This window comes from Nomia melanderi, unplaced genomic scaffold (assembly GCF_051020985.1).
Source record: "Nomia melanderi isolate GNS246 unplaced genomic scaffold, iyNomMela1 scaffold0030, whole genome shotgun sequence".
Taxonomy (NCBI): Eukaryota; Metazoa; Arthropoda; class Insecta; order Hymenoptera; family Halictidae; genus Nomia; species Nomia melanderi.
The window spans coordinates 1,477,312-1,549,400 of record NW_027475145.1 but is presented as its reverse complement, the minus strand read 5'-3'; positions in this window follow the sequence as shown (position 1 = coordinate 1,549,400).

The following is a 72,089-nucleotide window of genomic DNA, read 5'->3' as shown; positions in this document are numbered from 1 at the left end:
AAATCCAATATATATCTGGTGATATCTCGGGTGCTATCAGAGATAGCGCAATAAACCAAAGTGCATTGTCTGTAGGAGGCACTGGCGAATGAATCTGTGCCGCAGGAACGACCTCGGACCACCAGTGGCCGCGAAAATTACAGATATTCGGAATCCGTCAACCAAGGTCATGTAAAAATCCAGCATATATCTGGTGATATCTCGGGTGCTATTAGAGATAGCGCAATAAACCAAAGTGAATTATCTGCAGGTGGCCCTGGCGCATGCATCTGTGCAGCGGGAACGACCTCGGACCACCAGGGGCCGAGAAAACCACCGTCTCATGGGGCCGGAAACTCAGGGTCAGGGAAAAATCAAATATATAGCTGGTGATATCTCGGGTGCTATTACAGATAGCGCAATAAATCAAAGTGCATTGTCTGTAGGAGGCCCAGGCGAATGAATCTGGGCAGCGGGAACGATCTCGGACCACCAGGGGCCGAGAAAACCACCGTCTCATGGGGCCGGACAATCAGGGTCAGGGGAAAATCCAATATATATCTGGTGATATCTCGGGTGCTATTACAGATAGCGCAATAAATCAAAGTGCATTGTCTGTAGGAGGCCCTGGCGCATGAATCTGTGCAGCGGGAACGACCTCGGACCACCAGGGGCCGAAAAAACCACAGTATCATGGGGCCGGACACTCAGGGTCAGGGTAAAATCCAATATATATCTGGTGATATCTCGGGTGCTATTACAGATAGCGCAATAAATCAAAGTGCATTGTCCGTAGGAGGCGCTGGCGCATGAATCTGTGCAGCGGGAACGACCTCGGACCACCAGGGGCCGAGAAAACCACAGTCTCATGGGGCCGGACACTCAGGGTCAGGGGAAAATCCAGTATATATCTGGTGATATCTCGGGTGCTATCAGAGATAGCGCAATAAATCAAAGTGCTTTGTCTGTAGGAGGCCCTGTCGCATGTATCTGGGCAGCGGGAACGACCTCGGACCACCAGGGGACGAGAAAGCCACCGTCTTATGGGGCCGGACACTCAGGGTCAGGGAAAATTCAAATATATATCTGGTGATATCTCGGGTGCTATTACAGATAGCGCAATAAATCAAAGGGCATTGTCTGCAGGAGGCCCTTGCGAATGAATCTGTTCAGCGGGAACGACCCCGGAACACCAGGGGCCGAGAAAACCACCGTCTCATGGGGCCGGACACTCAGGATCAGGGAAAAATCAAATATATATCTGATGATATCTCGGGTGCTACTACAGATAGCGCAATAAATCAAAGTGCTTTGTCTGCGGGAGGCCCTGGCGCATGAATCTGTGCAGCGGCAACGACCTCGGACAACCAGGGGCCGAGAAAACCACCGACACATGGGGCCGGACACTCAGGCTCAGGGAAAGATCCAATATGTATCTGGTGATATCTCGGGTGCTATTACAGATAGCGCAATAAATCAAAGTGCATTGTCCGTAGGAGGCGCTGGCGCATGAATCTGTGCAGCGGGAACGACCTCGGACAACCAGGGGCCGAGAAAACCACCGTCTCATGGGGCCGGACACTCAGGGTCAGGGAAAAATCAAATATATATCTGGTGATATCTCGGGTGCTATTACAGATAGCGCAATAAATCAAAGGGCATTGTCTGCAGGAGTCCCTTGCGAATGAATCTGTTCAGCGGGAACGACCTCGGATCACCAGGGGCCGAGAAAACCACCGTCTCATGGGGCCGGACACTCAGGGTCAGGGAAAAATCAAATATGTATCTGATGATATCTCGGGTGCTATTACAGATAGCGCGATAAATCAAAGTGCATTGTCTGTAGGAGGCCCTGGCGCATGAATCTGGTCTGCGGGAATGACCTCGGACCACCAGGGGCCGAGAAAACCACCGTCTCATGGGGCGGACTGTCAGGGTCAGGAAAAAATCCAATATATATCTGGTGATATCTCGGGTGCTATTACAGATAGCGCAATAAACCAAAGTGAATTATCTGCAGGATGCCCTGGCGCATGAATGTGTGCAGCGGGAACGTCCTCGGACCTCCAGGGGCCGAGACACCCACCGTCTCATGGGGCCGGACACTCAGGGTCAGGGTAAAATCCAATATATATCTGGTGATATCTCGGGTGCTATTACAGATAGCGCCATAAATCAAAGTGCATTGTCTGTAGGAGGGCCTGGCGCATGAATCTGTGCAGGGGGAACCACCTCGGACCACCAGGGGCCGAGAAAACGACCGTCTCATGGGGCCGGACACTCAGGGTCAGGGAAAATTCAAATATATATCTGGTGATATCTCGCGTGCTATTACAGATAGCGCAATAAATCAAAGGGCATTGTCTGCAGGAGGCCCTTGCGAATGAATCTGTTCAGCGGGAACGACCTCGGAACACCAGGGGCCGAGAAAACCACCGTCTCATGGGGCCGGACACTCAGGATCAGGGAAAAATCAAATATATATCTGATGATATCTCGGGTGCTACTACAGATAGCGCAATAAATCAAAGTGCTTTGTCTGCGGGAGGCCCTGGCGCATGAATCTGTGCAGCGGCAACGACCTCGGACAACCAGGGGCCGAGAAAACCACCGACACATGGGGCCGGACACTCAGGCTCAGGGAAAGATCCAATATGTATCTGGTGATATCTCGGGTGCTATTACAGATAGCGCAATAAATCAAAGTGCATTGTCCGTAGGAGGCGCTGGCGCATGAATCTGTGCAGCGGGAACGACCTCGGACAACCAGGGGCCGAGAAAACCACCGTCTCATGGGGCCGGACACTCAGGGTCAGGGAAAAATCAAATATATATCTGGTGATATCTCGGGTGCTATTACAGATAGCGCAATAAATCAAAGGGCATTGTCTGCAGGAGGCCCTTGCGAATGAATCTGTTCAGCGGGAACGACCTCGGATCACCAGGGGCCGAGAAAACCACCGTCTCATGGGGCCGGACACTCAGGGTCAGTGAAAAATCCAATATATATCTGGTGATATCTCGGGTGCTATTACAGATAGCGCAATAAATCAAAGTGCATTGTCTGTAGGAGGCCCTGGCGCATGAATCTGTGCAGCGGGAACGACCTCGCACCACCAGGGGCCGAGAACACGACCGTCTCATGGGGCCGGACACTCAGGGTCAGTGAAAAATCCAATATATATCTGGTGATATCTCGGGTGCTATTACAGATAGCGCAATAAATCAAAGTGCAGTGTCTGTAGGAGGCCCTGGCGCATGAATCTGTGCAGCGGGAACGACCTCGGACCACCAGGGGCCGAGAAAACCACAGTCTCATGGGGCCGGACACTCAGGGTCAGGGGAAAATCCAGTATATATCTGGTGATATCTCGGGTGCTATTAGAGATAGCGCAATAAACCAAAGTGAATTATCTGCAGGAGGCCCTGGCGCATGAATCTGTGCAGCGGGAACGACCTCGGACCACCAGGGGCCGAGAAAACCACAGTCTCATGGGGCCGGACACTCAGGGTCTGGGGAAAATGCAATATATATCTGGTGACATCTCGGGTGCTATCAGAGATAGCGCAATAAACCAAAGTGCATTGTCTGTAGGGGGCACTGTCGAATGAATCTGTGCCGCAGGAACGACCTCGGACCACCAGTGGCCGAGAAAATTACAGATATTCGGAATCCGTCAACCAAGGTCATGTAAAAATCCAGCATATATCTGGTGATATCTCGGGTGCTATTACAGATAGCGCAATAAACCAAAGTGCTTTGTCTGCGGGAGGCCCTGGCGCATGAATCTGTGCAGCGGCAACGACCTCGGAAAACCTGGGGCCGAGAAAACCACCGACACATGGGGCCGGACACTCAGGGTCAGGGAAAAATCCAATATATATCTGGTGATATCTCGGGTGCTATTACAGATAGCGCAATAAATCAAAGGGCATTGTCTGCAGGAGGCCCTGGCGCATGAATCTGTGCAGCGGGAACGACCTCGGAACACCAGGGGCCGAGAAAACCACCGTCTCATGGGGCCGGACACTCAGGATCAGGGAAAAATCAAATATATATCTGATGATATCTCGGGTGCTACTACAGATAGCGCAATAAATCAAAGTGCTTTGTCTGCGGGAGGCCCTGGCGCATGAATCTGTGCAGCGGCAACGACCTCGGACAACCAGGGGCCGAGAAAACCACCGACACATGGGGCCGGACACTCAGGCTCAGGGAAAGATCCAATATGTATCTGGTGATATCTCGGGTGCTATTACAGATAGCGCAATAAATCAAAGTGCATTGTCCGTAGGAGGCGCTGGCGCATGAATCTGTGCAGCGGGAACGACCTCGGACAACCAGGGGCCGAGAAAACCACCGTCTCATGGGGCCGGACACTCAGGGTCAGGGAAAAATCAAATATATATCTGGTGATATCTCGGGTGCTATTACAGATAGCGCAATAAATCAAAGGGCATTGTCTGCAGGAGGCCCTTGCGAATGAATCTGTTCAGCGGGAACGACCTCGGATCACCAGGGGCCGAGAAAACCACCGTCTCATGGGGCCGGACACTCAGGGTCAGTGAAAAATCCAATATATATCTGGTGATATCTCGGGTGCTATTACAGATAGCGCAATAAATCAAAGTGCATTGTCTGTAGGAGGCCCTGGCGCATGAATCTGTGCAGCGGGAACGACCTCGCACCACCAGGGGCCGAGAACACGACCGTCTCATGGGGCCGGACACTCAGGGTCAGTGAAAAATCCAATATATATCTGGTGATATCTCGGGTGCTATTACAGATAGCGCAATAAATCAAAGTGCAGTGTCTGTAGGAGGCCCTGGCGCATGAATCTGTGCAGCGGGAACGACCTCGGACCACCAGGGGCCGAGAAAACCACAGTCTCATGGGGCCGGACACTCAGGGTCAGGGGAAAATCCAGTATATATCTGGTGATATCTCGGGTGCTATTAGAGATAGCGCAATAAACCAAAGTGAATTATCTGCAGGAGGCCCTGGCGCATGAATCTGTGCAGCGGGAACGACCTCGGACCACCAGGGGCCGAGAAAACCACAGTCTCATGGGGCCGGACACTCAGGGTCTGGGGAAAATGCAATATATATCTGGTGATATCTCGGGTGCTATCAGAGATAGCGCAATAAACCAAAGTGCATTGTCTGTAGGGGGCACTGTCGAATGAATCTGTGCCGCAGGAACGACCTCGGACCACCAGTGGCCGAGAAAATTACAGATATTCGGAATCCGTCAACCAAGGTCATGTAAAAATCCAGCATATATCTGGTGATATCTCGGGTGCTATTACAGATAGCGCAATAAACCAAAGTGCTTTGTCTGCGGGAGGCCCTGGCGCATGAATCTGTGCAGCGGCAACGACCTCGGAAAACCTGGGGCCGAGAAAACCACCGACACATGGGGCCGGACACTCAGGGTCAGGGAAAAATCCAATATATATCTGGTGATATCTCGGGTGCTATTACAGATAGCGCAATAAATCAAAGGGCATTGTCTGCAGGAGGCCCTGGCGCATGAATCTGTGCAGCGGGAACGACCTCGGAACACCAGGGGCCGAGAAAACCACCGTCTCATGGGGCCGGACACTCAGGATCAGGGAAAAATCAAATATATATCTGATGATATCTCGGGTGCTACTACAGATAGCGCAATAAATCAAAGTGCTTTGTCTGCGGGAGGCCCTGGCGCATGAATCTGTGCAGCGGCAACGACCTCGGACAACCAGGGGCCGAGAAAACCACCGACACATGGGGCCGGACACTCAGGCTCAGGGAAAGATCCAATATGTATCTGGTGATATCTCGGGTGCTATTACAGATAGCGCAATAAATCAAAGTGCATTGTCCGTAGGAGGCGCTGGCGCATGAATCTGTGCAGCGGGAACGACCTCGGACAACCAGGGGCCGAGAAAACCACCGTCTCATGGGGCCGGACACTCAGGGTCAGGGAAAAATCAAATATATATCTGGTGATATCTCGGGTGCTATTACAGATAGCGCAATAAATCAAAGGGCATTGTCTGCAGGAGTCCCTTGCGAATGAATCTGTTCAGCGGGAACGACCTCGGGTCACCAGGGGCCGAGAAAACCACCGTCTCATGGGGCGGACTGTCAGGGTCAGTGTAAAATCCAATATATATCTGGTGATATCTCGGGTGCTATTACAGATAGCGCCATAAATCAAAGTGCATTGTCTGTAGGAGGCCCTGGCGCATGAATCTGTGCAGCGGGAACGACCTCGGAACACCAGGGGCCGAGAAAACCACCGTGTCATGGGGCCGGACACTCAGGGTCAGTGAAAAATCCAATATATATCTGGTGATATCTCGGGTGCTATTACAGATAGCGCAATAAATCAAAGTGCATTGTCTGTAGGAGGCCCTGGCGCATGAATCTGTGCAGCGGGATATACCTCGGACCACCAGGGGCCGAGAAAACGACCGTCTCATGGGGCCGGACGCTCAGTGTCAGTGAAAAATCCAATATATATCTGGTGATATCTCGGGTGCTATTACAGATAGCGCAATAAATCAATGTGCATTGTCTGTAGGAGGCCCTGGCGCATGAATCTGTGCAGCGGGAACGACCTCGGACCACCAGGGGCCGAAAAAACCACAGTATCATGGGGCCGGACACTCAGGGTCAGGGTAAAATCCAATATATATCTGGTGATATCTCGGGTGCTATTACAGATAGCGCAATAAATCAAAGTTCATTGTCTGTAGGAGGCCCTGGGGCATGAATCTGTGCAGCGGGAACGACCTCGGACCACCAGGGGCCGAGAAAACCACAGTCTCATGGGGCCGGACACTCAGGGTCAGGGGAAAATCCAGTATATATCTGGTGATATCTTGGGTGCTATTGCAGATAGCGCACTAAATCAAAGTGCAGTGTCTGTAGGAGGCCCTGGCGCATGAATCTGTGCAGCGGGAACGACCTCGGACCACCAGGGGCCGAGAAAACCACAGTCTCATGGGGCCGGACACTCAGGGTCAGGGGAAAATCCAATATATATCTGGTGATATCTCGGGTGCTATCAGAGATAGCGCAATAAACCAAAGTGCATTGTCTGTAGGAGGCACTGGCGAATGAATCTGTGCCGCAGGAACGACCTCGGACCACCAGTGGCCGAGAAAATTACAGATATTCGGAAACCGTCAACCAAGGTCATGTAAAAATCCAGCATATATCTGGTGATATCTCGGGTGCTATTAGAGATAGCGCAATAAACCATAGTGAATTATCTGCGGGTGGCCCTGGCGCATGCATCTGTGCAGCGGGAACGACCTCGGACCACCAGGGGCCGAGAAAACCACCGTCTCATGGGGCCGGAAACTCAGGGTCAGGGAAAAATCAAATATATAGCTGGTGATATCTCGGGTGCTATTACAGATAGCGCAATAAATCAAAGTGCATTGTCTGTAGGAGGCCCAGGCGAATGAATCTGGGCAGCGGGAACGATCTCGGTCCACCAGGGGCCGAGAAAACCACCGTCTCATGGGGCCGGACAATCAGGGTCAGGGGAAAATCCAATATATATCTGGTGATATCTCGGGTGCTATTAGAGATAGCGCAATAAACCAAAGTGAATTATCTGCAATAGGCCCTGGCGCATGAATCTGTGCAGCGGGAACGACCTCGGACCACCAGGGGACGAGAAAGCGACCGTCTTATGGGGCCGGACACTCAGGGTCAGGGAAAAATCAAATATATATCTGATGATATATCGGGTGCTATTACAGATAGCGCGATAAATCAAAGTGCATTGTCTGTAGCAGGCCCTGGCGCATGAATCTGGGCTGCGGGAATGACCTCGGACCACCAGGGGCCGAGAAAACCACAGTCTCATGGGGCCGGACACTCAGGGTCAGGGGAAAATCCAATATATATCTGGTGATATCTCGGGTGCTATTACAGATAGCGCAATAAACCAAAGTGAATTATCTGCAGGATGCCCTGGCGCATGAATGTGTGCAGCGGGAACGTCCTCGGACCTCCAGGGGCCGAGACACCCACCGTCTCATGGGGCGGGACACTCAGGGTCAGGGTAAAATCCAATATATATCTGGTGATATCTCGGGTGCTATTACAGATAGCGCAATAAATCAAAGTGCATTGTCTGTAGGAGTCCCTGGCGCATGAATCTGTGCAGCGGGAACGACCTAGGAACACCAGGGGCCGAGAAAACCACCGTGTCATGGGGCCGGACACTCAGGGTCAGTGAAAAATCCAATATATATCTGGTGATATCTCGGGTGCTATTACAGATAGCGCAATAAATCAAAGTGCATTGTCTGTAGGAGACCCTGGCGCATGAATCTGTGCAGCGGGAACGACCTCGGACCACCAGGGGCCGAGAAAACGACCGTCTCATGGGGCCGGACGCTCAGTGTCAGTGAAAAATCCAATATATATCTGGTGATATCTCGGGTGCTATTACAGATAGCGCAATAAATCAAAGTTCATTGTCTGTAGGAGGCCCTGGGGCATGAATCTGTGCAGCGGGAACGACCTCGGACCACCAGGGGCCGAGAAAACCACAGTCTCATGGGGCCGGACACTCAGGGTCAGGGGAAAATCCAGTATATATCTGGTGATATCTCGGGTGCTATCAGAGATAGCGCAATAAATCAAAGTGCTTTGTCTGTAGGAGGCCCTGTCGCATGTATCTGGGCAGCGGGAACGACCTCGGACCACCAGGGGACGAGAAAGCCACCGTCTTATGGGGCCGGACACTCAGGGTCAGGGAAAATTCAAATATATATCTGGTGATATCTCGGGTGCTATTACAGATAGCGCAATAAATCAAAGGGCATTGTCTGCAGGAGGCCCTTGCGAATGAATCTGTTCAGCGGGAACGACCCCGGAACACCAGGGGCCGAGAAAACCACCGTCTCATGGGGCCGGACACTCAGGATCAGGGAAAAATCAAATATATATCTGATGATATCTCGGGTGCTACTACAGATAGCGCAATAAATCAAAGTGCTTTGTCTGCGGGAGGCCCTGGCGCATGAATCTGTGCAGCGGCAACGACCTCGGACAACCAGGGGCTGAGAAAACCACCGACACATGGGGCCGGACACTCAGGCTCAGGGAAAGATCCAATATGTATCTGGTGATATCTCGGGTGCTATTACAGATAGCGCAATAAATCAAAGTGCATTGTCCGTAGGAGGCGCTGGCGCATGAATCTGTGCAGCGGGAACGACCTCGGACAACCAGGGGCCGAGAAAACCACCGTCTCATGGGGCCGGACACTCAGGGTCAGGGAAAAATCAAATATGTATCTGATGATATCTCGGGTGCTATTACAGATAGCGCGATAAATCAAAGTGCATTGTCTGTAGGAGGCCCTGGCGCATGAATCTGGGCTGCGGGAATGACCTCGGACCACCAGGGGCCGAGAAAACCACCGTCTCATGGGGCGGACTGTCAGGGTCAGGAAAAAATCCAATATATATCTGGTGATATCTCGGGTGCTATTACAGATAGCGCAAAAAACCAAAGTGAATTATCTGCAGGATGCCCTGGCGCATGAATGTGTGCAGCGGGAACGTCCTCGGACCTCCAGGGGCCGAGACACCCACCGTCTCATGGGGCCGGACACTCAGGGTCAGGGTAAAATCCAATATATATCTGGTGATATCTCGGGTGCTATTACAGATAGCGCCATAAATCAAAGTGCATTGTCTGTAGGAGGGCCTGGCGCATGAATCTGTGCAGGGGGAACCACCTCGGACCACCAGGGGCCGAGAAAACGACCGTCTCATGGGGCCGGACACTCAGGGTCAGTGAAAAATCCAATATATATCTGGTGATATCTCGGGTGCTATTACAGATAGCGCAATAAATCAAAGTGCATTGTCTGTAGGAGGCCCTGGCGCATGAATCTGTGCAGCGGGAACGACCTCGCACCACCAGGGGCCGAGAACACGACCGTCTCATGGGGCCGGACACTCAGGGTCAGTGAAAAATCCAATATATATCTGGTGATATCTCGGGTGCTATTACAGATAGCGCAATAAATCAAAGTGCAGTGTCTGTAGGAGGCCCTGGCGCATGAATCTGTGCAGCGGGAACGACCTCGGACCACCAGGGGCCGAGAAAACCACAGTCTCATGGGGCCGGACACTCAGGGTCTGGGGAAAATGCAATATATATCTGGTGATATCTCGGGTGCTATCAGAGATAGCGCAATAAATCAAAGTGCTTTGTCTGTAGGAGGCCCTGTCGCATGTATCTGGGCAGCGGGAACGACCTCGGACCACCAGGGGACGAGAAAGCCACCGTCTTATGGGGCCGGACACTCAGGGTCAGGGAAAATTCAAATATATATCTGGTGATATCTCGCGTGCTATTACAGATAGCGCAATAAATCAAAGGGCATTGTCTGCAGGAGGCCCTTGCGAATGAATCTGTTCAGCGGGAACGACCTCGGAACACCAGGGGCCGAGAAAACCACCGTCTCATGGGGCCGGACACTCAGGATCAGGGAAAAATCAAATATATATCTGGTGATATCTCGGGTGCTATTACAGATAGCGCCATAAATCAAAGTGCATTGTCTGTAGGAGGGCCTGGCGCATGAATCTGTGCAGGGGGAACCACCTCGGACCACCAGGGGCCGAGAAAACGACCGTCTCATGGGGCCGGACACTCAGGGTCAGGGGAAAATCCAATATATATCTGGTGATATCTCGGGTGCTATCAGAGATAGCGCAATAAACCAAAGTGCATTGTCTGTAGGAGGCACTGGCGAATGAATCTGTGCCGCAGGAACGACCTCGGACCACCAGTGGCCGAGAAAATTACAGATATTCGGAAACCGTCAACCAAGGTCATGTAAAAATCCAGCATATATCTGGTGATATCTCGGGTGCTATTAGAGATAGCGCAATAAACCATAGTGAATTATCTGCGGGTGGCCCTGGCGCATGCATCTGTGCAGCGGGAACGACCTCGGACCACCAGGGGCCGAGAAAACCACCGTCTCATGGGGCCGGAAACTCAGGGTCAGGGAAAAATCAAATATATAGCTGGTGATATCTCGGGTGCTATTACAGATAGCGCAATAAATCAAAGTGCATTGTCTGTAGGAGGCCCAGGCGAATGAATCTGGGCAGCGGGAACGATCTCGGTCCACCAGGGGCCGAGAAAACCACCGTCTCATGGGGCCGGACAATCAGGGTCAGGGGAAAATCCAATATATATCTGGTGATATCTCGGGTGCTATTAGAGATAGCGCAATAAACCAAAGTGAATTATCTGCAATAGGCCCTGGCGCATGAATCTGTGCAGCGGGAACGACCTCGGACCACCAGGGGACGAGAAAGCGACCGTCTTATGGGGCCGGACACTCAGGGTCAGGGAAAAATCAAATATATATCTGATGATATATCGGGTGCTATTACAGATAGCGCGATAAATCAAAGTGCATTGTCTGTAGCAGGCCCTGGCGCATGAATCTGGGCTGCGGGAATGACCTCGGACCACCAGGGGCCGAGAAAACCACAGTCTCATGGGGCCGGACACTCAGGGTCAGGGGAAAATCCAATATATATCTGGTGATATCTCGGGTGCTATTACAGATAGCGCAATAAACCAAAGTGAATTATCTGCAGGATGCCCTGGCGCATGAATGTGTGCAGCGGGAACGTCCTCGGACCTCCAGGGGCCGAGACACCCACCGTCTCATGGGGCCGGACACTCAGGGTCAGGGTAAAATCCAATATATATCTGGTGATATCTCGGGTGCTATTACAGATAGCGCAATAAATCAAAGTGCATTGTCTGTAGGAGTCCCTGGCGCATGAATCTGTGCAGCGGGAACGACCTAGGAACACCAGGGGCCGAGAAAACCACCGTGTCATGGGGCCGGACACTCAGGGTCAGTGAAAAATCCAATATATATCTGGTGATATCTCGGGTGCTATTACAGATAGCGCAATAAATCAAAGTGCATTGTCTGTAGGAGACCCTGGCGCATGAATCTGTGCAGCGGGAACGACCTCGGACCACCAGGGGCCGAGAAAACGACCGTCTCATGGGGCCGGACGCTCAGTGTCAGTGAAAAATCCAATATATATCTGGTGATATCTCGGGTGCTATTACAGATAGCGCAATAAATCAAAGTTCATTGTCTGTAGGAGGCCCTGGGGCATGAATCTGTGCAGCGGGAACGACCTCGGACCACCAGGGGCCGAGAAAACCACAGTCTCATGGGGCCGGACACTCAGGGTCAGGGGAAAATCCAGTATATATCTGGTGATATCTCGGGTGCTATCAGAGATAGCGCAATAAATCAAAGTGCTTTGTCTGTAGGAGGCCCTGTCGCATGTATCTGGGCAGCGGGAACGACCTCGGACCACCAGGGGACGAGAAAGCCACCGTCTTATGGGGCCGGACACTCAGGGTCAGGGAAAATTCAAATATATATCTGGTGATATCTCGGGTGCTATTACAGATAGCGCAATAAATCAAAGGGCATTGTCTGCAGGAGGCCCTTGCGAATGAATCTGTTCAGCGGGAACGACCCCGGAACACCAGGGGCCGAGAAAACCACCGTCTCATGGGGCCGGACACTCAGGATCAGGGAAAAATCAAATATATATCTGATGATATCTCGGGTGCTACTACAGATAGCGCAATAAATCAAAGTGCTTTGTCTGCGGGAGGCCCTGGCGCATGAATCTGTGCAGCGGCAACGACCTGGGACAACCAGGGGCTGAGAAAACCACCGACACATGGGGCCGGACACTCAGGCTCAGGGAAAGATCCAATATGTATCTGGTGATATCTCGGGTGCTATTACAGATAGCGCAATAAATCAAAGTGCATTGTCCGTAGGAGGCGCTGGCGCATGAATCTGTGCAGCGGGAACGACCTCGGACAACCAGGGGCCGAGAAAACCACCGTCTCATGGGGCCGGACACTCAGGGTCAGGGAAAAATCAAATATATATCTGGTGATATCTCGGGTGCTGTTACAGATAGCGCAATAAATCAAAGGGCATTGTCTGCAGGAGTCCCTTGCGAATGAATCTGTTCAGCGGGAACGACCTCGGATCACCAGGGGCCGAGAAAACCACCGTCTCATGGGGCCGGACACTCAGGGTCAGGGAAAAATCAAATATGTATCTGATGATATCTCGGGTGCTATTACAGATAGCGCGATAAATCAAAGTGCATTGTCTGTAGGAGGCCCTGGCGCATGAATCTGGGCTGCGGGAATGACCTCGGACCACCAGGGGCCGAGAAAACCAACGTCTCATGGGGCGGACTGTCAGGGTCAGGAAAAAATCCAATATATATCTGGTGATATCTCGGGTGCTATTACAGATAGCGCAAAAAACCAAAGTGAATTATCTGCAGGATGCCCTGGCGCATGAATGTGTGCAGCGGGAACGTCCTCGGACCTCCAGGGGCCGAGACACCCACCGTCTCATGGGGCCGGACACTCAGGGTCAGGGTAAAATCCAATATATATCTGGTGATATCTCGGGTGCTATTACAGATAGCGCCATAAATCAAAGTGCATTGTCTGTAGGAGGGCCTGGCGCATGAATCTGTGCAGGGGGAACCACCTCGGACCACCAGGGGCCGAGAAAACGACCGTCTCATGGGGCCGGACACTCAGGGTCAGTGAAAAATCCAATATATATCTGGTGATATCTCGGGTGCTATTACAGATAGCGCAATAAATCAAAGTGCATTGTCTGTAGGAGGCCCTGGCGCATGAATCTGTGCAGCGGGAACGACCTCGCACCACCAGGGGCCGAGAACACGACCGTCTCATGGGGCCGGACACTCAGGGTCAGTGAAAAATCCAATATATATCTGGTGATATCTCGGGTGCTATTACAGATAGCGCAATAAATCAAAGTGCAGTGTCTGTAGGAGGCCCTGGCGCATGAATCTGTGCAGCGGGAACGACCTCGGACCACCAGGGGCCGAGAAAACCACAGTCTCATGGGGCCGGACACTCAGGGTCTGGGGAAAATGCAATATATATCTGGTGATATCTCGGGTGCTATCAGAGATAGCGCAATAAATCAAAGTGCTTTGTCTGTAGGAGGCCCTGTCGCATGTATCTGGGCAGCGGGAACGACCTCGGACCACCAGGGGACGAGAAAGCCACCGTCTTATGGGGCCGGACACTCAGGGTCAGGGAAAATTCAAATATATATCTGGTGATATCTCGCGTGCTATTACAGATAGCGCAATAAATCAAAGGGCATTGTCTGCAGGAGGCCCTTGCGAATGAATCTGTTCAGCGGGAACGACCTCGGAACACCAGGGGCCGAGAAAACCACCGTCTCATGGGGCCGGACACTCAGGATCAGGGAAAAATCAAATATATATCTGGTGATATCTCGGGTGCTATTACAGATAGCGCCATAAATCAAAGTGCATTGTCTGTAGGAGGGCCTGGCGCATGAATCTGTGCAGGGGGAACCACCTCGGACCACCAGGGGCCGAGAAAACGACCGTCTCATGGGGCCGGACACTCAGGGTCAGTGAAAAATCCAATATATATCTGGTGATATCTCGGGTGCTATTACAGATAGCGCAATAAATCAAAGTGCATTGTCTGTAGGAGGCCCTGGCGCATGAATCTGTGCAGCGGGAACGACCTCGCACCACCAGGGGCCGAGAACACGACCGTCTCATGGGGCCGGACACTCAGGGTCAGTGAAAAATCCAATATATATCTGGTGATATCTCGGGTGCTATTACAGATAGCGCAATAAATCAAAGTGCAGTGTCTGTAGGAGGCCCTGGCGCATGAATCTGTGCAGCGGGAACGACCTCGGACCACCAGGGGCCGAGAAAACCACAGTCTGATGGGGCCGGACACTCAGGGTCAGGGGAAAATCCAGTATATATCTGGTGATATCTCGGGTGCTATAAGAGATAGCGCAATAAACCAAAGTGAATTATCTGCAGGAGGCCCTGGCGCATGAATCTGTGCAGCGGGAACGACCTCGGACCACCAGGGGCCGAGAAAACCACAGTCTCATGGGGCCGGACACTCAGGGTCTGGGGAAAATGCAATATATATCTGGTGATATCTCGGGTGCTATCAGAGATAGCGCAATAAATCAAAGTGCATTGTCCGTAGGAGGCGCTGGCGCATGAATCTGTGCAGCGGGAACGACCTCGGACCACCAGCGGACGAGAAAGCCACCGTCTTATGGGGCCGGACACTCAGGGTCAGGGAAAATTCAAATATATATCTGGTGATATCTCGCGTGCTATTACAGATAGCGCAATAAATCAAAGGGCATTGTCTGCAGGAGGCCCTTGCGAATGAATCTGTTCAGCGGGAACGACCTCGGAACACCAGGGGCCGAGAAAACCACCGTCTCATGGGGCCGGACACTCAGGATCAGGGAAAAATCAAATATATATCTGATGATATCTCGGGTGCTACTACAGATAGCGCAATAAATCAAAGTGCTTTGTCTGCGGGAGGCCCTGGCGCATGAATCTGTGCAGCGGGAACGACCTCGGACCACCAGGGGCCGAGAAAACCACAGTCTCATGGGGCCGGACACTCAGGGTCTGGGGAAAATGCAATATATATCTGGTGATATCTCGGGTGCTATCAGAGATAGCGCAATAAATCAAAGTGCATTGTCCGTAGGAGGCGCTGGCGCATGAATCTGTGCAGCGGGAACGACCTCGGACCACCAGCGGACGAGAAAGCCACCGTCTTATGGGGCCGGACACTCAGGGTCAGGGAAAATTCAAATATATATCTGGTGATATCTCGCGTGCTATTACAGATAGCGCAATAAATCAAAGGGCATTGTCTGCAGGAGGCCCTTGCGAATGAATCTGTTCAGCGGGAACGACCTCGGAACACCAGGGGCCGAGAAAACCACCGTCTCATGGGGCCGGACACTCAGGATCAGGGAAAAATCAAATATATATCTGATGATATCTCGGGTGCTACTACAGATAGCGCAATAAATCAAAGTGCTTTGTCTGCGGGAGGCCCTGGCGCATGAATCTGTGCAGCGGCAACGACCTCGGACAACCAGGGGCCGAGAAAACCACCGACACATGGGGCCGGACACTCAGGCTCAGGGAAAGATCCAATATGTATCTGGTGATATCTCGGGTGCTATTACAGATAGCGCAATAAATCAAAGTGCATTGTCCGTAGGAGGCGCTGGCGCATGAATCTGTGCAGCGGGAACGACCTCGGACAACCAGGGGCCGAGAAAACCACCGTCTCATGGGGCCGGACACTCAGGGTCAGGGAAAAATCAAATATATATCTGGTGATATCTCGGGTGCTATTACAGATAGCGCAATAAATCAAAGGGCATTGTCTGCAGGGGGCCCTTGCGAATGAATCTGTTCAGCGGGAACGACCTCGGATCACCAGGGGCCGAGAAAACCACCGTCTCATGGGGCCGGACACTCAGGGTCAGTGAAAAATCCAATATATATCTGGTGATATCTCGGGTGCTATTACAGATAGCGCAATAAATCAAAGTGCATTGTCTGTAGGAGGCCCTGGCGCATGAATCTGTGCAGCGGGAACGACCTCGCACCACCAGGGGCCGAGAACACGACCGTCTCATGGGGCCGGACACTCAGGGTCAGTGAAAAATCCAATATATATCTGGTGATATCTCGGGTACTATTACAGATAGCGCAATAAATCAAAGTGCAGTGTCTGTAGGAGGCCCTGGCGCATGAATCTGTGCAGCGGGAACGACCTCGGACCACCAGGGGCCGAGAAAACCACAGTCTCATGGGGCCGGACACTCAGGGTCAGGGGAAAATCCAGTATATATCTGGTGATATCTCGGGTGCTATTAGAGATAGCGCAATAAACCAAAGTGAATTATCTGCAGGAGGCCCTGGCGCATGAATCTGTGCAGCGGGAACGACCTCGGACCACCAGGGGCCGAGAAAACCACAGTCTCATGGGGCCGGACACTCAGGGTCTGGGGAAAATGCAATATATATCTGGTGATATCTCGGGTGCTATCAGAGATAGCGCAATAAATCAAAGTGCTTTGTCTGTAGGAGGCCCTGTCGCATGTATCTGGGCAGCGGGAACGACCTCGGACCACCAGGGGACGAGAAAACCACCGTCTCATGGGGCCGGACACTCAGGATCAGGGAAAAATCAAATATATATCTGATGATATCTCGGGTGCTACTACAGATAGCGCAATGAATCAAAGTGCTTTGTCTGCGGGAGGCCCTGGCGCATGAATCTGTGCAGCGGCAACGACCTCGGACAACCAGGGGCCGAGAAAACCACCGTCTCATGGGGCCGGACACTCAGGGTCAGGGAAAATTCAAATATATATCTGGTGATATCTCGGGTGCTATTACAGATAGCGCAATAAATCAAAGGGCATTGTCTGCAGGAGGCCCTTGCGAATGAATCTGTTCAGCGGGAACGACCTCGGAACACCAGGGGCCGAGAAAACCACCGTCTCATGGGGCCGGACACTCAGGGTCAGGGAAAAATCAAATATATATCTGGTGATATCTCGGGTGCTATTACAGATAGCGCAATAAATCAAAGGGCATTGTCTGCAGGAGGCCCTTGCGAATGAATCTGTTCAGCGGGAACGACCTCGGAACACCAGGGGCCGAGAAAACCACCGTCTCATGGGGCCGGACACTCAGGGTCAGGGAAAAATCAAATATGTATCTGATGATATCTCGGGTGCTATTAGAGATAGCGCAATAAACCAAAGTGAATTATCTGCAGGAGGCCCTGGCGCATGAATCTGTGCAGCGGGAACGACCTCGGACCACCAGGGGCCGAGAAAACCACAGTCTCATGGGGCCGGACACTCAGGGTCTGGGGAAAATGCAATATATATCTGGTGATATCTCGGGTGCTATCAGAGATAGCGCAATAAATCAAAGTGCTTTGTCTGTAGGAGGCCCTGGCGCATGAATCTGTGCAGCGGGAACGACCTCGGACCAGCAGGGGCCGAGAAAACCACAGTCTCATGGGGCCGGACACTCAGGGTCAGGGGAAAATCCAGTATATATCTGGTGATATCTCGGGTGCTATTAGAGATAGCGCAATAAATCAAAGTGCATTGTCCGTAGGAGGCCCTGGCACATGAATCTGTGCCGCGGGAACGACCTCGGACCACCAGGGGCCGAGACGACCACCGTCTCATGGGGCCGGACACTCAGGGTCAGGGGAAAATCCAATATATATCTGGTGATATCTCGGGTGCTATTACAGATAGCGCAATAAATCAAAGTGCGTTGTCTGTAGGAGGCCCTGGCGCATGAATCTGTGCAGGGGGAACCACCTCGGACCACCAGGGGCCGAGAAAACGACCGTCTCATAGTGCCGGACACTCAGGGTCAGTGAAAAATCCAATATATATCTGGTGATATCTCGGGTGCTATTACAGATAGCGCAATAAATCAAAGTCCATTGTCTGTAGGAGGCCCTGGCGCATGAATCTGTGCAGCGGGAACGACCTCGCACCACCAGGGGCAGAGAACACGACCGTCTCATGGGGCCGGACACTCAGGGTCAGTGAAAAATCCAATATATATCTGGTGATATCTCGGGTGCTATTACAGATAGCGCAATAAATCAAAGTGCAGTGTCTGTAGGAGGCCCTGGCGCATGAATCTGTGCAGCGGGAACGACCTCGGACCAGCAGGGGCCGAGAAAACCACAGTCTCATGGGGCCGGACACTCAGGGTCAGGGGAAAATCCAGTATATATCTGGTGATATCTCGGGTGCTATTAGAGATAGCGCAATAAATCAAAGTGCATTGTCCGTAGGAGGCCCTGGCGCATGAATCTGTGCCGCGGGAACGACCTCGGACCACCAGGGGCCGAGACGACCACCGTCTCATGGGGCCGGACACTCAGGGTCAGGGGAAAATCCAATATATATCTGGTGATATCTCGGGTGCTATTACAGATAGCGCAATAAATCAAAGTGCATTGTCTGTAGGAGGCCCTGGCGCATGAATCTGTGCAGCGGGAACGATCTCGGACCACCAGGGGCCGAGAAAACCACAGTCTCATGGGGCCGGACACTCAGGGTCAGGGGAAAATCCAATATATATCTGGTGATATCTCGGGTGCTATTACAGATAGCGCAATAAACCAAAGTGCATTGTCTGTAGGAGGCCCAGGCGAATGAATCAGGCCAGCGGAAACCACCTCGGACCACCAGGGGCCGAGAAAACCACAGTCTCATGGGGCCGGACACTCAGGGTCAGGGAAAAATCCAATATATATCTGGTGATATCTGGGGTGCTATTAGAGATAGCGCAATAAATCAAAGTGCATTGTCTGTAGGAGGCCCAGGCGAATGAATCAGGCCAGCGGGAACCACCTCGGACCACCAGGGGCCGAGAAAACCACAGTCTCATGGGGCCGGACACTCAGGGTCAGGGAAAAATCCAATATATATCTGGTGATATCTGGGGTGCTATTAGAGATAGCGCAATAAATCAAAGTGCATTGTCTGTAGGAGGCCCAGGCGAATGAATCAGGCCAGCGGGAACGACCTCCGACCACCAGGGTCCGAGTAAACCATCGTCTCATGGGGCCGGACACTCAGGGTCAGGGAAAAATCCAATATATATCTGGTGATATCTCGGGTGCTATTACAGATAGCGCAATAAATCAAAGTGCATTGTCTGTAGGAGGCCCAGGCGAATGAATCAGGCCAGCGGGAACCACCTCGGACCACCAGGGGCCGAGAAAACCACAGTCTCATGGGGCCGGACACTCAGGGTCAGGGAAAAATCCAATATATAACTGGTGATATCTCGGGTGCTATTACAGATTGCGCAATAAATCAAAGTGCATTGTCTGTAGGAGGCCCTGGCGCATGAATCTGTGCAGCTCGAACGACCTCGGACCACCAGGGGCCGAGAAAACCACCGTCTCATGGGGCCGGACACTCAGGGTCAGGGGAAAATCCAATATATATCTGGTGATATCTCGGGTGCTATTAGAGATAGCGCAATAAACCAAAGTGAATTATCTGCAGGAGGCCCTGGCGCATGCATCTGTGCAGCGGGAACGACCTCCGACCACCAGGGGCCGAGTAAACCAACGTCTCATGGGGCCGGACACTCAGGGTCAGAGAAAAATCCAATATATATCTGGTGATATCTCGGGTGCTATTACAGATAGCGCAATAAATCAAAGTGCATTGTCTGTAGGAGGCCCTGGCGCATGAATCTGGGCAGCGGGAACGACCTCGGACCACCAGGGGCCGAGAAAACCACAGTCTCATGGTGCCGGACACTCAGGGTCAGGGAAAAATCCAATATATATCTGGTGATATCTCGGGTGCTATTACAGATAGCGCAATAAATCAAAGTGCATTGTCTGTAGGAGGCCCTGGCGCATGAATCTGTGCAGCGGGAACGATCTCGGACCACCAGGGGCCGAGAAAACCACAGTCTCATGGGGCCGGACACTCAGGGTCAGGGGAAAATCCAATATATATCTGGTGATATCTCGGGTGCTATCAGAGATAGCGCAATAAACCAAAGTGCATTGTCTGTAGGAGGCACTGTCGAATGAATCTGTGCCGCAGGAACGACCTCGGACCACCAGTGGCCGAGAAAATTACAGATATTCGGAATCCGTCAACCAAGGTCATGTAAAAATCGAGCATATATCTGGTGATATCTCGGGTGCTATTACAGATAGCGCAATAAACCAAAGTGCATTGTCTGTAGGAGGCACTGTCGAATGAATCTGTGCCGCAGGAACGACCTCGGACCACCAGTGGCCGAGAAAATTACAGATATTCGGAATCCGTCAACCAAGGTCATGTAAAAATCCAGCATATATCTGGTGATATCTCGGGTGCTATTACAGATAGCGCAATAAACCAAAGTGCTTTGTCTGCGGGAGGCCCTGGCGCATGAATCTGTGCAGCGGCAACGACCTCGGACAACCTGGGGCCGAGAAAACCACCGACACATGGGGCCGGACACTCAGGGTCAGGGAAAAATCCAATATATATCTGGTGATATCTCGGGTGCTATTACAGATAGGGCAATAAATCTAAGTGCATTGTCTGTAGGAGGCCCTGGCGCATGAATCTGTGCAGCGGGAACGACCTCGGACGACCAGGGGCCGAGAAAATTACAGATATTCGGAATCCGTCACCCAAGGTCATGTAAAAATACAGCATATATCTGGTGATATCTCGGGTGCTATGACAGATAGCGCAATAAACCAAAGTGCTTTGTCTGTAGGAGGCCCTGGCGCATGAATCTGGGCAGCGGGAACTACCTCGGACCACCAGGGGCCGAGAAAACCACCGTTTCATGGGTCCGGACACTCAGGGACAGGGGAAAATCCAATATATATCTGGTGATATCTAGGGTGCTATTAGAGATAGCGCAATAAATCAAAGTGCATTGTCTGTAGGAGGCCCAGGCGAATGAATCAGGCCAGCGGGAACGACCTCCGACCACCAGGGTCCGAGTAAACCATCGTCTCATGGGGCCGGACACTCAGGGTCAGGGAAAAATCCAATATATATCTGGTGATATCTCGGGTGCTATTACAGATAGCGCAATAAATCAAAGTGCATTGTCTGTAGGAGGCCCAGGCGAATGAATCAGGCCAGCGGGAACCACCTCGGACCACCAGGGGCCGAGAAAACCACAGTCTCAAGGGGCCGGACACTCAGGGTCAGGGAAAAATCCAATATATAACTGGTGATATCTCGGGTGCTATTACAGATAGCGCAATAAATCAAAGTGCATTGTCTGTAGGAGGCCCTGGCGCATGAATCTGTGCAGCTCGAACGACCTCGGACCACCAGGGGCCGAGAAAACCACCGTCTCATGGGGCCGGACACTCAGGGTCAGGGGAAAATCCAATATATATCTGGTGATATCTCGGGTGCTATTAGAGATAGCGCAATAAACCAAAGTGCTTTGTCTGTAGGAGGCCCTGGCGCATGAATCTGGGCAGCGGGAACGACCTCCGACCACCAGGGGCCGAGTAAACCAACGTCTCATGGGGCCGGACACTCAGGGTCAGAGAAAAATCCAATATATATCTGGTGATATCTCGGGTGCTATTACAGATAGCGCAATAAATCAAAGTGCAGTGTCTGTAGGAGGCACTGGCGAATGAATCTGTGCCGCAGGAACGACCTCGGACCACCAGTGGCCGAGAAAATTACAGATATTCAGAATCCGTCACCCAAGGTCATGTAATAATACAGCATATATCTTGTGATATCTCGGGTGCTATTACAGATAGCGCAATAAATCACAGTGCATTGTCTGTAGGAGGCCCTGGCGCATGAATCTGGGCAGCGGGAACGACCTCGGACCACCAGGGGCCGAGAAAACCACAGTCTCATGGGGCCGGACACTCAGGGTCAGGGAAAAATCCAATATATATCTTGTGATATCTCGGGTGCTATTACAGATAGCGCAATAAATCAAAGTGCTTTGTCTGCAGGAGGCCCTGTCGCATGAATCTGGGCAGCGGGAACGTCCTCGGACCACCAGGGGCCGAGAAAACCACAGTCTCATTGGGCCGGACACTCAGGGTCAGGGGAAAATCCAGTATTTATCTCTTGATATCTCGGGTGCTATTAGAGATAGCCCAATAAACCAAAGTGAATTACCTGCAGGAGGCCCTGGCGCATGAATCTGTGCTGCGGGAACGTCCTCGGACCTCCAGGGGCCGAGACAACCACCGTCTCATGGGGCCGGACACTCAGGGTCAGGTTAAAATCCAATATATATCTGGTGATATCTCGGGTGCTATTACAGATAGCGCAATAAATCGAAGTGCATTGTCTGTAGGAGGCCCAGGCGCATGAATCTGTGCAGCGGGAACGACCTCGGACCACCAGGGGCCGAGAAAACCACAGTCTCATGGAGCCGGACACTCAGGGTCAGGGGAAAATCCAATATATATCTGGTGATATCTCGGGTGCTATTACAGATAGCGCAATAAACCAAAGTGCATTGTCTGTAGGAGGCCCTGGCGCATGAATCTGTGCAGCGGGAACGACCTCGGACCACCAGGGGCCGAGAAAACCACAGTCTCATGGTGCCGGACACTCAGGGTCAGGGAAAAATCCAATATATATATGGTGATAGCTCGGGTGCTATTACAGATAGCGCAATAAATCAAAGTGCATCGTCTGTAGGAGGCCCTGGCGCATGAATCTGTGCAGCGGGAACGATCTCGGACCACCAGGGGCCGAGAAAACCACAGTCTCATGGGGCCGGACACTCAGGGTCAGGGGAAAATCCAATATATATCTGGTGATATCTCGGGTGCTATTACAGATAGGGCAATAAATCTAAGTGCATTGTCTGTAGGAGGCCCTGGCGCATGAATCTGTGCAGCGGGAACGACCTCGGACGACCAGGGGCCGAGAAAATTACAGATATTCGGAATCCGTCACCCAAGGTCATGTAAAAATACAGCATATATCTGGTGATATCTCGGGTGCTATGACAGATAGCGCAATAAACCAAAGTGCTTTGTCTGTAGGAGGCCCTGGCGCATGAATCTGGGCAGCGGGAACTACCTCGGACCACCAGGGGCCGAGAAAACCACCGTCTCATGGGTCCGGACACTCAGGGTCAGGGGAAAATTCAATATATATCTGGTGATATCTCGGGTGCTATTACAGATAGCGCAATAAACCAAAGTGCATTGTCTGTAGGAGGCCCTGGCGCATGAATCTGTGCAGCGGGAACGACCTCGGACCACCAGGGGCCGAGAAAACCACAGTCTCATGGAGCCGGACACTCAGGGTCATGGGAAAATCCAATATATATCTGGTGATATCCTGGGTGCTATTACATATAGCGCAATAAATCAAAGTGCTTTGTCTGTAGGAGGCCCTGTCGCATGAATCTGTGCAGCGGGAACGACCTCGGACCACCAGGGGCCGAGAAAACCACCGTCTCATGGGGCCGGACACTCCGGGTCAGGGAAAAATCCAATATATATCTGGTGAAATCACTGGTGCTATTAGAGATAGCGCAATAAACCAAAGTGAATTATTTGCAGGAGGCCCTGGTGCATACATCTGTGCAGCGGGAACGACCTCGGACCACCAGGGGCCGAGAAAACCACCGTCTCATGGGTCCGGACACTCAGGGTCAGGGGAAAATCCAATATATATCTGGTGATATCTCGGGTGCTATTACAGATAGCGCAGTAAATCAAAGTGCATTGTCTGCTGGAGGCCCAGGCGAATGAATCTGTCCAGCGGGAACGACCTCCGACCACCAGGGTCCGAGTAAACCATCGTCTCATGGGGCCGGACACTCAGGGTCAGGGAAAAATCCAATATATATCTGGTGATATCTCGGGTGCTATTACAGATAGCGCAATAAATCAAAGTGCATTGTCTGTAGGAGGCCCAGGCGAATGAATCAGGCCAGCGGGAACCACCTCGGACCACCAGGGGCCGAGAAAACCACAGTCCCATGGGGCCGGACACTCAGGGTCAGGGAAAAATCCAATATATAACTGGTGATATCTCGGGTGCTATTACAGATAGCGCAATAAATCAAAGTGCATTGTCTGTAGGAGGCCCTGTCGCATGAATCTGGGCAGCGGGAACGGCCTCGGACCACCAGGGGCCGAGAAAACCACCGTCTCATGGGTCCGGACACTCAGGGTCAGGGGAAAATCCATTATTTATCTGGTGATATCTCGGGTGCTATTACAGATAGCGCAATAAATCAAAGTGCATTGTCTGTAGGAGGCCCAGGCGAATAAATCTGGGCAGCGGGAACGACCTCGGACCACCAGGGGCCGAGAAAACCACCGTCTCATGGGGCCGGACATTCAGGGTCAGGTGAAAATCCTATATATATCTGGTGATATCTCGGGTGCTATTACAGACAGCGCAATAAACCAAAGTGCATTGTCTGTAGGAGGCCCTGGCGCATGAATCTGGGCAGCGGGAACGACCTCGGACCACCAGGGGCCGAGAAAACCACCGTCTCATGGGTCCGGACACTCAGGGTCAGGGGAAAATCCATTATTTATCTGGTGATATCTCGGGTGCTATTACAGATAGCGCAATAAATCAAAGTGCATTGTCTGCTGGAGGCCCAGGCGCATGAATCTGGCCAGCGGGAACGACCTCGGACCACCAGTGGCCGAGAAAATTACAGATATTCGGAATCCGTCACCCAAGGTCATGTAAAAATACAGCATACATCTGGTGATGTCTCGGGTGCTATTACAGATAGCGCAATAAATCAAAGTGCATTGTGTGTAGGAGGCCCTGGCGCATGAATCTGGGCAGCGGGAACGACCTCGGACCACCAGGGGCCGAGAAAACCACAGTCTCATGGGGCCGGACACTCAGGGTCAGGGAAAAATCCAATATATATCTGGTGATATCTCGGGTGCTATTACAGATAGCGCAATAAATCAAAGTGCATTGTCTGTAGGAGGCCCTGGCGCATAAATCTGTGCAGCGGGAACGACCTCGGAACACCAGGGTCCGAGAAAACCACCGTCTCATGGGGCCGGACACTCAGGATCGGGGAAAAATCCAATATATATCTGGTGATATCTCGGGTGTTATTATAGATAGCGCAATAAATGAAAGTGCATTCTCTGTAGGAGGCACTGGCGAATGAATCTGTGCAGCGGGAACGACCTCGGACCACCAGGGGCCGAGAAAATTACAGATATTCGGAATCCGTCACCCAAGGTCATGTAAAAATCCAGCATATATCTGGTGATATCTCGGGTGCTACTACAGATAGCGCAATAAATCAAAGTGCATTGTCTGTAGGAGGCCCTGGCGCATGAATCTGTGCAGCGGGAACGACCTCGGACCACCAGGGGCCGAGAACACCACCGTCTCATGGAGCCGGACACTCAGGGTCACGGGAAAATCCAATATATATCTGGTGATATCTCGGGTGCTATTAGAGATAGCGCAATAAACCAAAGTGCATTGTCTGTAGGAGGCCCAGGCGAATGAATCTGGGCAGCGGGAACGACCTCGGACCACCAGGGGCCGAGAAAACCACCGTCTCATGGGGCCGGACATTAAGGGTCAGGGGAAAATCCAATATATATCTGGTGATATCTCGGGTGCTGTTAGAGATAGCGCAATAAACCAAAGTGAATTATCTGCAGCAGGCCCTGGCGCATGAATCTGTGCAGCGGGAACGACCTCGGATCACCAGGGTCCGAGAAAACCACCGTCTCATGGGGCCGGACACTCAGGGTCGGGGAAAAATCCAATATATATCTGGTGATATCTCGGGTGCTATTACAGATAGCGCAATAAACCAAAGTGAATTATCTGCAGGAGGTCCTGGCGCATGATTCTGTGCAGCGGGAACGACCTCGGACCACGAGGTGCCGAGAAAATCACCGTCTCATGGAGCCGGACTGTCAGGGTCAGGGATAAATCCAATATATATCTGGTGATATCTCGGGTGTTATTATAGATAGCGCAATAAATGAAAGTGCATTCTCTGTAGGAGGCACTGGCGAATGAATCTGTGCAGGAGGATCGACCTCGGACCACCAGGGGCCGAGAAAATTACAGATATTCGGAATCCGTCACCCAAGGTCATGTAAAAATCCAGCATATATCTGCTGATATCGCGGGTGCTATTACAGATAGCGCAATAAATCAAAGTGCATTGTCTGTAGGAGGCCCAGGCGAATGAATCTGGGCAGCGGGAACGACCTTGGATCACCAGGGGCCGAGAAAACCACCGTCACATGGGGCCGGACATACAGGGTCAGGGGAAAATCCAATATATATCTGGTGATATCTCGGGTGCTATTACAGATAGCGCAATAAATCAAAGTGCATTGTCTGTAGGGGGCCCTGGCGCATGAATCTGGCCAGCGGGAACGACCTCGGACCACCAGGGGCCGAGAAAACCACAGTCTCATGGGGCCGGACACTCAGGGTCAGGGGAAAATCCAATATATATCTGGTGATATCTCGGGTGCATATTACAGATAGCGCAATAAATCAAAGTGCATTGTCTGTAGGAGGCCCATGCGAATGAATCTGGCTAGCGGGAACGACCTCCGACCACCAGGGGCCGAGTAAACCACCGTCTCATGGGGCCGGACACTCAGGGTCAGGGAAAAATCCAATATATATCTGGTGATATCTCGGGTGCTATTACAGGTAGCGCAATAAATCAAAGTGCATTGTCTGTAGGAGGCCCAGGCGAATGAATCTGTGCAGCTCGAACGACCTCGGACCACCAGGGGCCGAGAAAACCACCGTCTCATGGGGCCGGGCACTCAGGGTCAGGGAATAATCCAATGTATATCTGGTGATATCTCGGGTGCTATTAGAGGTAGCGCAATAAATCAAAGTGCATTGTCTGTAGGAGGCACTGGCGAATGAATCTGTGCAACAGGAACGACCTCGGACCACCAGTGGCCGAGAAAATTACAGATATTCGGAATCCGTCACCCAAGGTCATGTAAAAACCCAGCATATATCTGGTGATATCTCGGGTGCTATTACAGATAGCGCAATAAATCAAAGTGCATAGTCTGCAGGAGGCCCTGGCGCATGAATCTGTGCAGCGGGAACGACCTCGGACCACCAGGGGCCGAGAAAACTACAGTCTCATGCGGCCGGACACTCAGGGTCTGGGGAAAATCCAATATATATCTGGTGATATCTCGGGTGCTATTACAGATAGCGCAATAAATCAAAGTGCATTGTCTGTAGGAGGCACTGGCGAATGAATCTGTGTCGCAGGAACAACCTCGGACCACCAGTGGCCGAAAAAATTACAGATATTCGGAATCCGTCACCCAAGGTCATGTAAAAATCCAGCATATATCTGGTGATATCTCGGGTGCTATTACAGATAGCGCAATAAACCAAAGTGCCTTGTCTGTAGGAGGCCCTGGCGCATGAATCTGGGCAGCGGGAACGACCTCGGACCACCAGGGGCCGAGAAAACCACCGTTTCATGGGTCCGGACACTCAGGGAGAGGGGAAAATCCAATATATATCTGGTGATATCTCGGGTGCTATTAGAGATAGCGCAATAAACCAAAGTGAATTATATGCAGGAGGCCCTGGCGCATGCATCTGTGCAGCGGGAACGACCTCCGACCACCAGGGGCCGAGAAAACCACCGTCTCATGGGGCCGGACACTCAGGGTCAGGGAAAAATCCAATATATATCAGCTGATATCTCGGGTGCTATTAAAGATAGCGCAATAAATCAAAGTGCATTGTCTGTAGGAGGCCCAGGCGAATGAATCAGGCCAGCGGGAACCACCTCGGACCACCAGGGGCCGAGAAAACCACAGTCTCATGGGGCCGGACACTCAGGGTCAGGGAAAAATCCAATATATAACTGGTGATATCTCGGGTGCTATTACAGATAGCGCAATAAATCAAAGTGCATTGTCTGTAGGAGGCCCTGGCGCATGAATCTGTGCAGCTCGAACGACCTCGGACCACCAGGGGCCGAGAAAACCACCGTCTCATGGGGCCGGACACTCAGGGTCAGAGGAAAATCCAATATATATCTGGTGATATCTCGGGTGCTATTAGAGATAGCGCAATAAACCAAAGTGAATTATCTGCAGGAGGCCCTGGCGCATGCATCTGTGCAGCGGGAACGACCTCCGACCACCAGGGGCCGAGTAAACCAACGTCTCATGGGGCCGGACACTCAGGGTCAGAGAAAAATCCAATATATATCTGGTGATATCTCGGGTGCTATTACAGATAGCGCAATAAATCAAAGTGCATTGTCTGTAGGAGGCACTGGCGAATGAATCTGTGCCGCAGGAACGACCTCGGACCACCAGTGGCCGAGAAAATTACAGATATTCAGAATCCGTCACCCAAGGTCATGTAATAATACAGCATATATCTTGTGATATCTCGGGTGCTATTACAGATAGCGCAATAAATCAAAGTGCATTGTCTGTAGGAGGCCCTGGCGCATGAATCTGGGCAGCGGGAACGACCTCGGACCACCAGGGGCCGAGAAAACCACAGTCTCATGGGGCCGGACACTCAGGGTCAGGGAAAAATCCAATATATATCTGGTGATATCTCGGGTGCTATTACAGATAGCGCAATAAATCAAAGTGCTTTGTCTGCAGGAGGCCCTGTCGCATGAATCTGGGCAGCGGGAACGTCCTCGGACCACCAGGGGCCGAGAAAACCACAGTCTCATTGGGCCGGACACTCAGGGTCAGGGGAAAATCCAGTATTTATCTCTTGATATCTCGGGTGCTATTAGAGATAGCCCAATAAACCAAAGTGAATTACCTGCAGGAGGCCCTGGCGCATGAATCTGTGCTGCGGGAACGTCCTCGGACCTCCAGGGGCCGAGACAACCACCGTCTCATGGGGCCGGACACTCAGGGTCAGGTTAAAATCCAATATATATCTGGTGATATCTCGGGTGCTATTACAGATAGCGCAATAAATCGAAGTGCATTGTCTGTAGGAGGCCCTGGCGCATGAATCTGTGCAGCGGGAACGACCTCGGACCACCAGGGGCCGACAAAACCACAGTCTCATGGAGCCGGACACTCAGGGTCAGGGGAAAATCCAATATATATCTGGTGATATCTCGGGTGCTATTACAGATAGCGCAATAAACCAAAGTGCATTGTCTGTAGGAGGCCCTGGCGCATGAATCTGTGCAGCGGGAACGACCTCGGACCACCAGGGGCCGAGAAAACCACAGTCTCATGGAGCCGGACACTCAGGGTCAGGGGAAAATCCAATATATATCTGGTGATATCTCGGGTGCTATTACAGATAGCGCAATAAATCAAAGTGCTTTGTCTGTAGGAGGCCCTGTCGCATGAATCTGTGCAGCGGGAACGACCTCGGACCACCAGGGGCCGAGAAAACCACCGTCTCATGGGTCCGGACACTCAGGGTCAGGGGAAAATCCATTATTTATCTGGTGATATCTCGGGTGCTATTACAGATAGCGCAATAAATCAAAGTGCATTGTCTGTAGGAGGCCCAGGCGAATAAATCTGGGCAGCGGGAACGACCTCGGACCACCAGGGGCCGAGAAAACCACAGTCTCATGGGGCCGGACACTCAGGGTCAGGGAAAAATCCAATATATATCTGGTGATATCTCGGGTGCTATTACAGATAGCGCAATAAATCAAAGTGCTTTGTCTGCAGGAGGCCCTGTCGCATGAATCTGGGCAGCGGGAACGTCCTCGGACCACCAGGGGCCGAGAAAACCACAGTCTCATTGGGCCGGACACTCAGGGTCAGGGGAAAATCCAGTATTTATCTCTTGATATCTCGGGTGCTATTAGAGATAGCCCAATAAACCAAAGTGAATTACCTGCAGGAGGCCCTGGCGCATGAATCTGTGCTGCGGGAACGTCCTCGGACCTCCAGGGGCCGAGACAACCACCGTCTCATGGGGCCGGACACTCAGGGTCAGGTTAAAATCCAATATATATCTGGTGATATCTCGGGTGCTATTACAGATAGCGCAATAAATCGAAGTGCATTGTCTGTAGGAGGCCCTGGCGCATGAATCTGTGCAGCGGGAACGACCTCGAACCACCAGGGGCCGAGAAAACCACAGTCTCATGGAGCCGGACACTCAGGGTCAGGGGAAAATCCAATATATATCTGGTGATATCTCGGGTGCTATTACAGATAGCGCAATAAACCAAAGTGCATTGTCTGTAGGAGGCCGTGGCGCATGAATCTGTGCAGCGGGAACGACCTCGGACCACCAGGGGCCGAGAAAACCACAGTCTCATGGAGCCGGACACTCAGGGTCAGGGGAAAATCCAATATATATCTGGTGATATCTCGGGTGCTACTACAGATAGCGCAATAAATCAAAGTGCTTTGTCTGTAGGAGGCCCTGTCGCATGAATCTGTGCAGCGGGAACGACCTCGGACCACCAGGGGCCGAGAAAACCACCGTCTCATGGGGCCGGACACTCCGGGTCAGGGAAAAATCCAATATATATCTGGTGAAATCACTGGTGCTATTAGAGATAGCGCAATAAACCAAAGTGAATTATTTGCAGGAGGCCCTGGCGCATACATCTGTGCAGCGGGAACGACCTCGGACCACCAGGGGCCGAGAAAACCACCGTCTCATGGGTCCGGACACTCAGGGTCAGGGGAAAATCCAATATATATCTGGTGATATCTCGGGTGCTATTACAGATAGCGCAGTAAATCAAAGTGCATTGTCTGTTGGAGGCCCAGGCGAATGAATCTGTCCAGCGGGAACGACCTCCGACCACCAGGGTCCGAGTAAACCATCGTCTCATGGGGCCGGACACTCAGGGTCAGGGAAAAATCCAATATATATCTGGTGATATCTCGGGTGCTATTACAGATAGCGCAATAAATCAAAGTGCATTGTCTGTAGGAGGCCCAGGCGAATGAATCAGGCCAGCGGGAACCACCTCGGAACACCAGGGGCCGAGAAAACTACAGACTCATGGTGCCGGACACTCAGGGACAGGGAAAAATCCAATATACATCTGGTGATATCTCGGGTGCTATTAGAGATAGCGCAATAAATCATTGTGCAATGTTTGTAGGAGGCACTGGCGAATGAATCTGTGCAGCAGGAACGACCTCGGACCACCAGGGGCCGAGAAAATTACAGATATTCGGAATCCGTCACCCAAGGTCATGTAAAAATACAGCATACATCTGGTGATGTCTCGGGTGCTATTACAGATAGCGCAATAAATCAAAGTGCATTGTGTGTAGGAGGCCCTGGCGCATGAATCTGGGCAGCGGGAACGACCTCGGACCACCAGGGGCCGAGAAAACCACAGTCTCATGGGGCCGGACACTCAGGGTCAGGGAAAAATCCAATATATATCTGGTGATATCTCGCGTGCTATTACAGATAGCGCAATAAATCAAAGTGCATTGTCTGTAGGAGGCCCTGGCGCATAAATCTGTGCAGCTCGAACGACCTCGGACCACCAGGGGCCGAGAAAACCACCGTCTCATGGGGCCGGACACTCAGGGTCAGGGGAAAATCCAATATATATCTGGTGATATCTCGGGTGCTATTAGAGATAGCGCAATAAACCAAAGTGAATTATCTGCAGGAGGCCCTGGCGCATGAATCTGTGCAGCGGGAACGACCTCGGATCACCAGGGTCCGAGAAAACCACCGTCTCATGGGGCCGGACACTCAGGATCGGGGAAAAATCCAATATATATCTGGTGATATCTCGGGTGTTATTATAGATAGCGCAATAAATGAAAGTGCATTCTCTGTAGGAGGCACTGGCGAATGAATCTGTGCAGCGGGAACGACCTCGGACCACCAGGGGCCGAGAAAATTACAGATATTCGGAATCCGTCACCCAAGGTCATGTAAAAATCCAGCATATATCTGGTGATATCTCGGGTGCTACTACAGATAGCGCAATAAATCAAAGTGCATTGTCTGTAGGAGGCCCTGGCGCATGAATCTGTGCAGCGGGAACGACCTCGGACCACCAGGGGCCGAGAACACCACCGTCTCATGGAGCCGGACACTCAGGGTCACGGGAAAATCCAATATATATCTGGTGATATCTCGGGTGCTATTAGAGATAGCGCAATAAACCAAAGTGAATTATCTGCAGGTGGCCCTGGCGCATGCATCTGTGCAGCGGGAACGACCTCCGACCACGAGGGGCCGAGTAAACCACCGTCTCATGGGGCCGGAAACTCAGGGTCAGGGAAAAATCAAATATATATCTGGTGATATCTCGGGTGCTATTACAGATAGCGCAATAAATCAAAGTGCATTGTCTGTAGGAGGCCCAGGCGAATGAATCTGGGCAGCGGGAACGACCTCGGACCACCAGGGGCCGAGAAAACCACCGTCTCATGGGGCCGGACATTAAGGGTCAGGGGAAAATCCAATATATATCTGGTGATATCTCGGGTGCTATTACAGATAGCGCAATAAACCAAAGTGAATTATCTGCAGGAGGTCCTGGCGCATGATTCTGTGCAGCGGGAACGACCTCGGACCACGAGGTGCCGAGAAAATCACCGTCTCATGGAGCCGGACTGTCAGGGTCAGGGATAAATCCAATATATATCTGGTGATATCTCGGGTGTTATTATAGATAGCGCAATAAATGAAAGTGCATTCTCTGTAGGAGGCACTGGCGAATGAATCTGTGCAGCAGGATCGACCTCGGACCACCAGGGGCCGAGAAAATTACAGATATTCGGAATCCGTCACCCAAGGTCATGTAAAAATCCAGCATATATCTGGTGATATCTCGGGTGCTATTACAGATAGCGCAATAAATCAAAGTGCTTTGTCTGTAGGAGGCCCTGTCGCATGAATCTTGGCAGCGGGAACGGCCTCGGACCACCAGGGGCCGAGAAAATTACAGATATTCGGAATCCGTCACCCAAGGTCATGTAAAAATCCAGCATATATCTGGTGATATCTCGGGTGCTACTACAGATAGCGCAATAAATCAAAGTGCATTGTCTGTAGGAGGCCCTGGCGCATGAATCTGTGCAGCGGGAACGACCTCGGACCACCAGGGGCCGAGAAAACCACCGTCTCTTGGGTCCGGACACTCAGGGTCAGGGGAAAATCAAATATATATCTGGTGATATCTCGGGTGCGATTCGAGATAGCGCAATAAACCAAAGTGAATTATCTGCAGGAGGCCCTGGCGCATGCATCAGTGCAGCGGGAACGACCTCTGACCACCAGGGGCCGAGTAAACCACCGTCTCATGGGGCCGGACACTCAGGGTCAGGGGAAAATCCAATATATATCTGCTGATATCTCGGGTGCTATTACAGATAGCGCAATAAATCAAAGTGCATTGTCTGTAGGAGGCCCAGGCGAATGAATCTGGGCAGCGGGAACGACCTTGGATCACCAGGGGCCGAGAAAACCACCGTCACATGGGGCCGGACATACAGGGTCAGGGGAAAATCCAATATAAATCTGGTGATATCTCGGGTGCTATTACAGATAGCGCAATAAATCAAAGTGAATTGTCTGTAGGAGGCCCTGGCGCATGAATCTGGCCAGCGGGAACGACCTCGGACCACCAGGGGCCGAGAAAACCACAGTCTCATGGGGCCGGACACTCAGGGTCAGGGGAAAATCCAATATATATCTGGTGATATCTCGGGTGCCTATTACAGATAGCGCAATAAATCAAAGTGCATTGTCTGTAGGAGGCCCAGGCGAATGAATCTGGCTAGCGGGAACGACCTCCGACCACCAGGGGCCGAGTAAACCACCGTCTCATGGGGCCGGACACTCAGGGTCAGGGAAAAATCCAATATATATCTGGTGATATCTCGGGTGCTATTACAGGTAGCGCAATAAATCAAAGTGCATTGTCTGTAGGAGGCCCAGGCGAATGAATCTGTGCAGCTCGAACGACCTCGGACCACCAGGGGCCGAGAAAACCACCGTCTCATGGGGCCGGGCACTCAGGGTCAGGGAATAATCCAATGTATATCTGGTGATATCTCGGGTGCTATTAGAGATAGCGCAATAAATCAAAGTGCATTGTCTGTAGGAGGCACTGGCGAATGAATCTGTGTCGCAGGAACAACCTCGGACCACCAGTGGCCGAAAAAATTACAGATATTCGGAATCCGTCACCCAAGGTCATGTAAAAATCCAGCATATATCTAGTGATATCTCGGGTGCTATTACAGATAGCGCAATAAACCAAAGTGCCTTGTCTGTAGGAGGCCCTGGCGCATGAATCTGGGCAGCGGGAACGACCTCGGACCACCAGGGGCCGAGAAAACCACCGTTTCATGGGTCCGGACACTCAGGGAGAGGGGAAAATCCAATATATATCTGGTGATATCTCGGGTGCTATTAGAGATAGCGCAATAAACCAAAGTGAATTATATGCAGGAGGCCCTGGCGCATGCATCTGTGCAGCGGGAACGACCTCCGACTACCAGGGTCCGAGAAAACCACCGTCTCATGGGGCCGGACACTCAGGGTCAGGGAAAAATCCAATATATATCAGCTGATATCTCGGGTGCTATTACAGATAGCGCAATAAATCAAAGTGCATTGTCTGTAGGAGGCCCAGGCGAATGATTCTGTGCAGCGGGAACGACCTCGGACCACCAGAGGCCGAGAAAACCACCGTCTCATGGGTCCGGACACTCAGGGTCAGGGGAAAATCCAATATATATCTGGTGATATCTCGGGTGCTATTACAGACAGCGCAATAAATCAAAGTGTATTGTCTGTAGGAGGCACTGGCGAATGAATCTGTGCCGCAGGAACGACCTAGGAACACCAGTGACCGAGAAAATTACAGATATTCGGAATCCGTCACCCAAGGTCATGTAAAAATCCAGCATATATCTGGTGTTACCTCGGGTGCTATTACAGATAGCGCAATAAATCAAAGTGTATTGTCTGTAGGAGGCCCTGGCGCATGAATCTGTGCAGCTCGAACGACCTCGGACCACCAGGGGCCGAGAAAACCACCGTCTCATGGGGCCGGACACTCAGGGTCAGGGGAAAATCCAATATATATCTGGTGATATCTCGGGTGCTATTAGAGATAGCGCAATAAACCAAAGTGAATTATCTGCGGGAGGACATGGCACATGAATCTGTGCAGCGGGAACGACCTCGGACCACCAGGGGCCGAGAAAACCACAGTCTCATGGGGCCGGACACTCAGGGTCAGGGGAAAATCCAATATAAATCTGGTGATATCTCGGGTGCTATTAGATATAGCGCAATAAACCAAAGTGAATTATCTGCGGGAGGCCATGGCACATGAATCTGTGCAGCGGGAACGACCTCGGACCACCAGGGGCCGAGAAAACCACAGTCTCATGGGGCCGGACACTCAGGGTCAGGGGAAAATTCAATATATATCTGGTGATATCTCGGGTGCTATTAGAGATAGCGCAATAAATCAAAGTGTATTGTCTGTAGGAGGCCCTGGCGCATGAATCTGTGCAGCTCGAACGACCTCGGACCACCAGGGGCCGAGAAAACCACCGTCTCATGGGGCCGGACACTCAGGGTCAGGGGAAAATCCAATATATATCTGGTGATATCTCGGGTGCTATTACAGATAGCGCAATAAATCAAAGTGCATAGTCTGCAGGAGGCCATTGCGAATGAATCTGTGCAGCGGGAACGACCTCGGACCACCAGGGGCCGAGAAAACCACCGTCTCTTGGGTCCGGACACTCAGGGTCAGGGGAAAATCCAATATATATCTGGTGATATCTCGGGTGCTATTACAGATAGCGCAATAAATCAAAGTGCATTGTCTGTAGGAGGCCCTGGCGCATGCAACAGTGCAGCGCGAACGACCTCCGACCACCAGGGGCCGAGTAAACCACCGTCTCATGGGCCCGGACACTCAGGGTCAGGGAAAAATCCAATATATATCTGGTGATATCTCGGGTGCTATTACAGATAGCGCAATAAACCAAAGTGCACTGTCTGTAGGAGGCCCTGGCGCACGAATCTGGGCAGCGGGAACGACCTCGGACCACCAGGGGCCGAGAAAACCACCGTCTCATGGGTCCGGACACTCAGGGTCAGGGGAAAATCCAATATATATCTGGTGATATCTCGGGTGCTATTACAGATAGCGCAATAAATCAAAGTGCATTGTCTGTAGGAGGCCCAGGCGAATGAATCTGGCCAGCGCGAACGACCTCCGACCACCAGGGGCCGAGTAAACCACCGTCTCATCGGGCCGGACACTCAGGGTCAGGGAAAAATCCAATATATATCTGGTGAAATCTCGGGTGCTATTACAGATAGCGCAATCAATCAAAGTGCATTGTCTGTAGGAGGCCCTGGCGCATGAATCTGGCCAGCGGGAACGACCTCGGACCACCAGGGGCCGAGAAAACCACAGTCTCATGGGGCCGGACACTCAGTGTCAGGGGAAAATCCAATATATATCGGGTGATATCTCGGGTGCTATTACAGATAGCGCAATAAATCAAAGTGCATTGTCTGTAGGAGGCCCAGGCGAATGAATCTGGCCAGCGGGAACGACCTCCGACCACCAGGGGCCGAGTAAACCACCGTCTCATGGGTCCGGACACTCAGGGTCAGGGGAAAATCCAATATATATCTGGTGATATCACGGGTATTATTAGAGATAGCGCAATAAACCAAAGTGTATTATCTGGAGGAGGCCCTGGCGCATGCACCTGTGCAGCGGGAACGACCTCCGACCACCAGGGGCCGAGTAAACCAACGTCTCATGGGGCCGGACACTCAGGGTCAGGGAAAAATCCAATATATATCTGGTGATATCTCGGGTGCTATTACAGATAGCGCAATAAATCAAAGTGCATTGTCTGTAGGAGGCACTGGTGAACGAATCTGTGCCGCAGGAACAATCTCGGACCACCAGTGGCCGAGAAAATTACAGATATTCGGAATCCGTCACCCAAGGTCTTGTAAATATCCAGCATATATCTGGTGATATCTCGGGTGCTATTAGAGATAGCGCAATAAACCAAAGTGCTTTGTCTGTAGGAGGCCCTGGCGCATGAATCTGTTCAGCGGGATCGACCTCGGACCACCAGGGACCGAGAAAACCACCGTCTCATGGGGCCGGACAGTCAGGGTCAGGGGAAAATCCAATATAAATCTGGTGATATCTCGGGTGCTATTACAGATAGCGCAATAAATCAAAGTGCATTGTCTGTAGGAGGCCCTGGCGCATGAATCTGGGCAGCGGGAACGACCTCGGACCACCAGGGGCCGAGAAAACCACCGTCTCACGGGGCCGGACACTCAGGGTCAGGGGATAATCCTATATAGATCTGGCGCTATCTCGGGTGCTATTAGAGATAGCGCAATAAATCAAAGTGCATTGTCTGTAGGAGGCCCTGGCGCATGAATCTGGCCAGCGGGAACGACCTCGGACCACCAGTGGCCGAGAAAACCACAGTCTCATGGGGCCGGACACTCAGGGTCAGGGGAAAATCCAATATAAATCTGGTGATATCTCGGGTGCTATTACAGATAGCGCAATAAACCAAAGTGAATTATCTGCAGGAGGCCCTGGCGCATGAATCTGTGGAGCGGGAAGGACCACGGACCACCAGGGGCCGAGAAATCCACCGTCTCATGGGGCCGGACAGTCAGGGTCAGGGAAAAATCCAATATATATGTGGTGATATCTCGGGTGCTATTACAGATAGCGCAATAAATCAAAGTGCATTGTCTGTAGGAGGCCCTGGCGCATGAATCTGGCCAGCGGGAACGACCTCGGACCACCAGGGGCCGAGAAAACCACCGTCTCATGGGGCCGGACACTCAGGGTCAGGGGAAAATCCAATATATATCTGGGGATATCTCGGGTGCTATTAGATATAGCGCAATAAACCAATGTGAATTATCTGCAGGAGGCCCTGGCGAATGAATCTGTGCTGCGGGAACGACCTCGTACCACCACGGGCCGAGAAAACCACCGTCTCATGGGGCCGGTCACTAAGGGTCACGGAAAAATCCAATATATATCTGGTGATATCTCGGGTGCTATTACAGATAGCGCAATAAACCAAAGTGCATTATCTGCAGGAGGCCCTGGCGCATGCATCTGTGCAGCGGGAACGACCTCGGACCACCAGGGGCCGAGAAAACCGCCGTCTCATGGGGCCGGACACTCAGGGTCATGTAAAAATCCAATATATATCTGGTGATATCTCGGGTGCTATTACCAATAGCGCAATGAATTAAAGTGCATTGTCTGTAGGAGGCCCTGGCGCATGAATCTGTGCAGCGGGAACGACCTCGGACCACCATGGGCCGAGAAAACCGCAGTCTCATAGGGCCGGACACTCAGGGTCAGGGGAAAATCCAATATATGTCTGGTGATATCTCGGGTGATATTAGAGATAGCGCAATAAACCAATGTGAATTATCTCCAGGAGGCCCTGGGGCATGAATCTGTGCAGCGGGAACGACCTCGGACCACCTGGGGCCGAGAAAACCACCGCCTCATGGGGCGGGACACTCAGGGTCATGTAAAAATCCAATATATATCTGGTGATATCTCGGGTGCTATTACAGATAGCGCAACAAATCAAAGTGCATTGTCTGTAGGAGGCCCTGGCGCATGAATCTGTTCAGCGGGATTGACCTCGGACCACCAGGGACCGAGAAAACCACCGTCTCATGGGGCCGGACAGTCAGGGTCAGGGGAAAATCCAATATAAATCTGGTGATATCTCGGGTGCTATTACAGATAGCGCAATAAATCAAAGTGCATTGTCTGTAGGAGGCCCTGGCGCATGAATCTGGGCAGCGGGAACGACCTCGGACCACCAGGGGCCGAGAAAACCACCGTCTCACGGGGCCGGACACTCAGGGTCAGGGGATAATCCTATATAGATCTGGCGCTATCTCGGGTGCTATTAGAGATAGCGCAATAAATCAAAGTGCATTGTCTGTAGGAGGCCCTGGCGCATGAATCTGGCCAGCGGGAACGACCTCGGACCACCAGGGGCCGAGAAAACCACAGTCTCATAGGGCCGGACACTCAGGGTCAGGGGAAAATCCAATACATATCTGGTGATATCTCGGGTGCTATTAGTGATAGCGCAATAAACCAAAGTGAATTATCTGCAGGAGGCCCTGGCGCATGAATCTGTGGAGCGGGAAGGACCTCGGACCACCAGGGGTCGAGAAATCCACCGTCTCATGGGGCCGGACAGTCAGGGTCAGGGAAAAATCCAATATATATGTGGTGATATCTCGGGTGCTATTACAGATAGCGCAATAAATCAAAGTGAATTGTCTGTAGGAGGCCCTGCCGCATGAATCTGGCCAGCGGGAACGACCTCGGACCACCAGGGGCCGAGAAAACCACCGTCTCATGGGGCCGGACACTCAGGGTCAGGGGAAAATCCAATATATATCTGGGGATATCTCGGGTGCTATTTGAGATAGCGCAATAAACCAATGTGAATTATCTGCAGGAGGCCCTGGCGCATGAATCTGTACAGCGGGAACGACCTCGGACCACCAAGGGCCGAGAAAACCACCGTCTCATGGGGCCGGACACTCAGGGACAGGGAAAAATCCAATATATATCTGGTGATATCTTGGGTGCTATTAGAGATAGCGAAATAAACCAAAGTGAATTATCTGTAGGAGGCCCTGGCGCATGCATCTGTGCAGCGGGAACGACCTCCGACCACCAGGGGCCGAGACAACCACCGTCTCATGGGGCCGGACACTCAGGGTCAGGGAAAAATCCAATATATATCTGGTGATATCTCGGGTGCTATTACAGATAGCCCAATAAATCAAAGTGCACTGTCTGTAGGAGGCCCTGGCGCATGAATCTGTGCTGCGGGAACGACCTCGTACCACCACGGGCCGAGAAAACCACCGTCTCATGGGGCCGGACACTAAGGGTCACGGAAAAATCCAATATATATCTGGTGATATCTCGGGTGCGATTACAGATAGCACAATAAGTCAAAGTGCATGGTCTGTAGGAGACCCTGGCGCATGAATCTGGCCGGCGGGAACGACCTCGGACCACCAGGGGCCGAGAAAACCACTGTCTCATGGCGCCGGACACTCAGGGACAGGGAAAAATCCAATATATATCTGGTGATATCTCGGGTGCTATTACAGATAGCCCTATAAATCAACGTGCATTTTCTGTAGGAGGCCCTGGTGCATGAATTTGTGCAGCGGGAACGACCTCGGACCACCATGGGCCGAGAAAACCACAGTCTCACGGGGCCGGACACTAAGGTCAGGGGAAAATCCAATATATATCTGGTGATATCTCGGGTGCTATTAGAGATAGCGCAATAAACCAAAGTGAATTATCTGCAGGAGGCCCTGGCGCATGAATCTGTACAGCGGGAACGACCTCGGACCACCAGGGGCCGAGAAAAGCACCGTCTCATGGGGCCGGACATTCAGGGTCAGGGAAAAATCCAATATATATGTGGTGATATCTCGGGTGCTATTACAGATAGCGCAATAAATCACAGTGCATTGTCTGTAGGAGGCCCTGGCGCATGAATCTGGCCAGCGGGAACGACCTCGGACCACCAGGGGCCGAGAAAACCACCGTCTCATGGGGCCGGACACTCAGGGTCAGGGGAAAATCCAATATATATCTGGTGATATCTCGGGTGCTATTTGTGATAGCGCAATAAACCAAAGTGATTTGTCTGCAAGAGGCCCTGGTGCATGAATCTGTGCAGCGGGAACGACCTCGGATCACCAGGGGCCGAGAAAACCACCATCTCATGGGGCCGGACACTCAGGGTCAGGGGAAAATCCAATATATATCTGGTGATATCTCGGGTGCTATTAGTGATAGCGCAATAAACCAAAGTGAATTATCTGCAGGAGGGCCTGACGCATGAATCTGTGCAACGGGAACGACCTCGGACCACCAGGGGCCGAGAAAACCACAGTCTCATGGGGCCGGACACTCAGGGTCAGGGGAAAATCCAATATATATCTGGTGATATCTCGGGTGCTATTACAGATAGCGCAATAAATCAATCGCATTGTCTGTAGGAGGCCCTGGCGCTTGAATCTGTGCAGCGGGATCGACCTCGGACCACCAGGGGCCGAGAAAACTTCAGTCTCATGGGGCCGGACACTCAGGGTCAGGGAAAAATCCAATATATTTCTGGTGATATCTCGGGTTATATTACACATAGAATAATAAATCAAAGTGCATTGTCTGCAGGAGGCCCTGGCGCATGAATCTGTGCAGCGGGAACGACCTGGGACCACAAGGGGCCGAGAAAACCACCGACACATGGGACCGGACACTCAGGGTCAGGGAAATATCCAATATATATCGGGTGATATCTCGGGTGCTAGTAGAGATAGCGCAATAAACCAAAGTGAATTATCTGCAGGAGACCCTGGCGCATGAATCTGTGCAGCGGGAACGACCTCGGACCACCAGGGGCCGCGAAAACCGCAGTCTCATGGGGTCGGACACTCAGTGTCAGGGAAAAGTCCAATATATATCTGGTGATATCTCGGGTGCTATTACAGATAGCCCAAGAAATCAAAGTGCATTGTCTGTATTAGGCCCCGGCGCATGAATCTGTGCAGCGGGAACGACCTCGGACCACCAGGGGCCGAGAAAACCACCGTCTCATGGGGCCGGACACTCAGGGTCAGGGAAGAATCCAATATATATCTGGTGATATCTCGGGTGCTATTAGAGATAGCGCAATAAACCAAAGTGAATTATCTGCAGGAGACCCTGGCGCATGAATCTGTGCAGCGGGAACGGCCTCGGACCACCAGGGGCCGAGACAACCACAGTCTCATGGGGCCGGACACGCAGGGTCAGGGGAAAATCCAACATATATCTGGTGATATCTCGGGTTATATTACAGATAGCACAATAAATCAAAGGGCATTGTCTGTAGGAGGCCCTGGCGCATGAACCTGTGCAGCGGGATCGACCTCGGACCACCAGGGGCCGAGAAAACTTCAGTCTCATGGGGCCGGACACTCAGGGTCTGGGGAAAATCCAATATATATCTGGTGATATCTCGGGTCCTATTACAGATAGCGAAATAAACCAAAGTGAATTATCTGCAGGAGGCCCTGGCGCATGAATCTGTGCAGCGGGAACGACCTCGGTCCACCAGGGGCCGAGAAAACCACCGTCTCATGGGGCTGGACACTCAGGGTGAGGGAAATATCCAATATATATCTGGTGATATCTCGGGTGCTATTACAGATAGCGCAATGAATCAAAGTGCATTGTCTGTACGAAGCCCTGGCGCATGAATCTGTGCAGCGGGAACGACCTAGGACCACCAGGGGCCGAGAAAACCACCGTCTCATGGGGCCGGACACTCGGGGTAAGGGAAAAATCCAATATATATGTGGTGATATCTCGGGTGCTATTACAGATAGCGCAATAAATCAAAGTGCATTGTCTGTAGGAGGCCCTGGCGCATGAATCTGTGCAGCGGGAACGACCTCGGACCACCAGGGGCCGAGAAAACTACAGTCTTATGCGGCCGGACACTCAGGGTCTGGGGAAAATCCAATATATATCTGGTGATATCTCGGGTCCTATTACAGATAGCGAAATAAACCAAAGTGAATTATCTGCAGGAGGCCCTGGCGCATGAATCTGTGCAGCGGGAACTACCTCGGACCACCAGGGGCCGAGAAAACCACAGTCTCATGGGGTCGGACACTCAGGGTCAGGGAAGAATCCAATATATACCTGGTGATATCTCGGGTGCTATTAGAGATAGCGCAATAAACCAAAGTGAATTATCTGCAAGAGACCCTGGCGCATGAATCTGTGCAGCGGGAACGACCTCGGACCACCAGGGGCCGAGACAACAACCGTCTCATGGGGCCGGACACTCAGGGTCAGGGAAAAATCCAATATATATCTGGTGATATCTCGGGTGCTATTACAGATAGCCCAAGAAATCAAAGTGCATTGTCTGTATTAGGCCCCGGCGCATGAATCTGTGCAGCGGGAACGACCTCGGACCACCAGGGGCCGAGAAAACCACCGTCTCATGGGGCCGGACACTCAGGGTCAGGGAAGAATCCAATATATACCTGGTGATATCTCGGGTGCTATTTGAGATAGCGCAATAAATCAAAGTGAATTGTCTGTAGGAGGCCCTGGCGCATGAATCTGTGCAGCGGGAACCACCTCGGACCACCAGGGGCCGCGAAAACCACAGTCTCATGGGGTCGGACACTCAGGGTCAGGGAAGAATCCAATATATACCTGGTGATATCTCGGGTGCTATTAGAGATAGCGCAATAAACCAGAGTGAATTATCTGCAGGAGGCCCTGGCGCATGAATCTGTGCAGCGGCAACGACCTCGGACCACCAGGGGCCGAGAAAACCACAGTCTCATGGGGCCGGACACTCAGGGTCAGGGGAAAATCCAACATATATCTCGTGATATCTCGGGTGCTATTAGAGATAGCGCAATAAACCAAAGTGCATTGTCTGTGGGACGCCATGGCGCACGAATCTGTGCAGCGGGAACGACCTCGAGCCACCAGGGGCCGAGACAACCACCGTCTCATGGGGGCGGACACTCAGGGTCAGTGAAAAATCCAATATATATCTGGTGATATCTCGGGTGCTATTACAGATAGCGCAATAAATCAAAGTGCATTGTCTGTAGGAGGCCCTGGCGCATGAATCTGTGCAGCGGGAACGACCTCGAGCCACCAGGGGCCGAGACAACAACCGTCTCATGGGGCCGGACCCTCAGGGTCAGGGAAAAATCCAATATATTTCTGGTGATATCTCGGGTTATATTACACATAGAATAATAAATCAAAGTGCATTGTCTTCAGGAGGCCCTGGCGCATGAATCTGTGCAGCGGGAACGACCTGGGACCACAAGGGGCCGAGAAAACCACAGACACATGGGGCCGGACACTCAGGGTCAGGGAAATATCCAATATATATCGGGTGATATCTCGGGTGCTAGTAGAGATAGCGCAATAAACCAAAGTGAATTATCTGCAGGAGACCCTGGCGCATGAATCTGTGCAGCGGGAACGACCTCGGACCACCAGGGGCCGAGACAACAACCGTCTCATGGGGCCGGACACTCAGGGTCAGGGAAAAATCCAATATATTTCTGGTGATATCTCGGGTTATATTACAGATAGAACAATAAATCAAAGTGCATTGTCTGTATTAGGCCCCGGCGCATGAATCTGTGCAGCGGGAACGACCTCGGACCACCAGGGGCCGTGAAAACCACCGTCTCATGGGGCCGGACACTCAGGGTCAGGGAAGAATCCAATATATACCTGGTGATATCTCGGGTGCTATTAGAGATAGCGCAATAAATCAAAGTGAATTGTCTGTAGGAGGCCCTGGCGCATGAATCTGTGCAGCGGGAACGACCTCGGACCACCAGGGGCCGCGAAAACCGCATCTCATGGGGTCGGACACTCAGTGTCAGGGAAAAGTCCAATATATATCTGGTGATATCTCGGGTGCTATTACAGATAGCGCAATAAACCATAGTGAATTATCTGCAGGAGGCCCCGGCGCATGAATCTGTGCAGCGGGAACGACCTCGGACCACCAGGGGCCGAGAAAACCACCGTCTCATGGGGCCGGACACTCAGGGTCAGGGAAGAATCCAATATATACCTGGTGATATCTCGGGTGCTATTAGAGATAGCGCAATAAACCAAAGTGAATTATCTGCAGGAGGCCCAGGCGCATGAATCTGTGCAGCGGGAACGAACTCGGACCACCAGGGGCCGAGAAAACCACCGTCTCATGGGGCCGGACACTCAGGGTCAGGGAAAAATCCAATATATTTCTGGTGATATCTCGGGTTATATTACAGATAGAACAATAAATCAAAGTGCATTGTCTGTAGGAGGCCCAGGCGCATGAATCTGTGCAGCTGGAACGACCTGGGACCACCAGGGGCCGAGAAAACCACCGACACATGGGGCCGGACACTCAGGGTCAGGGAAATATCCAATATATATCGGGTGATATCTCGGGTGCTAGTAGAGATAGCGCAATAAACCAAAGTGAATTATCTGCAGGAGGCCCTGGCGCATGAATCTGTGCAGCGGGAACGACCTCGGACCACCAGGGGCCGAGAAAACCACCGTCTCATGGGGCCGGACACTCAGGCTCGAGGAAAAATCCATTATATATCTGGTGATCTCTCGGGTGCTATTACAGATAGCGCAATAAATCAAAGTGAATTGTCTGTAGGAGGCCCTGGCGCATGAATCTGTGCAGCGGGAACGACCTCTGACCACCAGGGGCCGCGAAAACCGCATCTCATGGGGTCGGACACTCAGTGTCAGGGAAAAGTCCAATATATATCTGGTGATATCTCGGGTGCTATTACAGATAGCGCAATAAACCATAGTGAATTATCTGCAGGAGGCCCCGGCGCATGAATCTGTGCAGCGGGAACGACCTCGGACCACCAGGGGCCGAGAAAACCACCGTCTCATGGGGCCGGACACTCAGGGTCAGGGAAGAATCCAATATATACCTGGTGATATCTCGGGTGCTATTAGAGATAGCGCAATAAACCAAAGTGAATTATCTGCAGGAGGCCCAGGCGCATGAATCTGTGCAGCGGGAACGAACTCGGACCACCAGGGGCCGAGAAAACCACCGTCTCATGGGGCCGGACACTCAGGGTCAGGGAAAAATCCAATATATTTCTGGTGATATCTCGGGTTATATTACAGATAGAACAATAAATCAAAGTGCATTGTCTGTAGGAGGCCCAGGCGCATGAATCTGTGCAGCTGGAACGACCTGGGACCACCAGGGGCCGAGAAAACCACCGACACATGGGGCCGGACACTCAGGGTCAGGGAAATATCCAATATATATCGGGTGATATCTCGGGTGCTAGTAGAGATAGCGCAATAAACCAAAGTGAATTATCTGCAGGAGGCCCTGGCGCATGAATCTGTGCAGCGGGAACGACCTCGGACCACCAGGGGCCGAGAAAACCACCGTCTCATGGGGCCGGACACTCAGGCTCGAGGAAAAATCCAATATATATCTGGTGATATCTCGGGTGCTATTACAGATAGCCCAAGAAATCAAAGTGCATTGCCTGTACTAGGCCCCGGCGCATGAATCTGTGCAGCGGGAACGACCTCGGACCACCAGGGGCCGAGAAAACCACCGTCTCATGGGGCCGGACACTCATGGTCAGGGAAAAATCCAATATATATCTGGTGATATCTCGGTTGCTATTACAGATAGCGCAATAAATCAAAGTGAATTGTCTGTAGGAGGCCCTGCCGCATGAATCTGTGCAGCGGGAACGACCTCGGACCACCAGGGGCCGCGAAAACCACCGTCTCATGGGGCCGGACACTCAGGGTCAGTGTAAGATCCAATATATATCTGGTGGTATCTCGGGTGCTATTACAAATAGCGTAATAAATAAATGTGCATTGTCTGTAGGAGGCCCTGGCGCATGAATCTGTGCAGCGGGAACGACATCGGACCACCAGGGGCCGAGAAAACCACCGTCTCATGGGGCCGGACACTCAGGGTCAGGGAAGAATCCAATATATACCTGGTGATATCTCGGGTGCTATTAGAGATAGCGCAATAAACCAAAGTGAATTATCTGCAGGAGGCCCGGGCGCATGAATCTGTGCAGCGGGAACGACCTCGGACCACCAGGGGCCGAGAAAACCACCGTCTCATGGGGCCGGACACTCAGGGTCAGGGAAAAACCCAATATATTTCTGGTGATATCTCGGGTTATATTACAGATAGAACAATAAATCAAAGTGCATTGTCTGTAGGAGGCCCTGGCGCATGCATCTGTGCAGCGGGAACGACCTCGGACCACCAGGGGCCGCGAAAACCACCGTCTCATGGGGCCGGACACTCAGGGTCAGTGAAAGATCCAATATATATCTGGTGGTATCTCGGGTGCTATTACAGATAGCGTAATAAATAAATGTGCATTGTCTGTAGGAGTCCCTGGCGCATGAATCTGTGCAGCGGGATCGACCTCGGACCACCAGGGGCCGAGAAAACCACAGTCTCATGGGGCCGGACACGCAGGGTCAGGGGAAAATCCAACATATATCTGGTGATATCTCGGGTTATATTACAGATAGCACAATAAATCAAAGTGCATTGTCTGTAGGAGGCCCTGGCGCATGAATCTGTGCAGCGGGAACGACCTCGGACCACCAGGGGCCGAGAAAACCACCGTCTCATGGGGCCGGACACTCAGGGTCAGGGAAGAAGCCATTATATATCTGGTGATCTCTCGGGTGCTATTACAGATAGCCCAAGAAATCAAAGTGCATTGTCTGTATTAGGACCCGGCGCATGAATCTGTCCAGCAGGAACGACCTGGGACCACCAGGGGCCGAGAAAACCACCGTCTCATGGGGCCGGACACTCAGGGTCAGGGAAAAATCCAATATATATCTGGTGATATCTCGGGTGCTATTACAGATAGCCCAAGAAATCAAAGTGCATTGTCTGTATTAGGCCCCGGCGCATGAATCTGTGCAGCGGGAACGACCTCGGACCACCAGGGGCCGAGAAAACCACCGTCTCATGGGGCCGAACACTCAGGGTCAGGGAAGAATCCAATATATACCTGGTGATATCTCGGGTGCTATTAGAGATAGCGCAATAAATCAAAGTGAATTGTCTGTAGGAGGCCCTGGCGCATGAATCTGTGCAGCGGGAACCACCTCGGACCACCAGGGGCCGCGAAAACCACAGTCTCATGGGGTCGGACACTCAGGGTCAGGGAAGAATCCAATATATACCTGGTGATATCTCGGGTGCTATTAGAGATAGCGCAATAAACCAGAGTGAATTATCTGCAGGAGGCCCTGGCGCATGAATCTGTGCAGCGGCAACGACCTCGGACCACCAGGGGCCGAGAAAACCACAGTCTCATGGGGCCGGACACTCAGGGTCAGGGGAAAATCCAACATATATCTCGTGATATCTCGGGTGCTATTAGAGATAGCGCAATAAACCAAAGTGCATTGTCTGTAGGAGGCCATGGCGCACGAATCTGTGCAGCGGGAACGACCTCGGACCACCAGGGGCCGCGAAAACCACCGTCTCATGGGGCCGGACACTCAGGGTCAGTGAAAGATCCAATATATATCTGGTGGTATCTCGGGTGCTATTACAGATAGCGTAATAAATAAATGTGCATTGTCTGTAGGAGTCCCTGGCGCATGAATCTGTGCAGCGGGATCGACCTCGGACCACCAGGGGCCGAGAAAACCACAGTCTCATGGGGCCGGACACGCAGGGTCAGGGGAAAATCCAACATATATCTGGTGATATCTCGGGTTATATTACAGATAGCACAATAAATCAAAGTGCATTGTCTGTAGGAGGCCCTGGCGCATGAATCTGTGCAGCGGGAACGACCTCGGACCACCAGGGGCCGAGAAAACCACCGTCTCATGGGGCCGGACACTCAGGGTCAGGGAAGAATCCATTATATATCTGGTGATCTCTCGGGTGCTATTACAGATAGCCCAAGAAATCAAAGTGCATTGTCTGTATTAGGACCCGGCGCATGAATCTGTCCAGCAGGAACGACCTGGGACCACCAGGGGCCGAGAAAACCACAGTCTCATGGGGCCGGACACTCAGGGTCAGGGGAAAATCCAATATATATCTGGTGATATCTCGGGTGCTATTAGAGATAGCGCAATAAACCAAAGTGTATTATCTGCAGGAGGCCCTGGCGCATGAATCTGTGCAGCGGGAACCACCTCGGACCACCAGGGGCCGCGAAAACCACAGTCTCATGGGGTCGGACACTCAGAGTCAGTGAAAAATCCAATATATATCTGGTGATATCTCGGGTGCTATTACAGATAGCGCAATAAATCAAAGTGCATTGTCTGTAGGAGGCCCTGGCGCATGATCCTGTGCAGCGGGAACGACATCGGACTACCAGGGGCCGAGACAACAACCGTCTCATGGGGCCGGACACTCAGGGTCAGGGAAAAATCCAATATATTTCTGGTGATATCTCGGGTTATATTACACATAGAATAATAAATCAAAGTGCATTGTCTGCAGGAGGCCCTGGCGCATGAATCTGTGCAGCGGGAACGACCTGGGACCACAAGGGGCCGAGAAAACCACCGACACATGGGGCCGGACACTCAGGGTCAGGGAAATATCCAATATATATCGGGTGATATCTCGGGTGCTAGTAGAGATAGCGCAATAAACCAAAGTGAATTATCTGCAGGAGACCCTGGCGCATGAATCTGTGCAGCGGGAACGACCTCGGACCACCAGGGGCCGCGAAAACCGCAGTCTCATGGGGTCGGACACTCAGTGTCAGGGAAAAGTCCAATATATATCTGGTGATATCTCGGGTGCTATTACAGATAGCCCAAGAAATCAAAGTGCATTGTCTGTATTAGGCCCCGGCGCATGAATCTGTGCAGCGGGAACGACCTCGGACCACCAGGGGCCGAGAAAACCACCGTCTCATGGGGCCGGACACTCAGGGTCAGGGAAGAATCCAATATATATCTGGTGATATCTCGGGTGCTATTAGAGATAGCGCAATAAACGAAAGTGAATTATCTGCAGGAGACCCTGGCGCATGATTCTGTGCAGCGGGAACGACCTCGGACCACCAGGGGCCGAGACAACAACCGTCTCATGGGGCCGGACACTCAGGGTCAGGGAAAAATCCAATATATTTCTGGTGATATCTCGGGTTATATTACAGATAGAACAATAAATCAAAGTGCATTGTCTGTAGGAGGCCCTGGCGCATGAATCTGTGCAGCGGGAACGACCTCGGACCACCAGGGGCCGAGAAAACCACCGTCTCATGGGGCCGGACACTCAGGGTCAGGGAAAAATCCAATATATATCTGGTGATATCTCGGGTGCTATTACAGATAGCGCAATAAATCAAAGTGCATTGTCTGCAGGAGGCCCTAGCGCATGAATCTGTGCAGCGAGATCGATCTCTAACCACCAGGGGCCGAGAAAACCACTGACGCATGGGGCCGGGCACTCAGGGTCAGGGAAAAATCCAATATATATCTGGTGATAGCTCGGGTGCTATTACAGATAGCGCAATAAATCAAAGTCCATTGTCTGTAGGAGGCCCTGGCGCATGAATCTGTGCAGCGGGAACGACCTCGGACCACCAGGGGCCGAGAAAACCACAGTCTCATGGGGCCGGGCACACAGGGTCAGGGTAAAATCCAATATATATCTGGTGATATCTCGGGTGCTATTAGAGATAGCGCAATAAACCAAAGTGAATTATCTGCAGGAGGCCCTGGCGCATGAATCTGTGCAGCGGGAACGACCTCGGACCACCAGGGGCCGAGAAAACCACCGTCTCATGGGGCCGGACACTCAGGGTCAGGGAAAAATCCAATATATTTCTGGTGATAGCTCGGGTGCTATTACATATAGCGCAATAAACCAAAGTGAATTATCTGCAGGAGGCCCTGGCGCATGAATCTGTGCAGCGGGAACGACCTCGCATCGCCAGGGTCCGAGAAAACCACCGTCTTATGGGGCCGGACACTCAGGGTCGGGGAAAAATCCAATATATATCTGGTGATATCTCGGGTGCTATTACAGATAGCGCAATAAATCGAACTGCATTGTCTGTAGGAGGCCCAGGCGAATGAATCTGTGGAGCGGGAAGGACCACGGACCACCAGGGGCCGAGAAAATCACCGTCTCATGGAGCCGGACACTCAGGGTCAGGGAAAAATCCAATATATATCTGGTGATATCTCGGGTGCTATTACAGATAGCGCAATAAATCAAAGTGCATTGTCTGTAGGAGGCCCAGGCGAATGAATCTGTGCAGCGGGAACGACCTCGGACCACCAGGGGCCGAGAAAACCACCGTCTCATGGGTCCGGACACTCAGGGTCAGGGGAAAATCCAATATATATCTGGTGATATCTCGGGTGCTATTACAGATAGCGCAATAAACCAAAGTGCAATGTCTGTAGGAGACCCTTGCGAATGAATCTGTGCCGCAGGAACGACCTCGGACCACCAGTGGCCGAGAGAATTACAGATATTCGGAATCCGTCACCCAAGGTCATGTAAAAATCCAACAAATATCTGGTGATATCTCGGGTGCTATTAGAGATAGCGCAATAAACCAAAGTGCATTGTCTGTAGGAGGCCCTGGGGCATGAATCTGGGCAGCGGGAACGACCTCGGACCACCAGGGGCTAAGAAAACCACCGACTCACGGGGCCGGACACTCAGGGTCAGGGGAAAATCCAATATATATCTGGTGATATCTCGGGTGCTAGTAGAGATTGCGAAATAAATCGAAGTGAATTATCTGCAGGAGGCCCTGGCGCAAGCATCTGTGCAGCGGGAACGACCTCGGACCACCAGGGGCCAAGAAAACCACCGTCTCATGGAGGCGGACACTCAGGGTCAGGGAAAAATCCAATATATATCTGGTGATATCTCGGGTGCTATTACAGATAGCGCAATAAATCAAAGTGCATTGTCTGTAGGAGGCCCAGGCGAATGAATCTGTGCAGCGGGAACGACCTCGGACCACCAGGGGCGAGAAAACCACCGTCTCATGGGTCCGGACACTCAGGGTCAGGGGAAAATCCAATATATATCTGGTGATATCTCGGGTGCTATTACAAATAGCGCAATAAACCAAAGTGCATTGTCTGTAGGAGGCCCTTGCGAATGAATCTGTGCCGTCGGAACGACCTCGGACCACCAGTGGCCGAGAAAATTACAGATATTCGGAATCCGTCACCGAAGGTCATGTAAAAATCCAGCAAATATCTGGTGATATCTCGGGTGCTATTAGAGATAGCGCAATAAACCAAAGTGCATTGTCTGTAGGAGGCCCTGGCGCATGAATCTGGGCAGCGGGAACGACCTCGGACCACCAGGGGCCGAGAAAACCACCGTCTCATGGGTCCGGACACACAGGGTCAGGGCAAAATCCAATATATATCTGGTGATATCTCGGGTGCTATTAGAGATAGCGCAATAAACCAAAGTGAATTAGCTGCAGTAGGCCCTGGCGCATGCATCTGTGCAGCGGGAACGACCTCCGACCACCAGGGGCCGAGTAAACCAACGTCTCATGGGGCCGGACACTCAGGGTCAGGGAAAAATCCAAATATATCTGGTGATATCTCGGGTGCTATTACAGATAGCGCAATAAATCAAAGTGCATTGTCTGTAGGAGGCACTGGCGAATGAATCTGTGACGCAGGAACGACCTCGGGCCACCAGTGGCCGAGAAAATTACAGATATTCGGAATCCGTCACCCAAGGTCATGTAAAAATCCAGCATATATCTGATGATATCTCGGGTGCTATTACAGATAGCGCAATAAACCAAAGTGCATTGTCTGTAGAAGGCCCTGGCGCATGAATCCGGGCAGCGGGAACGACCTCGGACCACCAGGGGCCGAGAAAACCACCGACTCACGGGGCCGGACACTCAGGGTCAGGGGAAAATCCAATATATATCTGGTGATATCTCGGGTGCTATTAGAGATAGCGAAATAAATTAAAGTTCATTATCTGCCGGAGGCCCTGGCGCATGCATCTGTGCAGCGGGAACGACCTCCGACCACCAGGGGCCGAGTAAACCAACGTCTCATGGGGCCGGACACTCAGGGTCAGGGAAAAATCCAAATATATCTGGTGATATCTCGGGTGCTATTACAGATAGCGCAATAAATCAAAGTGCATTGTCTGTAGAAGGCACTGGCGAATGAATCTGTGACGCAGGAACGACCTCGGGCCAACAGTGGCCGAGAAAATTACAGATATTCGGAATCCGTCACCCAAGGTCATGTAAAAATCCAGCATATATCTGGTGATATCTCGGGTGCTATTACAGATAGCGCAATAAACCAAAGTGCATTGTCTGTAGGAGGCCCTGGCGCATGAATCCGGGCAGCGGGAACGACCTCGGACCACCAGGGGCCGAGAAAACCACCGACTCACGGGGCCGGACACTCAGGGTCAGGGGAAAATCCAATATATATCTGGTGATATCTCGGGTGCTATTAGAGATAGCGAAATAAATCGAAGTGAATTATCTGCCGGAGGCCCTGGCGCATGCATCTGTGCAGCGAGAACGACCTCGGACCACCAGGGGCCAAGAAAACCACCGTCTCATGGCGCCGGACACTCAGGGTCAGGGAAAAATCCAATATATATCTGGTGATATCTCGGGTGCTATTACAGATATGCGCAATAAATCAAAGTGCATTGTCTGTAGGAGGCCCAGGCGAATGAATCTGTGCAGCGGGAACGACCTCGGACCACCAGGGGCCGAGAAAACCACCGTCTCATGGGTCCGGACACTCAGGGTCAGTGGAAAATCCAATATATATCTGGTGATATCTCGGGTGCTATTACAGATAGCGCAATAAACCAAAGTGCATTGTCTGTAGGAGGCCTTTGCGAATGAATCTGTGCCGCAGGAACGACGTCGGACCACCAGTGGCCGAGAAAATTACAGATATTCGGAATCCGTCACCGAAGGTCATGTAAAAATCCAGCAAATATCTGGTGATATCTCGGGTGCTATTAGAGATAGCGCAATAAACCAAAGTGCACTGTCTGTAGGAGGCCCTGGCGCATGAATCTGGGCAGCGGGAACGACCTCGGACCACCAGGGGCCGAGAAAACCACCGTCTCATGGGTCCGGACACTCAGGGTCAGGGGAAAATCCAATATATATCTGGTGATATCTCGGGTGCTATTAGAGATAGCGCAATAAACCAATGTGAATTATCTGCAGGAGGCCCTGGGGCATGAATCTGTGCAGCGGGAACGACCCCGGACCACCAGGGGCCGAGAAAACCACCGTCTCATGGGGCCGGTCACTCAGGGTCATGTAAAATCCAGTATATATCTGGTGATATCTCGGGTGCTATTAGAGATAGCGCAATAAACCAATGTGAATTATCTGCAGGAGGCCCTGGGGCATGAATCTGTGCAGCGGGAACGACCCCGGACCACCAGGGGCCGAGAAAACCACCGTCTCATGGGGCCGGACACTCAGGGTCATGTAAAATCCAATATATATCTGGTGATATCTCGGGTGCTGTTACCGATAGCGCAATGAATCAAAGTGCATTGTCTGTAGGAGGCCCTGGCGCATGAATCTGGGCAGCGGGAATGTCCTCGGACCACCAGGGGCCGGGAAAACCACCGACGCATGGCGCCGGACACCCAAGGTCATGTAAATACCCAGGATGTATCTGATGATATCTCCGGTGCTATTAGAGATAGCGCAATAATCCAATGTGAATTATCTGCAGGAGGCCCTGGGGCATGAATCTGTGCAGCGGGAACGACCTCGGACCGCCAGGAGCCGAGATAACCACCGTCTCATTGGGCCGGACACTCAGGGTCAGGGAAAAATCCAATATATATCTGGTGATATCTCGGGTGCTATTAGAGATAGCGAAATAAATCGAAGTGAATTATCTGCAGGAGGCCCTGGCGCATACATCTGTGCAGCGAGAACGACCTCGGACCACCAGGGGCCAAGAAAACCACCGTCTCATGGCGCCGGACACTCAGGGTCAGGGAAAAATCCAATATATATCTGGTGATATCTCGGGTGCTATTACAGATATGCGCAATAAATCAAAGTGCATTGTCTGTAGGAGGCCCAGGCGAATGAATCTGTGCAGCGGGAACGACCTCGGACCACCAGGGGCCGAGAAAACCACCGTCTCATGGGTCCGGACACTCAGGGTCAGTGGAAAATCCAATATATATCTGGTGATATCTCGGGTGCTATTACAGATAGCGCAATAAACCAAAGTGCATTGTCTGTAGGAGGCCTTTGCGAATGAATCTGTGCCGCAGGAACGACGTCGGACCACCAGTGGCCGAGAAAATTACAGATATTCGGAATCCGTCACCCAAGGTCATGTAAAAATCCAGCAAATATCTGGTGATATCTCGGGTGCTATTAGAGATAGCGCAATAAACCAAAGTGCACTGTCTGTAGGAGGCCCTGGCTTATGAATCTGGGCAGCGGGAACGACCTCGGACCACCAGGGGCCGAGAAAACCACCGTCTCATGGGGCCGGACACTCAGGGTCAGGGGAAAATCCAATATATATCTGGTGATATCTCGGGTGCTATTACAGATAGCGCAATAAATCAAAGTGCATTGTCTTTAGGAGGCCCTGGCGCATGAATCTGACCAGCGGGAACGACCTCGGACCACCAGGGGCCGAGAAAACCGCAGTCTCACGGGGCCGGGCACTCAGGGTCAGGGGAAAATCCAATATATATCTGGTGATATCTCGGGTACTATTACAGATAGCGCAATAAATCAGATTCCATTGTCTGTAGGAGGCCCTGGCGCATGAATCTGTACAGCGGGAACGACCTCGGACCACCAGGGGCCGAGAAAACCGCAGTCTCACGGGGCCGGGCACTCAGGGTCAGAGGAAAATCCAATTCATATCTGGTGATATCTCGGGTGCTATTAGAGATAGCGCAATAAACCATAGTGAATTATCTGCAGGAGGCCCTGGCGCATGAATCTGTGCAGCGCGAACGACCGCGGACCACCAGGGGCCGTGAAAACCACCGTCTCATGGGGCCGGACACTGAGGGTCAGGGAAAAATCCAATATATATCTGGTGATATCTCGGGTGCTATTACAGATAGCGCAATGAATCAAACTGCATTGTCTGTAAGAGAGCCTGCCGCATGAATCTGTGCAGCCGGAACAACCTCAGACCACCAGGGGCCGAGAAAACCGCAGTCTCATGGGGCCGGACACTCAGGGTCAGGGAAAAATCCAATATATATCTGGTGATATCTCGGGTGCTGTTACCGATAGCGCAATGAATCAAAGTGCATTGTCTGTAGGAGGCCCTGGCGCATGAATCTGGGCAGCGGGAATGTCCTCGGACCACCAGGGGCCGGGAAAACCACCGACGCATGGCGCCGGACACCCAAGGTCATGTAAATACCCAGGATGTATCTGATGATATCTCCGGTGCTATTAGAGATAGCGCAATAAACCAATGTGAATTATCTGCAGGAGGCCCTGGGGCATGAATCTGTGCAGCGGGAACGACCTCGGACCGCCAGGAGCCGAGATAACCACCGTCTCATTGGGCCGGACACTCAGGGTCAGGGAAAAGTCCAATATATATCTGGTGATATCTCGGGTGCTATTACAGATAGCGCAATAAACCAAAGTGAATTATCTGCAGGAGGCCCTGGCGCATGAATCTGTGCAGCTTGAACGACCTCGGACCACCAGGGGCCGAGAAAACCACCGTCTCATGGGGCCGGACACTCAGGGACAGGGAAAAATCCAATATATATCTGTTGATGTCTCGGGTGCTATTACAGATAGCGCAATAAATCAAATTCCATTGTCTGTAGGAGGCCCTGGCGCATAAATCTGTGCAGCGGGAACGACCTCGGACCACCAGGTGCCGAGAAAACCGCAGTCTCACGGGGCCAGACACTCAGGGTCAGGGGAAAAGCCAATATATTTCTGGTGATATCTCGGGTGCTATTAGAGATAGCGCAATAAACCAAAGTGAATTATCTGCAGGAGGCCCTGGCGCATGCATCTGTGCAGCGGGAAAGACCTCAGACAACCAGGGGCCGAGAAAACCATCGTCTCATGGGGCCGGACACTCAGGGTCAGGGGAAAATCCAATATATATCAGGTGATATCTCGGGTGCCATTAGAGATAGCGCAATAAACCAAAGCGAGTTATCTGCAGGAGGCCCTGGCGCATGCATCTGTGCTGCGGGAACAACCTCGGAACACCAGGGGCCGAGAAACCCACCGTCTCATTGGGCCGGACACTCAGGGTCAGGGAAAAATCAAATATATATCTGGTGATATCTCGGGTGCTATTACAGATAGCCCAATAAATCAAAGTGCATTGTCTGTAGAAGGCCCTGGCGCATGAAACTGTGCAGCGGGAACGACCTCGGACCACCAGGGGCGAGAAAACCACAGTCTCATGTGGCCGGACACTCAGGGTCAGGGGAAAATTCAATATATATCTGTTGATATCTCGGGTGCTATTAGAGATAGCGCAATAAACCAAAGTGAGTTATCTGCAGGAGGCCCTTGCGAATGAATCTGTGCAGCGGGAACGACCTCGGACCACCAGGGGCCGAGAAAACCACCGTCTCTTGGGTCCGGACACTCAGGGTCAGGGGAAAATCCAATATATATCTGGTGATATCTCGGGTGCTATTACAGATAGCGCAATAAATCAAAGTGCATTGTCTGTAGGAGGCCCTGGCGCTTGAATCTGTGCAGCGGGAACGACCTCGGACCACCAGGGGCCGAGAAAACCACCGTCACATGGGGCCGGACACTCAGGGTCAGGGAAAAATCCAATATATATCTGGTGATATCTCGGGTGCTATTACAGACAGCGCAACAAATCAAAGTTCATTCTCTGTAGGAGGCCCTGGCGCATGAATCTGGGCAGCGGGAACGTCCTCGGACCACCAGGGGCCGAGAAAACCACCGACACATGGCGCCGGACACCCAAGGTCATGTAAATACCCAGGATGTATCTGATGATATCTCCGGTGCTATTAGAGATAGCCCAATAAATCAAAGTGCATTGTCTGTAGGAGGCCCTGGCGCATGAATCTGTGCAGCGGGAAGAACCTCGGACCACCAGGGGCCGAGAAAACCACCATCTCATGGGGCCGGACATTCAGGGTCAGGGAAAAATCCGATATATATCTGGTGATATCTCGGGTGCTATTAGAGATAGCGCAATAAATCAAAGTGCATTGTCTGTAGGAGGCACTGGCGCATGATTCTGAGCAGCGGGATCGACCTCGGACCAGGAGGGACCGAGAAAGCCATCGACACATGGGGCCGGCCTGTCAGGGTCAGGGAAAAATCCGATATATATCTGGTGATACCTCGGTTGCTATTAGAGACAGCGCAATAAATCAAAGTGCATTGTCTGTAGGCGGCACTGGCGAATGAATCTGTGCAGCAGGAACGACCTCGGACCACCAGGGGCCGAGAAAACCACCGTCTCATGGGTCGGACCCTCAGGGACAGAGAAAAATCCAATATATATCTGGTGATATCTCGGGTGCTATTACAGATAGCACAATACATCAAAGTGCATTGTCTGTAGGAGGCACTGGCGCATGAATCTGGGCAGCGGGAACAACCTCGGACCACCAGGGGCCGAGAAAACCACCTTCTCATGGCGCCGGACACTCAGGGTCAGGGGAAAATCCAATATATATCTGGTGATATCTCGGGTGCTATTACAGATAGCGCAATAAATCAAAGTGCATTGTCTGTAGGAGGCCCTGGCGCATGAATCTGTGCAGCGGGATCTACCTCGGACCACGAGGGACCGAGAAAACCATCGACACATGGGGCCGGACACTCAGAGTCAGGGGAAAATCCAATATAAATCTGGTGATATCTCGGGTGCTATTACAGATAGCTCAATAAATCAAAGTGAATTATCTGCAGGGGACCCTGTCGTATGAATATGTGCAGCGGGAACGACCTCGGACCACCAGGGGCCGAGAAAACCACCGTCTCATGGGGCCGGACACTCAGGGTCATGTAAGAATCCAGCATATATCTGGTGATATCTCGGGTGCAATTACAGATAGCGCAATAAACCAAAGTGCATTGTCTGTAGAAGGCCCTGGCGCATGAATCTGTTCGGCGGGGACGACCTCTGACCACCAGGGGCCGAGAAAACCACCGTCTCATGGGGCCGAACACTCAGGGTCGGGGAAAAATCCAATATATATCTGGTGATATGTCGGGTGCTATTAGAGATAGCGCAATAAACCAAACTGAATTGTCTGCAGGAGGCCCTGGCGCATGAATCTGTGCAGCGGGAACGACCTCGGACCACCAGGGGCCGAGACAACCACCGTCTCATGGGGCCGGACACTCAGGGTCAGGGGAAAATCCAATATATATCTGGTGATATCTCGGGTGCTATTACAGATAGCGCAATAAATCAAAGTGCATTGTCTTTAGGAGGCCCTGGCGCATGAATCTGACCAGCGGGAACGACCTCGGACCACCAGGGGCCGAGAAAACCGCAGTCTCACGGGGCCGGGCACTCAGGGTCAGGGGAAAATCCAATATATATCTGGTGATATCTCGGGTACTATTACAGATAGCGCAATAAATCAGATTCCATTGTCTGTAGGAGGCCCTGGCGCATGAATCTGTACAGCGGGAACGACCTCGGACCACCAGGGGCCGAGAAAACCGCAGTCTCACGGGGCCGGGCACTCAGGGTCAGAGGAAAATCCAATTCATATCTGGTGATATCTCGGGTGCTATTAGAGATAGCGCAATAAACCATAGTGAATTATCTGCAGGAGGCCCTGGCGCATGAATCTGTGCAGCGCGAACGACCGCGGACCACCAGGGGCCGTGAAAACCACCGTCTCATGGGGCCGGACACTGAGGGTCAGGGAAAAATCCAATATATATCTGGTGATATCTCGGGTGCTATTACAGATAGCGCAATGAATCAAACTGCATTGTCTGTAAGAGAGCCTGCCGCATGAATCTGTGCAGCCGGAACAACCTCAGACCACCAGGGGCCGAGAAAACCGCAGTCTCATGGGGCCGGACACTCAGTGTCAGGTGAAAATCCAATATATATCTGGTGATATCTCGGGTGCTATTACAGATAGCGCAATAAACCAAAGTGCATTGTCTGTAGGAGGCCCAGGCGAATGAATCTGTGCAGCGGGAACGACCTCAGACCACCAGGGGCCGAGAAAATTACAGATATTCGGAATCCGTCACCCAAGGTCATGTAAAAATCCAGCATATATCTGGTGATATCTCGGGTGCTATTACAGATAGCCTAATAACCCAAAGTGCATTGTCTGTAGGAGGCCCTGGCGCATGAATCAGGGGCAGCGGGAACGACCTCGGACCACCAGGGACCGAGAAAATCACCGTCTCATGGAGCCGGACACTCAGGGTCAGGGAAAAATCCAATATATATCTGGTGATATCTCGGGTGCTATTAGAGATGGCGCAATAAACCATAGTTAGTTATCTGCAGGAGGCCCTGCCGCATGCATCTGTGCAGCGGGAACGACCTCGGACCACCAGGGGCCGAGAAAACCACCGTCTCATGGGGCCGGACACTCAGGGTCAGGGAAAAATCAAATATATATCTGGTGAAATCACGGGTGCTATTAGAGATAGCGGAATAAACCAAAGTGAATTATTTGCAGGAGGCCCTTGCGAATGAATCTGTGCAGCGGGAACGACCTCGGATCAACAGGGGCCGAGAAAACCACCGACACATGGGGCGGGACACTCAGGGACAGGGAAAAATCCAATATATATCTGGTGATATCTCGGGTGCTATTACAGATAGCGCAATAAATCAAAGTGCATTGTCTGTAGGAGGCCCAGGCGAATGAATCTGGGCAGCGGGAACGACCTCGGACCACCAGGGGCCGAGAAAACCACCGTCTCATGGGGCCGGACATTCAGGGTCAGGGGAAAATCTAATATACATCTAGTGATATCTCGGGTGCTATTAGAGATACCGCAATAAACCAAAGTGAATTATCTGCAGGAGGCCCTGGCGCATGAATCTGTGCAGCGGGAACGACCTCGGATCACCAGGGTCCGAGAAAACCACCGTCTTATGGGGCCGGACACTCAGGGTCGGGGAAAAATCCAATATATATCTGGTGATATCTCGGGTGCTATTACAGATAGCGCAATAAACCAAAGTGAATTATCTGCAGGAGGCCCTGGCGCATGAATCTGTGCAGCTGGAACGGCCTCGCACCACCAGGGGCCGAGAAAACCACCGTCTCATGGGGCCGGACACTCAGGGTCAGGGGAAAATCCAATATATATCTGGTGATATCTCGGGTGCTATTAGAGATAGCGCAATAAACCAAAGTGAATTATCTGCAGGAGGCCCTGGCGCATGAATCTGTGCAGCGGGAACGACCTCGGGCCACCGGGGGCCGAGAAGACCACCGTCTCATGGGGCCGGACACTCAGGGTCAGGGAAAAATCCAATATATATCTGGTGATATCTCGGGTGCTATTAGAGATGGCGCAATAATCCAAAGTTAGTTATCTGCAGGAGGCCCTGGCGCATGCATCTGTGCAGCGGGAAAGACCTCAGACAACCAGGGGCCGAGAAAACCACCGTCTCATGGGGCCGGACACTCAGGGTCAGGGGAAAATCCAATATATATCAGGTGATATCTCGGGTGCCATTAGAGATAGCGCAATAAACCAAAGTGAGTTATCTGCAGGAGGCCCTGGCGCATGCATCTGTGCTGCGGGAACAACCTCGGACCACCAGGGGCCGAGAAACCCACCGTCTCATTGGGCCGGACACTCAGGGTCAGGGAAAAATCAAATATATATCTGGTGATATCTCGGGTGCTATTACAGATAGCCCAATAAATCAAAGTGCATTGTCTGTAGAAGGCCCTGGCGCATGAATCTGTGCAGCGGGAACGACCTCGGACCACCAGGGGCGAGAAAACCACAGTCTCATGTGGCCGGACACTCAGGGTCAGGGGAAAATTCAATATATATCTGTTGATATCTCGGGTGCTATTAGAGATAGCGCAATAAACCAAAGTGAGTTATCTGCAGGAGGCCCTGGCGCATGCATCTGTGCTGCGGGAACGACCTCGGACCACCAGGGGCCGAGAAAACCACAGTCTCATGGGGCCGGAAACTCAGGGTCTGGGGAAAATTCAATATATATCTGCTGATATCTCGGGTGCTATTAGAGATGGCGCAATAATCCAAAGTTAGTTATCTGCAGGAGGCCCTGGCGCATGCATCTGTGCAGCGGGAAAGACCTCAGACAACCAGGGGCCGAGAAAACCACCGTCTCATGGGGCCGGACACTCAGGGTCAGGGGAAAATCCAATATATATCAGGTGATATCTCGGGTGCCATTAGAGATAGCGCAATAAACCAAAGTGAGTTATCTGCAGGAGGCCCTGGCGCATGCATCTGTGCTGCGGGAACAACCTCGGACCACCAGGGGCCGAGAAAACCACCGACACATGGCGCCGGACACCCAAGGTCATGTAAATACCCAGGATGTATCTGATGATATCTCCGGTGCTATTAGAGATAGCCCAATAAATCAAAGTGCATTGTCTGTAGGAGGCCCTGGCGCATGAATCTGTGCAGCGGGAAGAACCTCGGACCACCAGGGGCCGAGAAAACCACCATCTCATGGGGCCGGACATTCAGGGTCAGGGAAAAATCCGATATATATCTGGTGATATCTCGGGTGCTATTAGAGATAGCGCAATAAATCAAAGTGCATTGTCTGTAGGAGGCACTGGCGCATGATTCTGAGCAGCGGGATCGACCTCGGACCAGGAGGGACCGAGAAAGCCATCGACACATGGGGCCGGCCTGTCAGGGTCAGGGAAAAATCCGATATATATCTGGTGATACCTCGGTTGCTATTAGAGACAGCGCAATAAATCAAAGTGCATTGTCTGTAGGCCGCACTGGCGAATGAATCTGTGCAGCAGGAACGACCTCGGACCACCAGGGGCCGAGAAAACCACCGTCTCATGGGTCGGACCCTCAGGAACAGAGAAAAATCCAATATATATCTGGTGATATCTCGGGTGCTATTACAGATAGCACAATACATCAAAGTGCATTGTCTGTAGGAGGCACTGGCGCATGAATCTGGGCAGCGGGAACAACCTCGGACCACCAGGGGCCGAGAAAACCACCTTCTCATGGCGCCGGACACTCAGGGTCAGGGGAAAATCAAATATATATCTGGTGATATCTCGGGTGCTATTACAGATAGCGCAATAAATCAAAGTGCATAGTCTGCAGGAGGCCCTTGCGAATGAATCTGTGCAGCGGGAACGACCTCGGACCACCAGGGGCCGAGAAAACCACCGTCTCTTGGGTCCGGACACTCAGGGTCAGGGGAAAATCCAATATATATCTGGTGATATCTCGGGTGCTATTACAGATAGCGCAATAAATCAAAGTGCATTGTCTGTAGGAGGCCCTGGCGCATGAATCTGTGCAGCGGGATCTACCTCGGACCACGAGGGACCGAGAAAACCATCGACACATGGGGCCGGACACTCAGAGTCAGGGGAAAATCCAATATAAATCTGGTGATATCTCGGGTGCTATTACAGATAGCTCAATAAATCAAAGTGAATTATCTGCAGGGGACCCTGTCGTATGAATATGTGCAGCGGGAACGACCTCGGACCACCAGGGGCCGAGAAAACCACCGTCTCATGGGGCCGGACACTCAGGGTCATGTAAGAATCCAGCATATATCTGGTGATATCTCGGGTGCAATTACAGATAGCGCAATAAACCAAAGTGCATTGTCTGTAGAAGGCCCTGGCGCATGAATCTGTTCGGCGGGGACGACCTCTGACCACCAGGGGCCGAGAAAACCACCGTCTCATGGGGCCGAACACTCAGGGTCGGGGAAAAATCCAATATATATCTGGTGATATGTCGGGTGCTATTAGAGATAGCGCAATAAACCAAACTGAATTGTCTGCAGGAGGCCCTGGCGCATGAATCTGTGCAGCGGGAACGACCTCGGACCACCAGGGGCCGAGACAACCACCGTCTCATGGGGCCGGACACTCAGGGTCAGGGGAAAATCCAATATATATCTGGTGATATCTCGGGTGCTATTACAGATAGCGCAATAAATCAAAGTGCATTGTCTTTAGGAGGCCCTGGCGCATGAATCTGACCAGCGGGAACGACCTCGGACCACCAGGGGCCGAGAAAACCGCAGTCTCACGGGGCCGGGCACTCAGGGTCAGGGGAAAATCCAATATATATCTGGTGATATCTCGGGTACTATTACAGATAGCGCAATAAATCAGATTCCATTGTCTGTAGGAGGCCCTGGCGCATGAATCTGTACAGCGGGAACGACCTCGGACCACCAGGGGCCGAGAAAACCGCAGTCTCACGGGGCCGGGCACTCAGGGTCAGGGGAAAATCCAATTCATATCTGGTGATATCTCGGGTGCTATTAGAGATAGCGCAATAAACCATAGTGAATTATCTGCAGGAGGCCCTGGCGCATGAATCTGTGCAGCGCGAACGACCGCGGACCACCAGGGGCCGTGAAAACCACCGTCTCATGGGGCCGGACACTGAGGGTCAGGGAAAAATCCAATATATATCTGGTGATATCTCGGGTGCTATTACAGATAGCGCAATGAATCAAACTGCATTGTCTGTAAGAGAGCCTGCCGCATGAATCTGTGCAGCCGGAACAACCTCAGACCACCAGGGGCCGAGAAAACCGCAGTCTCATGGGGCCGGACACTCAGTGTCAGGTGAAAATCCAATATATATCTGGTGATATCTCGGGTGCTATTACAGATAGCGCAATAAACCAAAGTGCATTGTCTGTAGGAGGCCCAGGCGAATGAATCTGTGCAGCGGGAACGACCTCGGACCACCAGGGGCCGAGAAAATTACAGATATTCGGAATCCGTCACCCAAGGTCATGTAAAAATCAAGCATATATCTGGTGATATCTCGGGTGCTATTACAGATAGCCTAATAACCCAAAGTGCATTGTCTGTAGGAGGCCCTGGCGCATGAATCAGGGGCAGCGGGAACGACCTCGGACCACCAGGGACCGAGAAAATCACCGTCTCATGGAGCCGGACACTCAGGGTCAGGGAAAAATCCAATATATATCTGGTGATATCTCGGGTGCTATTAGAGATGGCGCAATAAACCATAGTTAGTTATCTGCAGGAGGCCCTGCCGCATGCATCTGTGCAGCGGGAACGACCTCGGACCACCAGGGGCCGAGAAAACCACCGTCTCATGGGGCCGGACACTCAGGGTCAGGGAAAAATCAAATATATATCTGGTGAAATCACGGGTGCTATTAGAGATAGCGCAATAAACCAAAGTGAATTATTTGCAGGAGGCCCTTGCGAATGAATCTGTGCAGCGGGAACGACCTCGGATCAACAGGGGCCGAGAAAACCACCGACACATGGGGCGGGACACTCAGGGACAGGGAAAAATCCAATATATATCTGGTGATATCTCGGGTGCTATTACAGATAGCGCAATAAATCAAAGTGCATTGTCTGTAGGAGGCCCAGGCGAATGAATCTGGGCAGCGGGAACGACCTCGGAACACCAGGGGCCGAGAAAACCACCGTCTCATGGGGCCGGACATTCAGGGTCAGGGGAAAATCTAATATACATCTAGTGATATCTCGGGTGCTATTAGAGATACCGCAATAAACCAAAGTGAATTATCTGCAGGAGGCCCTGGCGCATGAATCTGTGCAGCGGGAACGACCTCGGATCACCAGGGTCCGAGAAAACCACCGTCTTATGGGGCCGGACACTCAGGGTCGGGGAAAAATCCAATATATATCTGGTGATATCTCGGGTGCTATTACAGATAGCGCAATAAACCAAAGTGAATTATCTGCAGGAGGCCCTGGCGCATGAATCTGTGCAGCTGGAACGGCCTCGCACCACCAGGGGCCGAGAAAACCACCGTCTCATGGGGCCGGACACTCAGGGTCAGGGGAAAATCCAATATATATCTGGTGATATCTCGGGTGCTATTAGAGATAGCGCAATAAACCAAAGTTAATTATCTGCAGGAGGCCCTGGCGCATGAATCTGTGCAGCGGGAACGACCTCGGGCCACCGGGGGCCGAGAAGACCACCGTCTCATGGGGCCGGACACTCAGGGTCAGGGAAAAATCCAATATATATCTGGTGATATCTCGGGTGCTATTAGAGATGGCGCAATAAACCAAAGTTAGTTATCTGCAGGAGGCCCTGGCGCATGCATCTGTGCAGCGGGAAAGACCTCAGACAACCAGGGGCCGAGAAAACCACCGTCTCATGGGGCCGGACACTCAGGGTCAGGGGAAAATCCAATATATATCAGGTGATATCTCGGGTGCCATTAGAGATAGCGCAATAAACCAAAGTGAGTTATCTGCAGGAGGCCCTGGCGCATGCATCTGTGCTGCGGGAACAACCTCGGACCACCAGGGGCCGAGAAACCCACCGTCTCATTGGGCCGGACACTCAGGGTCAGGGAAAAATCAAATATATATCTGGTGATATCTCGGGTGCTATTACAGATAGCCCAATAAATCAAAGTGCATTGTCTGTAGAAGGCCCTGGCGCATGAATCTGTGCAGCGGGAACGACCTCGGACCACCAGGGGCGAGAAAACCACAGTCTTATGTGGCCGGACACTCAGGGTCAGGGGAAAATTCAATATATATCTGTTGATATCTCGGGTGCTATTAGAGATAGCGCAATAAACCAAAGTGAGTTATCTGCAGGAGGCCCTGGCGCATGCATCTGTGCTGCGGGAACGACCTCGGACCACCAGGGGCCGAGAAAACCACAGTCTCATGGGGCCGGAAACTCAGGGTCTGGGGAAAATTCAATATATATCTGCTGATATCTCGGGTGCTATTAGAGATAGCCCAATAAACCAGAGTGAATTATCTGCAGGAGGCTCTGGCGCTTGAATCTGTGCAGCGGGAACGACCTCGGACCACCAGGGGCCGAGAAAACCACCGTCACATGGGGCCGGACACTCAGGGTCAGGGAAAAATCCAATATATATCTGGTGATATCTCGGGTGCTATTACAGATAGCGCAACAAATCAAAGTTCATTCTCTGTAGGAGGCCCTGGCGCATGAATCTGGGCAGCGGGAACGTCCTCGGACCACCAGGGGCCGAGAAAACCATCGACACATGGCGCCGGACACCCAAGGTCATGTAAATACCCAGGATGTATCTGATGATATCTCCGGTGCTATTAGAGATAGCCCAATAAATCAAAGTGCATTGTCTGTAGGAGGCCCTGGCGCATGAATCTGTGCAGCGGGAAGAACCTCGGACCACCAGGGGCCGAGAAAACCACCATCTCATGGGGCCGGACATTCAGGGTCAGGGAAAAATCCGATATATATCTGGTGATATCTCGGGTGCTATTAGAGATAGCGCAATAAATCAAAGTGCATTGTCTGTAGGAGGCACTGGCGCATGATTCTGAGCAGCGGGATCGACCTCGGACCAGGAGGGACCGAGAAAGCCATCGACACATGGGGCCGGCCTGTCAGGGTCAGGGAAAAATCCGATATATATCTGGTGATACCTCGGGTGCTATTAGAGACAGCGCAATAAATCAAAGTGCATTGTCTGTAGGCGGCACTGGCGAATGAATCTGTGCAGCAGGAACGACCTCGGACCACCAGGGGCCGAGAAAACTACAGTCTCATGGGGCCGGACTGTCAGGGTCAGGGAAAACTCCAATATATATCTGGTGATATCTCGGGTGCTATTAGAGATAGCGAAATAAACCAAAGAGAATTATCTATAGGAGGCCCTGTCGCATGAATCTGTTCAGCGGGAACGACCTCGGGCCACCAGGGGCCGAGAAAACCATCGACACATGGGGCCGGACTGCTAGGGTCAGGGAAAAATCAAATATATATCTGGTGATATCCAGGGTGCTATTAGAGATATGGCAATAAACCAAAGTGAATTATCTATAGGAGGCCCTGGCGCATGAATCTCAGCAGCGGGAACGACCTCGGACCAGCAGGGGCCGAGAAAACCACCGCCTCATGGGGTCGGACACTCAGGGTCAGGGAAAAATCCAATATATATCTGGTGATATCTCGGGTGCTCTTACAGACAGCGCAATAAATCAAAGTGCATTGTCTGTAGGAGGCCCTGGCGCATGAATCTGTGCAGCGTGATCGACCTCGGACCACCAGGGGCCGAGAAAATCACCGTCTCATGGGGCCGGACTGTCAGGGTCAGGGAAAAATCCAATATATATATGGTGATATCTCGGGTGCTATTACAGATAGCGCAATAAATCAAAGTGCATTGTCTGTAGGAGGCCCTGGCGCATGAATCTGTGCAGCGGGATCTACCTCGGACCACGAGGGACCGAGAAAACCATCGACACATGGGGCCGGACACTCAGAGTCAGGGGAAAATCCAATATAAATCTGGTGATATCTCGGGTGCTATTACAGATAGCTCAATAAATCAAAGTGAATTATCTGCAGGGGACCCTGTCGTATGAATATGTGCAGCGGGAACGACCTCGGACCACCAGGGGCCGAGAAAACCACCGTCTCATGGGGCCGGACACTCAGGGTCATGTAAGAATCCAGCATATATCTGGTGATATCTCGGGTGCAATTACAGATAGCGCAATAAACCAAAGTGCATTGTCTGTAGAAGGCCCTGGCGCATGAATCTGTTCGGCGGGGACGACCTCTGACCACCAGGGGCCGAGAAAACCACCGTCTCATGGGGCCGAACACTCAGGGTCGGGGAAAAATCCAATATATATCTGGTGATATGTCGGGTGCTATTAGAGATAGCGCAATAAACCAAACTGAATTGTCTGCAGGAGGCCCTGGCGCATGAATCTGTGCAGCGGGAACGACCTCGGACCACCAGGGGCCGAGACAACCACCGTCTCATGGGGCCGGACACTCAGGGTCAGGGGAAAATCCAATATATATCTGGTGATATCTCGGGTGCTATTACAGATAGCGCAATAAATCAAAGTGCATTGTCTTTAGGAGGCCCTGGCGCATGAATCTGACCAGCGGGAACGACCTCGGACCACCAGGGGCCGAGAAAACCGCAGTCTCACGGGGCCGAGCACTCAGGGTCAGGGGAAAATCCAATATATATCTGGTGATATCTCGGGTACTATTACAGATAGCGCAATAAATCAGATTCCATTGTCTGTAGGAGGCCCTGGCGCATGAATCTGTACAGCGGGAACGACCTCGGACCACCAGGGTCCGAGAAAACCGCAGTCTCACGGGGCCGGGCACTCAGGGTCAGGGGAAAATCCAATTCATATCTGGTGATATCTCGGGTGCTATTAGAGATAGCGCAATAAACCATAGTGAATTATCTGCAGGAGGCCCTGGCGCATGAATCTGTGCAGCGCGAACGACCGCGGACCACCAGGGGCCGTGAAAACCACCGTCTCATGGGGCCGGACACTGAGGGTCAGGGAAAAATCCAATATATATCTGGTGATATCTCGGGTGCTATTACAGATAGCGCAATGAATCAAACTGAATTGTCTGTAAGAGAGCCTGCCGCATGAATCTGTGCAGCCGGAACAACCTCAGACCACCAGGGGCCGAGAAAACCGCAGTCTCATGGGGCCGGACACTCAGTGTCAGGTGAAAATCCAATATATATCTGGTGATATCTCGGGTGCTATTACAGATAGCGCAATAAACCAAAGTGCATTGTCTGTAGGAGGCCCAGGCGAATGAATCTGTGCAGCGGGAACGACCTCGGACCACCAGGGGCCGAGAAAATTACAGATATTCGGAATCCGTCACCCAAGGTCATGTAAAAATCCAGCATATATCTGGTGATATCTCGGGTGCTATTACAGATAGCCTAATAACCCAAAGTGCATTGTCTGTAGGAGGCCCTGGCGCATGAATCAGGGGCAGCGGGAACGACCTCGGACCACCAGGGACCGAGAAAATCACCGTCTCATGGGGCCGGACACTCAGGGTCAGGGAAAAATCCAATATATATCTGGTGAAATCACGGGTGCTATTAGAGATAGCGCAATAAACCAAAGTGAATTATTTGCAGGAGGCCCTTGCGAATGAATCTGTGCAGCGGGAACGACCTCGGATCAACAGGGGCCGAGAAAACCACCGACACATGGGGCGGGACACTCAGGGACAGGGAAAAATCCAATATATATCTGGTGATATCTCGGGTGCTATTACAGATAGCGCAATAAATCAAAGTGCATTGTCTGTAGGAGGCCCAGGCGAATGAATCTGGGCAGCGGGAACGACCTCGGACCACCACGGGCCGAGAAAACCACCGTCTCATGGGGCCGGACATTCAGGGTCAGGGGAAAATCTAATATACATCTAGTGATATCTCTGGTGCTATTAGAGATACCGCAATAAACCAAAGTGAATTATCTGCAGGAGGCCCTGGCGCATGAATCTGTGCAGCGGGAACGACCTCGGATCACCAGGGTCCGAGAAAACCACCGTCTTATGGGGCCGGACACTCAGGGTCGGGGAAAAATCCAATATATATCTGGTGATATCTCGGGTGCTGTTACAGATAGCGCAATAAACCAAAGTGAATTATCTGCAGGAGGCCCTGGCGCATGAATCTGTGCAGCTGGAACGGCCTCGCACCACCAGGGGCCGAGAAAACCACCGTCTCATGGGGCCGGACACTCAGGGTCAGGGGAAAATCCAATATATATCTGGTGATATCTCGGGTGCTATTAGAGATAGCGCAATAAACCAAAGTGAATTATCTGCAGGAGGCCCTGGCGCATGAATCTGTGCAGCGGGAACGACCTCGGGCCACCGGGGGCCGAGAAGACCACCGTCTCATGGGGCCGGACACTCAGGGTCAGGGAAAAATCCAATATATATCTGGTGATATCTCGGGTGCTATTAGAGATGGCGCAATAAACCAAAGTTAGTTATCTGCAGGAGGCCCTGGCGCATGAATCTGTTCGGCGGGAACGACCTCGGACCACCAGGGGCCGAAAAAACCACCGTCTCATGGGGCCGGACACTCAGGGTCAGGGAAAAATCAAATATATATCTGGTGAAATCACGGGTGCTATTAGAGATAGCGCAATAAACCAAAGTGCATTGTCTGCAGGAGGCCCTTGCGAATGAATCTGTGCAGCGGGAACGACCTGGGATCAACAGGGGCCGAGAAAACCACCGACACATGGGGCCGGACACTCAGGGTCCGGGAAAAATCCAATATAAATCTGGTGATATCTCGGGTGCTATTAGAGATAGCGCAATAAACCAAAGTGAATTATCTGCAGCAGGCCCTGGCGCATGAATCTGTGCAGCGGGAACGACCTCGGATCACCAGGGTCCGAGAAAACCACCGTCTCATGGGGCCGGACACTCAGGGTCGGGGAAAAATCCAATATATATCTGGTGATATCTCGGGTGCTATTACAGATAGCGCAATATATCAAAGTGCATTGTCTGTAGGAGGCCCAGGCGAATGAATCTGGGCAGCGGGAACGACCTCGGACCACCAGGGTCCGAGAAAACCACCGTCTCATGGGGCCGGACACCCAGGGTCGTGGAAAAATCCAATATATATCTGGTAATATCTCGGGTGCTATTACAGATAGCGCAATAAATCAGAGTGCATTGTCTGTAGGAGGCCCAGGCGAATTAATCTGGGCAGCGGGAACGACCTAGGACCACCAGGGGCCGAGAAAACCACCGTCTCATGGGGCCGGACATTCAGGGTCAGGGGAAAATCTAATATATATCTGGTGATATCTCGGGTGCTATTACAGATAGCGCAATAAACCAAAGTGCATTGTCTGTAGGAGGCCCTTGCGAATGAATCTGTACCGCAGGAACGACCTCGGACCACCAGTGGCCGAGAAAATTACAGATATTCGGAATCCGTCACCCAAGGTCATGTAA